Source organism: Ctenocephalides felis, unplaced genomic scaffold (genome assembly GCF_003426905.1).
Source record: "Ctenocephalides felis isolate EL2017-DRISC unplaced genomic scaffold, ASM342690v1 CF-g0.4_SCAFFOLD_01886, whole genome shotgun sequence".
In the NCBI taxonomy this organism is placed as follows: Eukaryota; Metazoa; Arthropoda; class Insecta; order Siphonaptera; family Pulicidae; genus Ctenocephalides; species Ctenocephalides felis.
The window spans coordinates 132703274-132775362 of NW_020538040.1; the positions used below are offsets into that span (position 1 = coordinate 132703274).

Sequence of the window (72089 nt, forward strand, 5' to 3'; positions counted from 1 at the left end):
AAGATGAGGCAGGTCTAGCAAAGGTCAGATCATGTATTGTTAGCTATTCAACCCTATATTTACAATAGCGTAAGATTAAGAATTATGAATATTAGTTTGGGAACATTGCTGTATGCAAATACAGAGTCACGTCCAACAATACTTGTAAATAAAATATAATTAGCAAATAGTAATTCTGGGGCTTTCATCCGTATATTCCACTACCAACCACAGAAAATTACAGATGTTTTTAGAGGTCGAGGGTGTTATGGTAATCCCATCGGAAAATACCATGCCAAATATACTTAATAGCAGTCATTGTATCCCGAAGAAGAGACTCTTAAACCTTTCAACTCGTCACTATATATACATATTTGTTTTTTGATTATGTATTGTGCGGTCTGAGGTCGGACCTTGAAGAATTGGGTGCTTCATTACATCATGTTTGAACGACGACACACACACACACACACACACACACACATATATATATATATATATATATATATATATTAGTGTGGTACTTAATATGGATGTTTTCGATTTTTTTTGCTCCCAAGGGCTGAAAAGCTTCCAAGTTATTAAAAAAAATCCTGTTTTAGCTCTTAATATTGTCTTTTAAATGGTGCGCAATTCAACTAAAGTTTTGTATGGAAATAGCATAGGAAAATTTTCAAAAATTTTAAAAATGTTTTTTAGATATAACTAAGCGAACAAATGAATGAGTTTTATTCAAAATTCGACGCTCTATGAAACAAATTGTAAAAAACCTGTTTCGCAGAGGATAATTTTTTTGGAAAATAAAAATTAATAACATATTTAAGATATTTATCTCCCTTTCTAAAAGAGAAAATAATCTCTTAAATCTATAAATAAATTTTAAACCTTCTTCCGACGTTAATTTCCATACCATATTATTCATATTATTTTGTATTTTGATTTATGTTCTAGAGTTCTGGACTAAGGTCACATCAGTATCACTTTGTTATGAAAATTATCTGTTTTCCTCCAATTGTGAATCACCAAAACTATAGAAGTCTGATTACGTAGGCGTTTTCGGATTTAAAAGAATTGCTGACACTCATCTCTATCCAAATATTGGTACAATCTTGATCCAGAACCTGATCATTCTATTGATATATATATATATATATATATATAAATTTTTTTTTTCGAGAATGGCCTTAAAATGTTCTAAATAGATAGATTCATAGTGCGTTCAGATATATGAGGATGTGACATCACCAAAATCTCATTTTGCCAGATAAAAGATGAAGTTCCTATCAAAGTATTATATGTGCGTCATCAATTTATAATTGCAATAATATGTAATGTAATAGACGGGGCTCTGATAGACATAGAAAATATATTTATCTGCATCTGGAATATTGGCACTCAATAGTTGTTGCCTTGTAGCTATAGCCTTGCAGTCTAAGGTGCCAGGTTTGATACGCTGGAGTGAAACATTTTTATTATAAGAAATATAACTAGTGGGGTGTATGGCATCGTGTCTTAAGGCAAATTGCTGGAACTTTCCGTACCGTAACGAAATGTTCGAGGAATATTGAATGTTTTCAAATAGGTTATTATAAATATTGTAACATTGTCTAATATTTATAAGAATTATATCAACTGAATTGCAGAGTTGAAATTATTTGTTTAAAGTATATTAGAACTTTAGTCAGAATTAAAAATAAAATCTGAATTATTTTCGATACACAAAAAAAAAATTTTAAAAAAAAATTAGAAAAAAAGTTAAAACAAAACAATTTTTTTTCAAAATCAATTATTTTGCTAAGACAAGCAGAAAGTTCTTTGAATCATTTAAATCGGACGCTTAGTTCTTTTAAAAACTGCCATTTTTTACACATTTAGCACCGTATCTTCGAAATGTCTGGGCCAGCCTGACTTCTTCCAATCATTACTAATTGAATTGTTTTTTAGATCATTCAAATCGGATGCTCCGTTCTCTCAAAAACCCGATTTCTATTTTCTGCACTCTTTGCTCTTTCCGTAACAGCTGGACCTGCCTTTGCCAAAAACTAATCCTTACATTTCCCTATCAATAGGAATCCGTAAAAACATAAAAAAGTCATTTTTTCAATAATTGATTTTTTTTTCAAGGTTTTCAAAAAAAATTTTTTTTTAGATTTTAATTTTCGGCAAGGAAAGTTCCAACACGATACGAAGCACCACTATTTATACGAGGTGTGTTCAAAAAGTACCCGGAATTACTAATAATTAAATTTCGCGGGTCTGGAGTGTCTGATTGTCAAAATTTTTTTTTATGTATGTTGGTATACATGCCCCTAAAGTATGATGAAATTTTCAGCTATATTCACTGTTTACTTTGTCTGTGGTAGTCGCTAAGGTTCGACGTGTTTTTCTGAGCTCGGCGATTTTTACAATGGAAGAATTGAAAAGCCAAAGAATTTGTATTAAATTTTGCGTAAAAAATGAAATAAAGTGTTGCAAAGTGCAAAAATTCACCAGATATGGCTCCGTGTGACTTTTTCCTATTACCAAAGTTGAAGAGACCCATGAAAGGACGGCGGTTTTCCTCGATTGAAGAAAATCGCTGAGAGTGCTCAAGGACATATCAAAAAGTGAATATCAAGGGTGCTTCGAAAATTGGAAAAATGGCATAAGTGTATTATATCTGGGGGGGACTACTTTAAAGGGGACCACATTAATGTAGACGAATAAATAAATATTTTTTTGAAAAAACGAAAATTCCGGGTACTTTTTGAACAGACCTCGTAGAATGTAATGCGCTAAAACGTGGACGAAAGTTTTTACACTTATCTGCTAATTGTTAAAAAAAACGGCTCGGGCGATCGTCGCAAAAAACTAATCAACAGGTGTCCTTATCGAGTTTCATCGAAGGACTTTTAAATGTTTGAAATCGGTGCAGTGTTTGTAATATGCGAAGCATGCTCTCTTGGTGTGCCTACATTTTAGTGCACAACGCGATGGCGATAGCGTAAAAGGTGTTAAGGGCACAACTAGTGTAACCGCCTAAAAAAAGGTGATTTTTGGGAATTTATATTAAAAAAACTACATACTAGGAATAAAACTACTACATACTAGGAATATATTTATACATGTTTTAAGAATAAATAGTAAATTTTTTGAAGAAAAAAATTATATATTTTTTAAGTTATCGTCGATCTCCAACGGCGCGACAAAACGTGGATGAAATTAAAAAAAAAATCTCGTTAAACTAGATAATATTGTCTGTAAAATAAACTACGATAAAGAAAAAAAATCAAAAATTGATAAAATGACGGCGTTTTTTTTAAAAAAAGTCGAATTTTACCCAAAATTTTGGTCGTTTTGGTCGTCGATCAAAAAATCGATAGTTCATTTTACGGAGGACTATATATAGAACGTGTAAAAAAAATTCGATAGTGATCGGATCATTTGTTTTTGAGTAATCGCTAAAACGCGTTCAAAGATAAAATGATCGTAACACTATAATACTATGTATATACTCTTTAAATGGCTGTGACTCAAAAACTATTTAAGATATCGATTTAAAATTTTAGTATGTTATTTTTAAAACTATAACCTATCGAAATATGGAAAAATTGAAAATTCGATTTTTTGAAAATTTCACACTAGTTGTGCTCCTTAAGTAGGAGAGTTGCTTGAAACGCCACTAGCCTATTTGGGAGGCAAGTCCCTCATAGACTTCCATGGAAAAAATGAGATTGAATGACACCAATGAGAGTACAATACCATAGATTCTAGTGGTTCCTAGATCCTTACTTCATGAAGTGTAATGTCTAAGAGCAGTTTCGTGATGACAACAGGAGAAGTTAGTTTTCATCAAAAAATCAGATTTGCTAATTTTATGTTTTCTCGACGTTTCAAGCCATTCTGAATCTACGTGTATGTGAACATATTTTTTTCAAAAACTGCCGAATTGACAATCGTTTGTCAGTTTTGCGCGACGATCGGCCAGCGCCGATTGCAAATAACAGAAAAGTGAAAAATTTGTTTGTCCACGCTTGCAATTCTGAATCGATCTTGAAAATTAAAAAACCGAAAGATATTGTTCGGGAATCGACCTGTTAGTTTTGGTAAAGATTTGTTGGCACAATTTCTTTTGTAAAAAACTGTTGAATTTTTTTTTCGACGATTTTTATGATTTTTTTTTACTGTAGATACCATGATGTTAAAGATAATATTGAAATATTACGGCCCTACGACAAGTCGGTTAAATTTAAAAATTCGTCAAAGTTTGAAAAAATTAGTATTTTTTTTGACGTTTGTAAAATTAGACCTTTCATCGACTTTTGCTCAAAAACGCCTGAACCGATTTCAAACATTTAAAAACCATTCGATGTATCTCGATATGGATTATAGTTTCTTAGTTTTGTGCGACGATCGGCCAAGCCGTTTCTTTGTACAACAATGTGTAAAACTTTTCGTCCACAATCCTGAAACGATTTTAAAAAATCAAAAACTGTTCGAAAGATATTGTTTGGGAATGATACTGCTTTCGGACAGAGATATACAGAACCGTTGAAAAAAAATTTTTTGGGCGATTTTTATGTTTTTATGAATATTTTTTTGACTATGGTATGGTCTTTATAGAACATACTAAAACATTGCGGCCTCAAGGCAAATTGCTGGAATTTCCCGTACCGTACCGTAACGAAATATTACATCTACATGATCGAGAATTATTACATGTTTTCAAATAGATTATTATAATACTGTTACATTTTCTAATATTTATAAGAATTATATAAACTGAATTAAAAAGTTAAAATTATTTATTTAAGGTATATACTTTAGACCTTTAGAATGTAAATTACAACAATTATTTTGCCAACACAAGCAAAGTGTTGTTTAGATCATTCAAACCGGATACCTCGTTCCGTTCTCTTAAAAACTCGGTTTCTATTTTCTGCTTTTTTTTGCTCCATGCCTCAGTAACGGCTGGACCTGTCTTTGTCAAAAACTAATCACCGCTTCTCCCCATCATTGCGACGAATTGAACGTTTTTTTGAATATTTTGAATCGGATGCCCGGTTCTCGCAAAAACAGAGTTTTCATTTTTGCACCCTTTGCTTGGTATCTCGGAAACGGCTGGACCGACCATTAGTAAGAGTCTAATAAGTATGCCAAAATGTTCAGAAACCTCTGAAAAATGAAGTTATGCTAAAAAAAATATTTTCATTTTTTTGCCCATTGCTGTAATTTACCCCATGAGAAGTTATAAAAAATAAGGTCAATTAAATAATTATATAATTATTACATATTATATCAAATCAACCATCAAATGAAGAAAGTTGATTAATAATTGTTTCTAGCAGTTGTTGCTAGATTTACAAAAAGGTAATTAACAATGCGATAATCCAATTCGAATTTCTTTAAGTATGAATCATGCTTTTAGCAGAAATTACTTAATTTTCACAACAATTCTGTGCTCTATTATTATAAATTAAAGTTGCTTTATTGGCAAATATTCATTAGTACTTTGATTTACTTTTGAAATACATATCTATGCCATAAAAAATAATTATTCATTTTATTCAATATTGCTAGTCTTTGTTTAACAAAAACTATGTTTTACAGTAATTATATAAAATGTAAAAATTATATAAACACATAATAAATTCATGTATAGCACGATTCATTTATGCACTTGCAATACAGAATCCCTATTTTATAGATATTTTGAAATTTGAAGAATATTTACATTACACTTACATATGTTCAATGATGTCTAAAGAAATTAATAAGGTGGGAACTTAAAAATTGGTGTATCAGATTTTCTTGATAAGATCTATAAAACGACATATAAATATTTGAAATCGCATTCATTCAATATACCTAATTGCCCTAAACTCACCCACTGCATACTAGAATAATTATGTACACCTGGATTCAGTTTTCTTTGTAGGCAGAGAACACTCACAAATTTTTTGAAATGTATCACTTAGTCATATACATCAATTCTTAAAATTTATTAAAAAAAAAACACTTAATATTTAGGAGCTTCAGAATAAAAAACATTCATTAATTTTTCTTGTAAATTTCAACGTTTAAAATAACCTATGTTCTATACTCTATCATTGCAAAACTTTAACGTCAAAAAATTGATTACATATTCCTAAAGAATTCACTTCACGCAGCAAAATTTCTATGAAATAGCACTAAGCAAGACCATTATATATAGCCGGTATTTGAGTTCTGTTTAAGTGTTGTGTATTATTATTATATCTACTTCTTTCATACTTTTGTTCATTACATTTCAATATTAACTTTATAACTGAATAACTGTTTATTTTGGTAAATTAGATATTTATATAGTCTTATTTAAAATATATGCTTATATTAATTTATTTTAATTCTATACAAGCATTATCATGGATCACATAATTCACATATCACAAGGATAATGTTAGACTTTTGTAACTTTTAAAAATATATATATATATAAATCAATAATATCTTTAATTGTATTTACAATTGATATTGTTGAACAAAAATATTCCACATAGAATTTGGTGTTGAGAAGTTCTTGCTTATCAAATAAATGTACAATTACGTTCCTGTAAGAAATTATTCAAATATTGTAGAATTCCACAACTAAATATATTAGCAAGTATAGCCACTTTATTTTACCTAATTCATTAGAGTTACGATGTCGCAACTAATTTCAATGGTTCTTCCAGATATTGTACAAGAGCACTTGCTTTTTCTTTCAGTAAACCAAAGCCCACAGTTTGCCGAGCATAAAGGCATAGCAACAGATTGGCAACCTACAAATTAAGTTATACATATTATAAATAAATATTGAAAGAACAAATTTATTTTCACATACTTGTATTACGGCTACTCTGCCTTCTGCGCACTCTATAAATATCATTTGTAAACAATCTTCTTTAAATGCATTCTTGCCATTTTTTTCATATGCGGCCCAAATATTGCTTGTGATTGCTGCTGTAATCCTAGCATCTTTGTCTCCATATCCGGCATAAGCTAATAATGCGCCTTCACGATTTAAGAGTCTAATATTTGATTATACTGTATTATTAAAAACATAAATAGTGAATATGATATGAAGACTCACAATGTTATTTCTATCCCTCCACTATTCGCTTGGCTCAGTACTTGGGTTAGAGCCTTTGGTTTCAACATTTTATTTTTACACAAAACAGTTAATAATAAAACGTATTCATCAATTAATTCAACTTTCGATGAACAAATTAATATATTTAACTGTAAACTACTACGACAATTGACATTTCACATAAACATCATACCAACATTTTAACACAAAAAATGAGTGATTATAAATTAAAAATTTCAATTTAATACAAATTATTATATTGTCATTATAATAGATATATTGATTGATTATTTAATTTATGGAAACAATATTGCCTGTAAATGCACATTTAGCACCTCGTTATTCAAATCATAATATGGTTTTTGGCTATTTCTAGTTTTTCATTTTATAATAGTTGTTTTGTAAAAATTTTATAGTTATATTTAATAAATATTGTTTATTGTCGTTTGTTATTGTATTTTATTTCAATGATATCTATAGAGATATATGATGTAGCACTGAAAATAAATCAAGCCAAAACTCGAAATGTAACATTTCAATTAATAAGATTATCAAAAAAAATTTTTATATTTGAATTATATTTACTTATAATTTATAATCTATTCAGCTATAGTCAAGACATGTTTAAGTTAATTTGGCCAAAATGCCTTTCGTTCGTTTGGTATTAAAGTGATCTAATACGCAATCTAAACTCGTCTTTGTGCAATTTCGAAGATTTGTAGCGACGGCCATCTATTGAGTAGTCCGATAAGTTACCAAAATTTAGAGCGCCAAACGCGGCGCATCTATCTGGTATTGTTCTGTGGTTCGGAACATACTTCGGTTAAGCGGAGCTAGTGTTGTTTGGCGCATGGCGCTTATTGTTTGTGTTTATATCTGTCAACTGCTATTTAATTGTTTAGATGTTAAAATTAGAGGATATATCACTGGGACACTCAGATCTCAATCAAATTAAATATTATGTGAGTAGGCCTTTGTTTTATCGACTTATAATCAGTACTATCTTGGTTTAGTATTGTATTGTTGATTGTATTTGCGGCATGAGTGGCTTGGACTCGTCCATTTTGTGAATCCCGCTCTTTTCCTTCGGCTAATATTCATACAAAAATTTAGCATTTTATTTATGAATATGTTGCACAAGTCATTCGATATTCAATTATATATTAAAAATACGGTATATTTATGCGTAGAATAGATATAAAGCTAATCTCCAATTTGAATTATGTTATAACCTAGGCAATAATAAAGTTCTTGTACGGTACCACACATTCATTCAGTAGAAAACATTATTTCAGATCTTCATATCTACAGTATTATTTCATATCCGACTATTTTAAATTGTTAAAAGGTTATAAATTGATGGTATATGTTTATAAATATTGCATTTGTTTAATACTAGTTCAGATTACTGTTTGATATGGATTTAACTGTATACATGCTTTGTCTATGTTTGCGTAATGTTTCTGCATGTATGTGTGAGTTGAACGTAAGTTTTGGCTTGTATTTCATGTATGAATACAATACCCCGCGTATTCGTTTGTTTATCCTCATGCCCCACGACTGCTTATACAAATCTAAAAATCTACAAATGAAAAAAGAATTGAGGACTCGCAATTAAATCTACCTGTATTTTTTTTTAAATTATATACTTCTGCTTTTATTTTACCAAAATATATTGATATTAAAATAAATATATATTTATACATATTGTTTTGAATTAAAAATAAGATTTTTAATATAATAGTGCGATCTTTTACTGATTTTTTCACCGAATTGGCTTGTTTTTTTTTTTTTCTTTTGACTATTTAATATTAATTGATAATATTTTTCTATGTTTAATCATATGTATGTGAATATATATATATATATATATATATATATATATATATATAATATAATTTGAATGTTTTTGATTTTATTGTTGGAATATGTGCGCTTTTAACATCAATAGAAAATATTAAGCTTTTTAAGTTTATTTTAAATCCTTATTAATTGATTATCGGTAATATTTTAAAGAAAAAAATGAGTTGATCAGAAAACCTGTAAAAATATCTAACAAAAAATTGAAATATTAGATTTGAGAAGCAACAATTATTTACTATACATTGTAGAGCTACGAACAAAGAAATCAAAGATAATAAAAAACAGTTTATTAAAAACATTTTTTTTATTTATTTACTGTCGACGTTTCGGAACTCGGTACGTTCCATTTTCAGGACATCTGTCAAGAAACATGATCTTGATAAGATTTAAACAATATACTTAAGAGAAATAGATATTAGTGGATTTTTTTTTTTTAAATAAAATTGTGAAAGAGTTGACATTAATAAAGTATTACAATATATTTAAAGTAAAAATGATAAAATAAAGAGTGGACTATATAACGAAATGTTATAATTATTTTAAAAAGTTTTTTAGAACTGGGTATTAAGAAAAAACAGAATTAATTACCTGTATGATAGATTATATACATTTATGAAACTAAAAACGATTTTTTTTCAATAAAAGTGCGTTAACTTATTTTCATTTTCTTTTTTTTAAGAAATTAAAGTATGTAAGTCAAAAATATAAACGTTTCGGAACTATGTATGTTTTTCTGTCAATGTTCTTAAAAACAAATTATATTAGAAACAAACTGATTTTAACAAATTTAAAAGATAATGGTTATTTACCCGCATAAATAAACGATTAAAGAAGTTTTTGTATATATTATAAAAAAATAACTGAATATTAGAATATTGTTTGTTTAAATGAACAAACAAATCATCCATCTGATGAGATGTTGTTCTGGTCACTATGAAATGAGTGTGAGTACGATTTTTTGCGTGATACATAATACGCGATAATAATAAATAAAAATGAAGGATTTTTTGTAAATATTCTATTTAATATTTGGACATTAAATATTCTATTCAATAAAAATAAAAATTAAAAAATAATAAATAATTTCAAACCGTGTTATATCAAAACCGTGTACAAAAAGACCGTGTAAAAACAGACTTAGGTGTATATACGAGTATATATATATATATATATATATATATATATATATATGTTTAATTTGAGTTTAATAATCGGGCGTAACATCAATAAAAATAGTATGAGTTTTTTTTAAAAATTTATTTATTTAAAATCCATACGTTTCGGCTAGCATCTTAGCCATCATTCAGTGGTAATCAAGTTAACTATAAAAATTGAAACTAAATAAATTATATGAAAGGAAATTTTGTGGAAAAACAATAATAATAATAATAGTAATAAAACACTTACAATTTTGTATCCTAATATAGCATATGAAACCATTGCTATATTAGGATACAAAATTGTAAGTGTTTTATTACTATTATTATTATTATTGTTTTTCCACAAAATTTCCTTTCATATAATTTATTTAGTTTCAATTTTTATAGTTAACTTGATTACCACTGAATGATGGCTAAGATGCTAGCCGAAACGTATGGATTTTAAATAAATAAATTTTTAAAAAAAACTCATACTATTTTTATTGATGTTACGCCCGATTATTAAACTCAAATTAAACATATATATCAACATCAAATTCAAGACTATTCAAAAAAATATATATATATATATATATATATATATATATATATATATATATATCCTTGAGTGTGAATTTGCGCCAATCGTCGAAATAAAAGAAACAAATAAATAACTATTTATTTATACGTTTCGACACGGTTGTGTGTCATCATTCAGCATTTTTTTTTTGTGAAATTTATATTGAAATTTAATGTGAATATTTTTAATTTTTTTACACGATTTTATTCCATTTAGCACGATTTGAAATTTTATGTACTTAAATTTTTTTGTCAAATTTAATTTTTGCGAAGAATGTTCATATCACAAAAAAGTATTTATGAAAGAAAAAAGTCTGAAACCATCGATAGTATCGATAGTTTGCGAACACTAGCTTAAAGATTTAAGTAAATTCCCCTTTAGCGCGTACAAACAATTTTTACTGGTCAAAGCAAATGTGAATAGCACTAATTTAGGGGAACTATTATTAAAATAAACATGAATTCTTGTTCTTGAAAATTCTTGTTTTTCACTAATTTTAATACGTTTTAGAGAGTAGGACAAATCACCCATTTTTGTATAAGATCAATGTCTTTTTTTACACGTTTTTTTTACACGGCTTTTTCTGGAACCAATCTATATATATATATATATATATATATATATATATATATATATATATATATATATATATATATGTGTGTGTGTGTGTGTGTGTGTGTGTAAATAAATAAATAAATAATTTCACTCATAAATAATTTTAGCTTTTTTATTTTTTTTACTCATTTTTATTAGTTTTCTAATCTATTTCTTTAAAAAAAAATCATTTGGTTTTTATATTGTTTATTTAGTTTCTAAAATTTGCACATAATCATTTTTTTTATATGTTTGCTTTTATATATATGTATAGAGGTTGTGTGCGTAGCTATGCATAGGTATTAAAAAATGGAAACGGGGTTTGCTATACTCGGCACATCGTTATGTCCAGTATGATAAACTTCACTGTTTCACCGTTTCCTGATAACATGCCGGCGCCGCCCGGAAATCTTTTTTCTGCGTTACTCGAGTTAACTACATTGCGCACAATTATGGTACTTATGATAAATAAATATATTTTTGCAGGATGAACCTGCCTCTGATTTAGGAGTCATGGATTTTTACATAACGGATTCCTTGCATGACATATTAGACCATGATGTTCGTTCGGACTTTGCATTATTGGGAGGATCAGGAGATGTGCCTCTTAGCCTGTTTAGTGATCTGACACCTCTGGAACTTGATATGCAAACTGGCTCTAAATACAACTATTATAATGGGCTTGATGATGATAACTTAATTCACAATTTAGATCTGAGCGGGAATGATAGTGATGTTATGATGGTAGACCCAAGTTCTGTTATGCCAGTTTTGTATTCTGAAGTTCGGCCTGTCAAGTCCAGGTTTGGAATCCTGAACAACAGTTTAGACTCACCTATGTCGTCTCCAGATGCAAAGAATCATCTAACATTTTCACCGAAAAGTGTGAAGATTTCAGCAACAAAGACTTATGAAAGATCAACATCTAAGTCAGTTGTGAAAGATCTTCACATGTCGCAAGAAGATTTCTCTTCAGACCTAATTAATAAAAAGAAAATTACACTCCATAGTCCCACAACGAAAGTGAATGTGAAACCTACCATTATAAAAAATATTGACAAAAGTCAAATCAATGATAGCTTTATGAGCCAAACAATAGAATCACTAAATTCTCAACCTAGGATCAGTACCTCTACACCAGTACGAAATGAAATTTATCCCAAGCCTGCTTATTCATATTCATGTTTGATAGCTTTGGCATTAAAAAATTCTCAGTATGGATGTTTACCTGTATCAGAGATCTACAGTTTTATGTGGTATGGAAAATTCAAATGAATGATTACATGATAAACGTCACTTTAAAGATTAATTTAATTAATATAGATGAATTGTGAATTATTAATTTCTTTTAATCACACTACCCAACAATATGTCAATCTAAAACCTGTAACTAGTCATATTTCATATACCATGTATACTGACACTAACTACATTTTCATATTATTTCTACCTTTTTTATTACAATTTTGATTAAATCGTCTTTATGATTATTATTAAATTTCGGTTATAATAAATTTGTAAGTTTTATTCATATTTTTAGTGAACATTTCCCATACTTCAAGACTGCTCCTAATGGCTGGAAGAATTCAGTTCGACACAATCTTAGCTTGAACAAATGCTTTGAGAAAATTGAAAAACCAGCTACCAGTGGCAGCCAGAGAAAAGGTGAATTGATATTTTCAAAATGTTAGAACTAATGACTCTCTATGGATTATTGTATATTTATTTGCCAATCAATTTATAGGTTGTTTATGGGCAATGAATCCCTCTAAAATCGAGAAGATGGATGAAGAAGTCCAAAAGTGGTCAAAGAAAGATCCTATGGCTATTCTGAAAGCTATGATATATCCAGGTATAGATTATATGAAATCAGTTACAATATTTTTAGTATGCATATTTAACAAAAATTTTAATATATTCTTTAGAATTCTGTAACTAAAATCATATTTTTAATAATGGATATAGTTACATTATCATAGTACATATTCTTATTAATACTTGTCAAATGAATAACAACTTACCGGTTGACGCTGTTACTGTGTTGTAAATATTTTATTTCTCAATCCTTAACAAATACTGCTGTTTTTTGTATTTTTATTTCAGTGTTAATCAATTTTGTTTATAATTTATAATCATGTGTAGGAGTTGTGCACAAGTTAAAGACAAATTATTTATTTTTTTTAGAACACCTTGAAGCTTTGGAACGAGGAGATATGAAAAAAGTAGGAGATGAAAATTTTGCGGTTGATTATGATGATGAAGAAAACATTGAAGGTGTTGATAGTGATCTTGAAATTGAACCTTATGTGGAAGTTGAAGCAGATACACACAGTTCTGATGATGACAGCCCTTGGCAGGTATGCATTAAGTAATTCAACTTTTATTTTATATTCAACAGAAATAAACTTACTACATATTATTAAAATAGTTTTTGTTGAACTTTTCAGTAGAGAATTCATGACTATGTGATCCTGTATTATATCTGCCATTTGTCATACATATCTAAATGCACACAACTTTTTTATAATCCTTTTGTAGGATTTTAGTTTTTAAATATACTTTTAAAAAAAATTTCACTAGTGCTGCTTGTAGGTCTCTTGGAATTATCTTGTGCAGTATATGTTACTTATCTTGTTTTTATATCTTTGTCACGTTCAATTAACTATTAACATTGATTCTGCTATGCTTCGTTTAATAAGTTTTTTTCATGGAATAAGATTTGGGGATTATCAAAATCAAACTTATGGTTGTTGATATTAGCGCATCCACAAGCATACTTTTAAATTTTTTATTATCTATATTTTTGCATTGTAATTCATGCTGCCTGAGTCTTTTATCTAAGTTCTGACAAGTCTGGCCAATATACATGCTTGTCATCTTATTTATTAGTAACTGTTGAAGGAGTACATCAAGTGTGACTTTTAATTATTATTATTATTTTTGCAGTTCACCACTTTGAATGATTTTGCACTAAAAAACTTCAATTTAACGGAGGCAGCTTTAGCTGAGTGGCCCAAGGATGATGGTCTCACAACAAGACTTGTGCAAAAGACTCGATTGGTTAAGTAATATGGTTAGATATATAAGTTTACATTTAATATTATATATATATATATATATATATATATATATATATATATATATATATATTTAATTGTATGTATATTTATAATACATGCTACACTTTGAAAGCAATAATCATCATTGGTACACATTGTCATATTGGTTTTTTAGATCATATATTTTTACAGTACTTCTGTAAAAAGTTCAGATGCGACTCATGTATTTCATGAATATATGATGATGTATGTGTTTATTTATACTTCCATATGAATATGATTGCTTCAGTACAAAAATGAAAATCATTGTCTACAACAACGGGTATACACAACACATGTGTACGCTTTGTTGTGCAATATTGAAATATAATTAAATATGTGATGTATGTGAAAATGATTTGTGATAAAGTGAACTTTAGAAATTTCGATTGAATCTTCCACCGTACCAGCAAGTATTAAAAGCATGTCATTTTTTGACTAGCACAAAACCATCACTATTTTGGGATTACACTTACTGTGTTTACTGAAATTTTGTATTTTTATAAGTAGGTTTAATGTAAGTATTCACAATTGCTAATATGAATATTGCAATATTTCAACATTTTATTTGTCAAAAATAATTAAAAGAACTAATGAAGCGAGCAATTCCTTAGATTTAATAGTATACCAATTTTATATGACTATGATTGTAATAGCATTTAGGTATATAACGTGTCTAAAATATATTCAATTTTATATTTGTGTAAATATTTATTAATAAAGCAATAAAATTTTCAATAAATGTTTGCATTCAGATTGGTATTTTATAAGAAATAAAATAAGCCTTCTGTTGTTGTGTGAGAGCATTGTTTTTATTATAATGTTCTCTAATAAGCATTTTCCCTGTAATGAGTACTTTCGTGCAAGTTGCACTCCTCCAAGTTTTAACTTTTAGTTTTATATAATTTGTCTTTTCATCAAACATCCAAGTTATTTTGATGGAATCCTTGTAGTATAAGATCAATCGATCATCCTTCATATGATTTTTTTTGGCACTGCGATTCAAAACCCAAATAACAGTTGTTACAGTTTTCTTTTTATGAGGTCTATTTCACCAATTCATTGAAGTCAAGATTTAGTGTGGTCAGCCAATTATTGTCAAATGTAATAAAAATTCAATTATTGTCCAAATGCAAATTACAGGAGATTTCTATTTCACCAGCAAATATTGGATAAATTATGATGCTAAGTACCATATTGGAATAAATTGCTTAATATAAAAGAAAAGCTAATACAATTCTTATCAATAATCAGTAATTTGTTTTAGTAATGAGTTTTGAGTTGCATTTTGCATTAAGGATGTATTCTGACCCTAGGAATTCCCTCTTAAACCATATAATATTTTCCCTAAATTTTTTATCACACGTAACTAGTTAATGTTTTGAGTATATATAGAAAAAAATGAAAATTAAAAATAGTAAAAATTTCAATTCTGCAGTGTGATAGTGGTGGGTCTCATAAAAATGACACCGAAATATACCCATAATTTTAGCCCCTCCAAATTATCTGAAAGAAAAAAATGTATATATATTATTCATCTCAAATAATGTCCTCATCGCATAAACTATGAACAAGTTAAAATGTTTTTTTTTCACACAAAAAATCAACTTTTCTGATATTCTCATTTTTTTTCTAAAAATAGTAACAATCGGAATTATTTGATGAGCGTAGTTCATACTGAAGAAAAGTCTATAAAGAAAGACTCATTGTCAGTAAAAACTTTAATTAAATTGGTCCAGTAGAAGTTGAGAAAAGCGCGTTTATCACAGTTGCATTATCGTGGTCAAACGATTATATCCTCGGAAATAAATTCAAATTCAATTATAAAAACTTCTCTTGTACACATATTCCTGAATGTTTAAAATTTATCCTTAAAAATATTAAGAAAAACGAAGAAAAAAGATTTTTTTTTTAATTTCTAGACCCACGGAAAGTTGCATGAACTAATGAATATATCAATATATTAATTTATTAGTAATTTAAATATAGAGAGCTATAGGGCGGCCTTATGTTGTTAAACTGCAGATTATTTAATTTTGAACAAAGTTGTCAATTATTTTAGGTTTAAATATTGTAAATCATTGAACGATTTCGCGCAGTAATAATAAAAAAAATAATATTTTATAGTGTTCGTTTAGTAGATAATGAACTTTGTCAATATCCACAGTTTTATTAAAAACCCAAAAAAAGTTTTAACAGTTAGTTACGAAGAAACCTATTATTTATTTATTTATTTAAATATATAGCCCACAGATTTCTCCAAGAGGACTCAAAAATACAATTATTTTACATAATGAATAACAATTAAAATATATACAAAATTACAATATATAGTTAGTAACATAAAATGCTAAGATAAAATTGCATATAATGCAGAATGTAACAATAATATTTATAAACAGAATAAGAAAATATAATGAGATATTTGAAAGAAAATAAAAAGATTAACTTGTGCAGTTGGAGATTATTATTATGCTTATTTATCTATGAAGAAACCGTTCAGCCGAGCTGATATCTTTCAAACAGAATTTTAAAAACAGTTTCAGGATTTTAGGCTAAAACGTGGACAAAAAATGTAAATCATAAGAAAAATTATCATCGCGCAAAACTAATAAACGTTCTTGTCGAATTAGTGCCCAAGTTTGACAACTTAAAATTCGCAAAAAATGGAGTAGTTTATTTTTCTTAATTAATAGACTAAACTGTAATTTTAAAAAATATTAACAAGTTAAGCGTATCACCGGCCAACAGGGCAGCCAACATAGCCGGCGTCGTCACTTGAGGAGTATTAAAGTAAAAACTAAAATTAGTCTGCACGAAATCGATCAAATATAATATTATTGAAATGTGTTGAAACGTTCTAAACAATGTTGTGTATGAGGTAAACGATGCCGATCGTTCGCCCACTGCCGGCTCAAAGTGTTAAATGTCAAGCATTCGACATCGTAGATAACCGTCGGTTTCAGTTACCTGTGAAATCGTGTGATTATTAATTAGTGTTGAAGGTAGTGTTTATAAAAGTTTTGTGATTTATGCAAAGTTTTAATTAATCGACATGAATCAACAGTTGGATTTGTGCCGTGCGAACCAAATTCTGCATTTGGTATTCATCAAGTAAGAACTTAACTAGCTGTAAGTGGGAATTCTGTCTTAAGGCAATTAGGGCATCGTGCCTTAAAGCAAATTGCTGGAACTTCCCGTACCAAAAATTATTATTTTTTTAAAAACGATTAACATTTTTGAAAAAAAATTACTTTGAAAAAAATAAGATTTTTGAGAAACTATAAATTGGACAAAAAAATAGTTTTTTTTGAAAAATTTTTTTCTTTATTTTGACATATTGTGGAAGATCTGAACTTTTTTTTCAAAGCAATCGTACTGCTTTAACGGCTTTAACTGCATATAAGGACAAAATATAAAGCGCGTAAGCGCCGTGTCGCTGTCTAACGCATAAGCATTGGTACGGAACCTATAGGAATGTTAACAAAATGTATACTTATTGTTAAAATCTCTATAAAATATCTGATAATTTGATGTGCATAAGTCTAATGATCATTTTTGACCGCCAAGTGGCTCATTTTTTTATTTTTTCCTCTGTATCTCCGAAACCGCTGCACCTACCTTCATGAAAATTGTATCGATTCTTTATCTTGTAAATACAAATAAAATGTTTTTTGAATTATTCAAATCGGACGCTCCGTTCTCTTAAAAATGGAGGTACCGTTTTTGGCACTTTTCGCCCCGTATCTTCGGAACGGCTAGACCTGCCTTCGCCAAAAACTAATCAGCACGTCTCCTTATCAATACAAATCGATTTTTTTTTGAATTATTGAAATCGGTTGATCCGTGTTCCCGAAATCGTCGACAAAAGTTTGTATCCGCACATACATACACACACGTACATACATACACACACACACACACACACATACATCCATTTTTTCTAAGGTATGCCAAAATATTCAGAAACCTTTGAAACGTAAAGATATATAAAAATTTTAATTTTCGATTTTTTTGCGATTACTATAACCTGCCCTACGGGAAGTTAAAAACACATTTTGTTTGACTAAATTTTATTATACTCATCAGCACGCAAAAAATCTTTTTTTATAAATAAAATGAAAAACGCGAAAAAAACTTTGATTTTCAAGTTTTGTTTAATTTGTGCATCAAATGATTTTGTGCTTAAAAATATGTGGAGTTGATAATGTATTGAATTTCAATACCTATTTATTTTCGAAATGTCGATATAAAGTTTAGGCCATTTTATTAATATACCGTCTTGAGCCTTGAGTTTAAGCTATATGAAGTGTCCTTTGATTGCGTTCTCCTTATTCCTAGACAATATAAGAATATAATATATTTATTTACTTTAATCATAGGTACGATTGCATATAAATCTAACCTCAGCTGAACCGTTAATGAAATTCAATAAAAAGTAATTATGATGAACAGATACAATGATTTAACGTTACTATTTCAAAATTGATTCGTTATTCAATTTTATACAATAACATTGTGCTTCAAGGAATATTTTAGGGAATTTAATATGAAATTCAATAAAAAGTAATTATGATGAACAGATACAATGATTTAACGTTACTATTTCAAAATTGATTCGTTATTCAATTTTATACAATAACATTGTGCTTCAAGGAATATTTTAGGGAATTTAATATGAAATTCAATAAAAAGTAATTATGATGAACAGATACAATGATTTAACGTTACTATTTCAAAATTGATTCGTTATTCAATTTTATACAATAACATTGTGCTTCAAGGAATATTTTAGGGAATTTAATATAAAATTCAATAAAAAGTAATTATGATGAACAGATACAATGATTTAACGTTACTATTTCAAAATTGATTCGTTATTCAATTTTATACAATAACATTGTGCTTCAAGAAATATTTTAGGGAATTTAATATGAAATTCAATAAAAAGTAATTATGATGAACAGATACAATGGTTTAACGTTACTATTTCAAAATTTATTCGTTATTCAATTTTATACAATAACATTGCCCAGACAACACAAGACATCCTGGAAAACGTCCACAGGATATCCACGCGCGGACATTCATTGTCCCTGCGATAGCCTTACGGATATCCCGCTTATCCTGATCTTATCCGAAACATGTTAATATGTCGCACCTATGGGACGTTCTGTAGGATATCCCGCGCGGGATATTCCGGACATAAACCGGACATGAATAGGATATAATTATGGAATTGTTTTTTACTTTTTAGATGAAAAATAAATTTGGATTAAAAATAAAATAAAAGAACACAATTTCACAAAGTAAACTTTTATTACAAAATAACAAAATCCTGAGATAATTTTATAACAAAATTTAATATATACAACTTTAATTCAAAATAACTTATTTTACAATATTAAAAACATAATTAATTCGGCATTCAATCCTAGTTTATGGTTGATTTTCTCTCCTGAAATAGAAAACAAATGAATAAATGCATATATATGTATATATATATATGAGTAAGTTCTTTAAGAGCGATACATCAATCAAAATAGACAGAGATTTATAAAATAATCTCTAATTCCAAATATATCGACACAATTTGATGTCATTACGAGTGAATATTAAACTTGGTTTTTTACATCTAAAAATGTGTACACAGCACAAATTTTGCACTAACATTGATACAACTAACCAGTCAATAATCATGATTTTTTTGTAAATAGGAGAAACATATAGTACACATCTCACAGAAATACCTTGTATAATATTTATTGGCACGTCGCAGCCAGCTTTTTGCAGCCTCTAAAACAGCAAACTATGTCTCATGCGGCAAATTTTTCAAAGCAATTCCTGGAATTAATTATATATTAGTTTTATTCATAATTTACAACACATCATAAGTATAAGATATATAAATTACCTGTGATGACATCGCAAGGCACTAGATCACAAAATTTATTTTTGCCCTTTCCTCGTCCCTAGCAAAATTCTTTGGCCAAACCATCATCAAAAATGGATTTTCATAGCTGGACTCTGATGGCTAAATACAAAATCTAAAGAGAAAGTTTGTTTAGTATATGATAAAGTTAACAAATAAAAATAAATCTATATAAACTTTTGATTACCAATTGTGTTTTGATCCACAAGTTGAAGCTCCTCCAACAAACATAATAGAAAGCATTTCAAAAATATTTAATTTAACTTTTGAGTATGGTTCGAGTCAAACCTCAAAACCAACTCTTTCAATGCTCTTTTTTGTCAATCCTCTTTCAAACACGGCTGCAATATTTGTAACACACACGCACATATAATTATATAGAACACATAAAATTTCCACTATTATTACTCAATTTTAGAGTATTTTGATAAATAATATTAATTATTTATAACACACGCTCATATAATTATATAAAACAAATAAAATTTTCACTATTATTACTCAATTACTCAAAAACTATGACATATAGCGTCTATTGATATGCTGAAACCTTAAAGGACGCTCCGTGCCTACAGCCTACAGCCGACGCGACGAAAGAGAAAGGGACAAACATATGCGTTTAGAGGTCTCAAGCCGTGCGCGTATGAGTGCGACATGTTCGTGAACCGTTTGTTATACCTGCTCGAGTCCTTTGGGTTTGAGACGTCCCGTTGCATATTCATAGGATATTCATAGGATATCGCGATATTAGGAGATTGTGAGGACAAGTGGGACATTCCCTGGCATGTCTTGTGCTGTCTGGGTGTGCTTCAAGGAATATTTTAGGGAATTTAATATTTATATTAATAATACTTAATAACAATAATAATAGTTATATAACAAATAATTTTTTAATTTCCGTATAGTAAGTTATGGTACTCGCAAAAAAATCGAAAATGAAAATTTTATTTTTACGTTTGGCATACCTTATTATAAATAACAATTTAGCATACCTTATAAAAAAGCTAAAATTTATGAAAAAAAGATTAACAGTATAAAAAAAATAAACTTTTTTTTAAAATGGCAATCTTTCAAAAATTTCAAAAGTCGCAAAATTTCTATTTTTTTTTTAGTTTTTATAAATAATTTCTTTTTTAATTGGTATACTATTTTCATATCTCAGTCAGGAAGAGGTGCCTGGTATAAGAGATTATGAAAACAGTTTTCATATTTTATATATACATTTCATTTGACTATCTTATACATTAATATACTATTTATTATAATTAAAATATCTGTAAGTATCTGTTTAAATCTTCTTTGTCTTCAATTTCTTTATTTTTCTTTTAAAGTTATGGTCATCTTTTGGTACCAGTCATTAATTTTTGGTACGAGAAGTTCCAGCAATTTACCTTAAGACATGATGCCATGCACCAATAGTTGTTTTATTGTATTGAATTGTTACTCGGCAGCATTTTATTGTCGATCCTTCTTTATGTCTAATAGAAAATCCAACTCTCATTTTGGCTTTGTTGAATGAAGTCACAGAAAAAATAGGCATACCAGATTAACGCATTTTCTCAATAAATATATTTTGTTTAAGAATCAGCACCGATTTCGTAATTTCTCATTCAATTTGTAGTTTAGTTCATAACATATATAATTGACATTTTAGAAGATACCACGTTTTATACATCAATATTTAGCGACCTATCTAAAGCTTCTGATCACTTATCTATGCTTCTGATGGTATTTCTCACAAAAGACCACTGATTATCAGAATTCACCATTTGAATCCTACTTATCTAATCGAACTTAAATACTGACTACTTCTTTTATTTACATTACTGATTCACTTTCTTGTTATTTTATTTCAATTGCAGATGACATCAACATTATCATCATAGCTAAATCTTCTAAGAAATTAATACAATTAAATGTTATCATATCGAAAATAAATTAATTATCCAACAATATCACCCCATTGATGGTCATCTGTAATTCAGTATATAATTTTTTTTCTCAAGGTATTCATCATAAATAATTTTCACAAAAACCTAAAATAGTATAGTCCAAAGTCTCAACTAGTCTGTGCTTGATAAAACTTTTGTATTCGTAACATTCTTTTGATATAAATTCATTGATTACGTAGTTAAATGTGTGATATTGTGAATATGTAACAATTTATTTTAGTTTACTTCAGCTTATATTAGCACTATGGAAATAATGATTATATACCATTATTTTCATTTGATGAATTGCCCTGAAAATTTTGGTTCACATGTTTTAACATCAAAATTATTTTAAAAAACTTTAGACACACACACACATTATATATATATATATATATATATAACTACATATAATTGGTGAGTTCTGTTGCATAAATTTTCATTAAAACAAGATTTTATTTGTTGTTTGGCATCTTTTTACATGAACGCTTATACATATTTATATATTAATACAATTTGCTGTAAGTAGAATTCATTTCTTCATTTCACAATATGAAACAGCAATAAATGTTAATTAAAACATTATATTGATAAAATATTTCAAAATGTGGGTGCATTTAAAATGAATAATCTTTCTTCCTCTTTCTTAATCCATTTTAACAATTTATTAACAGAATCTATTGCATTCTGCTTCTCAACAAGAAGATCGAAAGTGACATACAACTCAAATCCAGTAGTTATCTGAAATAGTAAAATTCATTATTTTGTGCATTCTTACAAGCAGAAATCTTCAATCATATTTAAACATTACCCAAACTAGCATTGTCTCCTTTTGTAAGCACATGTACATAAGTTTTAATGGCCGAGCTCTGTTATGAATTTTATGATGCATTCTTTGATATAGCCCAAATAGTCTTTTAAATTCCCCTGTTATAAAAACATGATATTCAAGCAGCTTTATCATGTAGTGATTTAAGCTCATATTAAGTATTATTTGTTTGTTTCAAGTTATTATTTAAATATTAATTAATCTTAATTTAATTATTAAGACTAATAGATAAAGTAAGAGTAGTTAAAAATTACCTGGTAAATTATATGGTGCCTGTATTGCAGAACCAAATAACTGAGCAGTAGATTTACATTTATATAAAAAATGCCTCATCCCCGTGATTCCAATGGATTGTGGTGTTACAGAAAACTGATTCATTGATTCATTAATTGCCTCAAGACAGTTGCTCCTACGAAGTTTCTAAAAATGTTTTCCACTAAAAAATAAGTAACAAAAAGTAATAAAAATTAAACGAACCTCAGTAATTTTTTGCTTTGCTTCAGATAAAGTAAAGAATACATCTCTATCAACTGTTAACAGTAACAAACATGCTTGGCAATCTTCAGCTAAATATGATACATGTCCATGAAGAAACCCACTAAAACATTAAATATATTTTCTATTTTATTATGTGATAATACCTTACGCATTATTAATTTATTTATACCTGGAATCAAATTTTGGTAAACATATTGGTGTCCAACTTTCTGCACTCTTAAATGATTCCGAGCAGTGTACTAAATTTATTATAAGATGCAAATCTGCTGGATGAATAACATATTTCTTCATTCTCACTAATGTAACTAATTGATCTTTAGCAATCAAAATTGCAAATACTAAATTTTTAATCTTTTGACACACATTTGTAATTGTATTTGCAATAGTATCTCTATATTTTAGTGCTAAAGGTAAACATTTAACTGCTCCAAGTAGAAATGAAGGTTCTTGTTCCATAAAATGCAATAAATGGTCAATTAACCTTTCAGATCCGGCCAACATTCGGCGCAAATCATAATTTCTTCTTTGTTCATAAATTCTTGTTAATGTTGACAATGTGAGGATACTGATAATTTGGTTGAAAACATACCTATAAAACAAACATTTATTTATAGTCATTGATCGTTTACTTAAAAACTTAATATAGTTTTAAGTCTTGCACATGTTCAACTATTATTGATACACATTCATACATATAAATATGCTGTAAAAATATAATGCATGAAATAGACATCACCACAAGTAATTTCACACTATTCACTAGATGTTTTATATTAAATATATTTGAATCATAATTCAAATTACCTATTCATATGGTATATCTACTTACGTTAATTGCAGTATTATCTGTGAAACGCTTTCTCTTGTCTTAGACACTGCTACAAGAATTAATGGTCCTTTGACAAGAAAAACAAACTCAGTACTTTTTGTGCGTACAGATCTTACAATATCATTATTAGATTGTATCACACTAACCAGGGCTTGCATAACACCAAATGTTGTTGCTAATTTTTCTTCATTGCCATATCTAGCATATATTGGTTTACCTGCAGAACTTAAGATGAAAATATGTTTCTCTTTACTAAGCCATTCGGAATTTCTTAAATAATCATCACTGATCACAACTGAACTATCGTCTTCCACTGGCAAATCTTTATGTTCATTATTCTGTATCGTTATTTCAACAGAGTTAGAATTAATTTGTGTCGCGTCATTTTCGATGTCTTGACATTTGGATTGTATTTTATTAATAGTACTTGTATTTTCTGTTAAATCATTGTCTCTATAGCTCAATTCTTTCGCATATTCATCAAATGAATCAGTTACAACTATTGCACTTTCTGTACTCGCACCAGGCTCGCAATTTAAGGGAACATCTACTTGCTCTAGAGATTCCATTGTACGGGATATACCATTATATCAATTTTTCGTACGTAGTTCAACATTAAAACAATTACATATAAACTATAAAATAATAACGGTCTTACTAATAATAACTTATATATTTAACAAATAGTATACTTCAACAGCTTTGTTGAGAGAACTTTGACATGTGCATGTTTGACAGATGGTTCATAGATACCAATTTCTTTACGTCATAGACTGGACTACTAATTGATGTAAAATACAGTCAAACGCTATAACAACCATAGATAAAAGAAGAGTATATAGCAACAAATTAAAATAATTGTTGTTCATTCTAAAGTATATTTTGTAATGGATTTGATTTTGAAACTTTCAATTTAATAGTTTTTAAAACGTAAATAGTTTTTAATTCTCAAAAATATTGAAAGCATAGATAATTAATTAAAAGGTGTTCAAGAGTGGTAGTTCAAAAATAATTTAATTAAAATTATTATTTATTACTTTATTAAAGTTTTCAATGTATCACCTTTTGAGCATGATAATCGAAATTGTTATTAATATTATTAGTTCTGAAAAAGAGTCAAATTGGGACTCAAAACGTATCAATTAAAATAACATACATGGTCTGTTCAAAAAGTACCCGGAATTACTAATAATTAAATTTCGCGGGTCTGGAGTGTCTGATTGTCAAAATTTTTTTTTTATTATGTTGGTATACATGCCCCTAAAGTATGATGAAATTTTCAGCTATATTCACTGTTTACTTTGTCTGTGGTAGTCGCTAAGGTTCGACGTGTTTTTCTGAACTCGGCGATTTTTACAATGGAAGAATTGAAAAAGTCAAAGAATTTGTATTAAATTTTGCGTAAAAAATGAAATAAAGTGTTGCAAAGTGCAAAAATTCACCAGATATGGCTCCGTGTGACTTTTTCCTATTCCCAAAGTTGAAGAGACCCATGAAAGGACGGCGGTTTTCCTCGATTGAAGAAAATCGCCGAGAGTGCTCAAGGACATATCAAAAAGTGAATATCAAGGGTGCTTCGAAAATTGGAAAAAACGCTGGCATAAGTGTATTATATCTGGGGGGGACTACTTTGAAGGGGACCACATTAATGTAGACGAATAAATAAATATTTTTTTGAAAAAACGAAAATTACGAAAACTTTTTGAACAGACCTCGTATTTTAGTTTTCTTTCTATTTTGTTATCTGAAAAACTTTTAAGGAGTTTATATATATATATATATATATATATATATATATATATATATACTAGCCGACCCGGCAAACGTTGCTTTGCTAAGTTAGGTATTTAAGCAACTTCTAAAGAATAAAAAAAAGAATACTTTATTTTAGGAGTGTAATAATGTATAGTTTGAATGGTGCAGACAATTAGGTATTATAAACACAATAAACTCCAAAGTCTACTTGTATAATAATAAATTATATAATTCATAATTGATACAGCATATTAGACTTAAAGATAGGGTACAGACAAAAACAATTAGACACTACACTACACTAATAAACACAATTTTAACACCAATCTATCAGTAGTTTAAACATTTAAAACTAATTATGAATTAGAGTTAAAAAACTAAATTTGTGTACATAGCTGTTGAAGTCTATGCGCTGAATGAATGTGTTTATAAAGATTTTTTAAAAAATGTGCAAACTGGCAAAAACATATGGTTTTGGAAAGTAATAAAAAAGGGTCAGGCTTCATTCAGTAATAATATTGTTTGAAAAATGGTCGAGGAATATCTTGTAATCATTGCAGAGCGAATAGCTGTTAAGTCTCTTCTTGATTGCTTTATTGCTTAACGATATTAGACAACCTTCACTAAATCTTTTTTTAAATATATTGGTTTCAAAATGTAAAATACTCGGGTTTAGGAAATCAATGTTGTGCTGAAGGTTATTTATGTGTTCTGTGAGCATTGTTTTATTTCGATTCTTATTTTTTGAATTATTTCTGTGTTGAGAGATTCTGTTGTGTAAATTTTGGCTGTAGTTTCGCCAATGTAAAACCCTTGGTAATTTAGACAATTTAATTCGTATACTAAATTACTTAAAATTTTCGAATAGAATTTAGATTTTAATTCAGTGATAATGTTGAAAGAGTGTTCTCTGAGGTAAAGGCTACTCTAATATTATGTTTGATAAAGAATTTTTTTCCATGCATTCCTAAAAAAACTTTTTAGTTTTCCTCTGAATGGCGGTCTTCGATGAGGATTGAAACGTATGGATTAACTAGCTGTAAGTGGAATTCTGTCTTAAGGCAATTAAGGCATCGTGCCTTAAGGCAAATTGCTGAAACTTCCCGTACCAAAAATTATTATTTTTTTAAAAACGATTGACATTTAAAAAAAAAAATTACTTCGAAAAAATAAGATTTTTGAGAAACTATAAATTGGACAAAAAATTACTTTTTTTTGAAAAAAAAAAATTTAATTTTTTTTTTTTAATTTTTTTTAGAAAAAATAATGTTTTCTTTATTTTGGCATATTTGGGAAGATCTGAACTTTTTTTCAACGCAATCGTACTGCTTTAACTGCATAAAGACAAAATGTCAAAGCGTGTAAGCGCCGCGTCGCCGTCTAACAAATAAACATTGGCACGGAACCCATAGGAATGCAAACAAAATTTATACTTATTGTTAAAATCTCTATAAAATATCTGATAATTTGATGTGCATATGTCTAATGATCATTTTTGACCGCCAAATGGCTTTTTTTTACTTTTTTTGTTAGATCTTCGAAGCCGCTAGACCCGCCCTCATGAAAATTTGATCAATTCTTCATCTTGTCAATACAAGTAAAATGTTTTTTGAATTATTAAGATCGGACGCTCCGTTCTCTTAAAAACTGAGTTATCGTTTTCGGCACTTTTTGCCCCGTATCTTTGGAACGGCTGGGCCTGCCTTTGCCAAAAACTAATCAGCATGTCTCCTTATCAATACGAATCGAATGCTTTTTGAATTATTCAAATCGGTTGATCCGTGTTCCCGAAATCGTCGACGAAAATTTGTATCCGCACATACATACACACACGTACATACATACACACATACATACTACACACACACATACACACACACACACACATACATCCATTTTTTCTAAGGTATGCCAAAATGTTCAGAAACCTCTATATAAAAATTTTCATTTTCGATTTTTTTGCGATTACTATAACTTGCCCTACGGGAAGTTAATAAAGCTGATTTCGTAATTGGTTTAGTTTCTTTATATATATATATATATATATATATATATATATATATATATATACACATATTAATTTTATATTAGTTTATTATAAGATTTAGTAAGCGTTACATGAAACAAGTTATATGTAATTTGAAAAGCCTCGTTGAGAGATCTTTTGTGTAGTGTTAAGCCTAGACAATATAATAATGGTGTTGAGCAATTGCTGAACAATTCCATCAATTTCCATCATTAGACATGTTAGTTTCGTGTTTAGCCCCGCGGTCCAGTGGCGGTAGCGAGTGATTCAATATGATCGTTGATGACAGAGAAGTTGATGACAGTTTGTCATCTACATCTGACTTCGTCTATCTCGCTGTCTTTCTTTACTAGGAATGCTTTTCGATCTGGTAATACGTACGTCAAGTCTAGTGGAAATTTATAAATTCAATCTATGCAATGAATTTTTAAGTTGTTGCAATGAATGCACCGAATTCCTAGGCAGTGAACATTTCAATTTTTGTAATTTATAAATTTTATCCTGACATTTAACCTAGATTAATGATTTCGCGTGCCAAATTGATTATAATTTCTGGTTGGTTTTAAGTTTCGGGGCTTACATATCAAATTTTTTTGGTTGTCATCTTTTTACTTAAAGGGTAAGAATATTCATTGTATATATTGTATTACAGTGTTTATTACGATAAAACAGCAAGTTATTTAAATTGAATTTTTTATATATATATTTTGTTATTACATAAAAACCGATCTAAAATAATTATTTGAGGTTAGGATAGATTTCTAGCACGTGAATATTATATTAAAGTGGTTCTGTAATATAAAATTTCCAGTGCTCTTTTAATGTACAGAAAAGTAATTCTTGTTTTTGTTGTGCAGTAGTATTGATGTTAAAATCAGTTTATGTGTGCAATTAAAGACATTTAATTTTTTTTGACAGATAGTTTGATTTGATTATATCAAAATGCCTTCGAGTAATCCTTTGCCACCTAAGGAAAATGCTTTGTTCAAGCGTATACTCAGATGCTATGAACATAAACAGTATAAAAATGGACTTAAATTTGCTAAACAAATTCTCTCAAACCCAAAATATACTGAGCATGGAGAAACACTGGCAATGAAAGGTTTGACTCTAAACTGTTTAGGAAGGAAGGAAGAAGCTTATGAACATGTTCGGAGGGGCCTTCGAAATGACCTCAAATCTCATGTTTGTTGGCATGTCTATGGTCTTCTGCAAAGGACTGACAAAAAATATGATGAAGCTATTAAATGCTACAGGAATGCTCTGAAATGGGAAAAAGATAATTTGGAAATATTAAGAGATTTATCATTGTTACAAATTCAAATGCGTGATATGGAAGGTTATAAAGATACACGATATCAACTGTTCTTATTAAGACCCACACAGCGGGCATCTTGGATAGGTTTTGCAATGAGTTATCACTTACTAGGAGATTATGAAATGGCAAACAGTATACTCGAAACATTTCGAAGGTCACAATTAGTCAATCCTAATAATAAAAACACCATATTAGATTATGAACATAGTGAATTATTACTGTACCAAAACCAAGTAATAGCTGAAGCTGGTCGTTGTGAAGACGCCGTAAAACATTTGGAAATGTTTTCTGATCAAATAATGGACAAGCTAGCTGTAAAGGAAACATCTGGTGAATATATGATAAAACTTGGCAGATTTTCAGAAGCTATCAAAATTTTTGGGAACCTTATTCATAGAAATCCTGAAAACACATTATATTATGTAAAACTGATAGAGTCTAAACAACTTACAGAAGATAAAATCGTTGATTTTTATATTGAATATCAAAAACTGTACCCTAATGCTATTGCACCCCGTAGGTTAGCTTTAAATCATGCTAGTGGTGATTTATTTAAGCAACTAGTTGATGATTATTTACAAAGAGGACTGAAAAAAGGTGTGCCTCCACTTTTTGTGGATTTGAGGTCATTATATAGTGATACTTCAAAAGTGGATATAATGCAATCATTATTATTACAATATGTTGAGTCTCTCATGGCATGTGGTTGCTTTTATAAAAAAGATCAAGGCCAGGATCAAGCTCCGGCATCTGCTTTGTTATGGACATATTATTTCTTGGCTCAACATTACGATTATCTTAAAGACACTGCCAAAGCATTAGAATATATAGATGCAGCTATTGAGCACACTCCTACTTTAATTGAGTTATTTGTGACTAAAGGTAAAATTTTCAAACATGCTGGAGATCCTTATGAAGCTTATAAGTGGGTTGAAGAAGCACAGGCATTAGATACAGCTGATAGATATATTAATTCAAAATGTGCGAAATATATGTTACGTGTGAATATGATTAGAGAAGCCGAACATACTTGTGCAAAATTTACTCGAGAAGGCATTTCTGCTATGGAAAATCTAAATGAAATGCAGTGTATGTGGTTTCAAACAGAATGTGCTCTAGCATTTCAGCGTTTAGAAAAATGGGGAGAAGCATTGAAAAAATGTCATGAAGTGGACAGGCATTTTTCAGAAATAATTGAAGATCAATTTGATTTTCATGCTTACTGTATGCGAAAAATGACACTGAGATCTTATGTTGGTCTTTTGCGATTAGAAGATGTTTTAAGGTCGCATCCATTTTATTTTAAAGCTGCGAGATGTGCGATTCAAGTGTATGTACGATTATTTGATAAGCCATTGAAAGACGAGTCAGCAGAAGCAGAAATTAATACAGAAAACCTATTACCCTCTGAATTGAAGAAGCTTAGAAATAAGCAACGTAAAGCTAAGAAGAAAGCTGAACAAGAAAGTGCGCAAGCTGCACAAGCTCAAATAAAAAAAGAACAACATAATAAGAGCCGGCAGTTAGAAGGGGATCCAGAGGCACCAATACTGGAAGATCTTATTCCTGAAAAATTAGCGTTTATTGAAGATCCTTTGGAGCAGGCTATTAAATTTTTGAAGCCTCTTCAATTGCTAGTATCAAATAACATTGAAACACATTTAATGGCTTTTGAAATATATTATCGGAAAAATAAATTATTATTAATGCTGCAGTCCATCAAACGTGCATTAAAAGTTGACTCTGAGAACTCAATGCTACACACATGCATAATTCGATTTTATGAAGTTATGCATGCAATGTTTCCAAATGTGGACACTGTTGTAAAAGCAGTTCTTGAAAAGGAAGTTCAATCTATATTCAAGGGCATGAATTCTCAACAAATGAATGAAGCGTTTTTGAAAAAGCACTCATCGTTACCTGCTTTGTATGCCGGAGCTCGAATGATGTATCAATTAGATCCAAAAAAGAAAGATGAGTGTTTAAAATTAGTAACTGATTTAACTGCAACGGATATCACACTAGACAGCTGTTCAAAGGTTTTAAAATCACTTCAACAAGGTGATTTTGGACCTTGTCCAAATTACATTGAAAAATTTCTCACAGAATGCAGAGTGCTATTCCCATTTGCAACTGTTTTCAGGAGTGAAGATGCAGTTACAAAATGTCCTGTTCCTGAAGTAAAAGCAGTTTTAGAAGAAAACTGACCATTGTAAAATATTTTACTGTTCACTTTTCTTTTAGACATTGTTTCTGAAAAAATCTACGAAAGTAATATTGTTATAATAAATAGCACTATCAAATTTAATATAATTATTAAATCTTAAGTTCTATTTGTAAATTGCAAATTTGAGTTTTATCAAACTTATAAATTGACTATAAGTTAATAGTGTATTTAAAAAAAATGTATTAGAATTCTTTATTTTATGTGTATTTTTAAACGAAAACAAATTGCAGATCAATTAGCTCTTTGTTGTTTAATACATGCAATAAATGGACTGTTGTTACATTGTACAAATAAATTATTCTCTACATTATTCATCTCGATAAAAAAATCTCATATGTAATTTAAATAAATAGTTAGATTTAATAATAGTTGCAATAGATACTTTTCAACATATGAACTCTTAGTTTGATTAAATGGTAGTAGTAACATTGCATAGGTGGGTGTGGATGAATGGGAATTTTATTCCAATTACGATAAAATTTGATGCAGTCCTTTCCCTTGAGATAATTAAAGTTGAAAGATCAGCTATAGTTATTGGGACACAAAATTTATGTGCAAAATTCACAAATACAAATATGATTCGTTTTTGTTTGTATTCTTCATAAATATTCAAGAATATTGTTTGAAAAAAAATATAGAATGGAGTGCTAGTTTATACACATATCAATGTGTGAATGTTGTAAATGAAGTAGATGAATATGTTTAAAATGATTTTAATCATTTAACCCTTACCTTTTGGCACCGATTCAAAACCAATCTATCAACAACTCGACATCAAAAATGGGTAACTAGTGGTGTATGGCATCGTGTTTCGAGGCAAATTGCTGGAACACTTTCCTTAATAAATTAATATTATGAAAATCTGAATTACTTTCTATATTCATAAATTTTTTTTTTGGAAATTAAAAAAAAAATTGAAAAACTTTTTTTTCCTTTTCCCAAAAACAATTTATTGTCAACACAAGTAGAAAGTTGTTTGAAACATTCAAATTGGATGCTTTTTTTCTCTCAAAAACCGCAATTTTTTGCACATTTTGCTCCATATCTCCAAAACGGCTAGACCTGCCATTGCCAAACACTAATCACCATTTTTCCCCATCATTACGAATTGAATGTTTTTTTGGATTATTCAAAACAGACGCGGTTTGTTCATTCTATTCGACGCTTTAATACGAATTGAGTCATTGTGTTCACATATATTGAGGAGGCAGCCGAGTGGAAAGGGTTAGATATATATTTATTTTTTTCAGTGCGTTTATTAATAAATAGGCATAATCGGTTCGAACGTGAGCTAGCACAAACTAGTTCCGGGTTCGCTGGTTCGATTCCCGCTACCGCCAAGCCTGACATCAGGCAGCTTTGATGTCAATTTTCCGTTTGGGGTTATGGATCATAATATAATTTCAAGTGGAAATCGTCCGTCGTCGACATAGCTGCTCATTCCATCATATGATTACTATTAGACGTAAGAGCTAATATAAACCCCACACATAGGAGAATGTGGTGATGGGTTGCCTCTCATAAAAATTGCGTTAGGTCATATGTCTTCAACAAACAAAGTAAGAGTTCTGATTGCCGTTGAAAGAATAAAAAAACGACATTTCGTAATAAGTTACGTTCCATCATCAGGCTTTCTTCTAGTCAAGTTTAGATCACTAAATATATCACTGCAGTTTTAAACTTGCAACTGTACTTAAAGTGTTTTAAATTGAATATTTTTCAGTTAATTCAATTAATGATGATGGTAATTCAGTATATCATACCAGTGGCGGATTAAGCTCTCTGTCGCCCTAGGCTCTATCCGTTCATGCGCCCTTTTTAATAGACAAAATTTTACGTTTTTAAACACATTTTTTTAAAATTATTCAGATATAATTTTTAACTTTGCGTCGGGTAAGTTATATTAATCGCAAATGAATCGAAAATGATATTATTTTCTTATCTTCACGTTTCAAGGCTTTCTGAACATTTTGGTATACCTCAAAATGTATATGTGTGTATGTATGTATGTATATATGTTCGATACCCATTGATCCTGATTAGTTTTTTGCTGAGGCTGGTCCAGCCGTTTCGAAGATACGAAGCAAAAAGTGCAAATAGAAATCATCAATAGAAGTACCTTACGTCCTGAATATTTTCCTTATGTCGTATTTTTGTAGATCAACCCGACTGTTGATCCTTTCATATTTGATTACTTCATTATTAGAAATTATCTACGAGGGCTGACTTATTAATTCCCGAAAGAGCACTTTGTTTGAAATTTTAGAGTCTTTTTCGCATCTGTACTTATTATTATTATTCTTATAAGTATCTGATAATTTGATAATGCGTATGTCCAATGATCATTTTTCACCACAAAGTTTTATTTTTATAACTCTATTCCGAATCTCCATAACCGCTGAACCTGCCTTCCCAAAAATTGGTTAATTCTTCATTCAATATGAGTAAAATGTTTTTTGAATCATTCAAATCGGACGCTTCGTTTTCTCAAAAATCGAATTTCCATTTTTTCTACTTTTTGTCCTGTATCTTCTAAATGGCTGAACCTGCCTTCACCAAAAACTAATCAGAACGTTTCCCTACCAGTAGGAATCGAATGCTTCTTGATTCATACAAATCGGTTGATCCGTGCTCTCGAAATCGTCGAAAATTAGTATTCGTCCTAATCAAAAAACCGTACGAAAATTAGTATCGTCCTAATTACATACATACATATTACTTACATCCAAACGCATGCACACACAAACATCCATTTTTTTCTAAGACACAAACCACCAAAAATTTTTTTGACTACCAAATGGCACTTTTTTGGATCACCAAAAACGCTCACTCAACCATCGCAAAAATTTAGTCAATTCTTCATTTCGTTGTTTCGAATTTTTTAATCGGATAGAGAATGTGGTTCTCTAAAAAAATGACTAGGTATTTTTTATCATATTGCCCCCTATTTCGAAATGGGTAAACCTGTCTTTACCAAAAACTAATCAGCACATATTTCCGACAATTGAATCATTCAATCGGTTGATTCGTCTCAAAAGCGTCGTCAAAAAAATGTAACCGCAAATATACGCATGCATACATCAATTTTTCCTAAGGTATGCCAAAATGTTTGGAAAGTTTTGAAACGTAAATATTTATTAACAATTGTAGTTACGTTTCCTTTTTCGAATTACTATAACTTACCCGCGAAGGAATGCCAATTGGTAGTCAAAAATGATCAATGAACCTAAGCACACCAAATTGTCAGATATTTTAGTTTAGGTTCAGTTTTATTTTATAGAATTCATTTTAAAGAAAAAGAATTATGTTAATTTCCGAAATAAAATAAGAAACCATTTAGAACTCTAAAGCGTTTTGTTTTGTATGTAAGATTCACAAGTAAGTTAACAAAGTTACAAAAAATGAACAGATCTTCAATATTTATCCAAAATTATCATTTTGATAATTTTTATTTTAAACATGATACATCAATAAAAATATTAATGAGGCGCCTTCGAATAAGTTTGATTAAAAAACGAATAACATTCTACTTCATAGAAAATTATATAGATCAGGATCAATCCTTAAAATCAATTGCCGTGACAATTTTTCGATTTAAAATTTTGACATTCTGAAAAATTTGCCGCCCTCCAAATTGTGCCGCCCTAGGCCCGGGCCTATGGGGTAATTCAGCACTGATATCATACAACAAACACGTAAAACGTCTATAAAATCTTGCTTAGTTAAGCATGTTCAGATTTTTTTCAACATCGACCATAATCGCCAGAAAAATATAACAATTGCGAAGAATTGGCTCAGGTCATCTTTACCAAAAACGAATCAGCACGATTTTCAATTCAATGAGCTATCTCGAATAGTTTATGAATTTTTAAAATATACTCAGGATTTTTGGCAACCCGTGGGCAAAAAAGTTTGCATTTTTATGCTAATTATAACGAACTTGCAGAACCGATATTCGCGCAAAACTAATTAATGCGAGTTCAATTAGTTTTATAGATTGGATTTCAAAATTTTGAAATCGGAGCAGCCGTTTCTGAGAAAACGTCGACGAAAGTGAAATTTTGTTTCACATACGCAAAAATATTCATTTTTTTCAAATTTTGTGTCCAACGATTAAGAAATGACTTGATGCGCCGAGAACAGAAAAAATAGCAAATCGTTTTTTTTTTCGGGAAGTTGGCTAGTTTTGTAAAACATTATAAAAAATAATTATGTTGATAAATAAATTGAAGATTGATAATAACACAGGTCGACAAAATAAAAAAGTTATCTGTATTGAGTGTGCGGCATATGTTTTCCCATGTAGTTTTTCCGGCTGAACACGAATCTAAAGTCAAACAAGTGAAAAAAAAACGACAAAATATCTGATCTAGTAATTCTTCTGCATAATATTCAAAATATTATAATTTCTGCCGTTTCCTGGTTCTTTTTATCTTAAATGACCATTGAGTTTTTATTAAATGATCTATTCCTTTTTTCTGTAATTTGCAAATATATTTCCTTCCTATTGCCTCTGGGTAATCTGAAACCATGCTTGAAATTTGAATATTTGAAAATGTGTTGGCAAAATAAGTGTGTTTTCTACAAAAAAAAAAAAAATAGATCATTCAAGTGAATACACAATAGTCATTTAAGGTAGAAAGGGCAAGGAAACGACAAAAATTACATGCAGGGGAATTATTATATCGGAGATTACGCCACTTTTAAAATCTTTCTCATTTTTTTGCCATTTGACCCTAATTTTGACTTCAATTTCGTGTTATGCGGTAAAATCTACATTGTAAAACACATGCCGCATACTTAATACAACAGACAAGTTTTTTATTTTGTGGACCTGTGTAATCGCACAAAAATGATACTATTCTTCAAATTGAAATAATATGTACATGTACAGAAAATATCTGAATACTATTAATAAATTTTATCTGAAATATTTCTTTTAAATTTGTGTTTTTTTTAATTATGATAGTATGCCAGAAATCAAAAATTAATATCATATTCTAAAATATAGGAAATATCGTGCATTGTACAGAAACTTGGATTATAAAAACAATAATAGTATAATAATAAATAATACTTATTTATATCTAATTTAAAAGTTCATTAGAAAACTAGGAACAGTGAGAACATGAGAAGAATTCAAATCAACCGGAAGGATTTAAAATTTTTTAAAATTTACTTGCAACTTGCTTGCAAAACAAGTTCGCTATAAGAAAAATTTAAACGCGATTAAACTGAACTGATACAATTATAAGAACTATACAAATTTTAAAAGCAAACAAATTAAAATCTTCATACAATTTTTATACAATATTCGTAAACAGATACCTTTTCTAAATACTTCGAAGTTTTAAAATCCGCTCAGGACTCTACTAATGCAATTTTTTTTTTTAATTTTCAATTGTAGTTTAAAATCTTTTAAACTATGATTACGATAGAATGCAAAAAATATACTAAAAACAAAAGCGTGAAAATGGGTTAAATGCAGCTCCTTGACCCGCAGATCCTGGGGTAGTGCTAATATTGTATTTATTTTCAAATATATTGTACGTACTTACATATAATAAATACTGTTAAGTGAACACTGTTTTATTTCCGGGTAGAGTCTTTTGGCTCAATGAAACAAATTAAATTCACTTTTTGCAGCTTTAATTATTTAATATATCTTTTATTAATTTATTCATGTTCTGATGTGCTCTTGAATTGGTTTCCTATAAATGTTAATGTGATATTTGGGTTATCCCAGCATGACTCAACGGTTAGTTTAATAAATAATCATCAAAAAATCGTACATCACGATAAACATTTGTAACCATGAGTTAAAGGATACAAGAGATTGTCTACTCACTCACAAATTATTTAAAAATAATGTTTAATAGTAATAATTGTAATTAAATTTAAAATGATCTCAAGACGACAAAAAATATCGCGGGAGAATCTAGACTTGTTGATATTCGAATATGAATAATTCATATAAAATTATTATGTGTCATCGATACGAAATGAATCAGTTTAAATTTTTATTATATGACTTTTAAATTAATTCACTGTGGGCCGATTTTTTTATTTTACATACAAAAAATAGGCCTATATATGCAAATGAATACTAAACAAATTTGTTGGTATTAATGAATTATGTGAGCCACCTCTAATGCATGCATATTAAATGTCATAATTATTATTATTAGTTGTTTTGGCAACAATATAGAATTAAGATTTATGAATGATCTTACTAAAAAAGTCATAATTACATGATAAATAAAGAGTTTAGAGGGTTAACGCATTTCAAACAATTTTCGATTTCGACGTCCAAAGTCAAAAGATTAGGAAGATTTATTTTAAACTTTTGAAGGAGCTAATATTTCTGCCAGCAAATTATATTTTCTAATTTTATGTTTTGACTTTCCAAATGATTCTGAATCGTTCGACCTCAAATTTTGAAAAATTTTGTGTGCAGGCTTGCAAGATCTTAGCAAGCACTTCAAATATTTGATTGAAATTTAAATTTATGACTACTGGCAGTCTTTATAAGAAGAATTTTTAACTTCCCGTAGGGTAAGTTATTGTAATGGGCCAAAAATCGAAATTTTTACATTTCTCAACGTTTTGAAGGTTTCTGAACCTTTTGGCATACCTCAGGAAAAATGGATGTGTGTGTGTGTAAGTATGTATGGATACGAATTTCCAGTCACGTTTTAGGGCGCACGGATCAACCGATTTGAATGGTTCAAAAAACATTCGATTCCTATTGATAGGGAAAAGAGCTGATTAGTTTTTGGCAAAGGCAGGTCCAGCCGTTTCGGAGATACGGAGCAAAGAGTGCTGAAAATAGAAATCGAATTTTTGAGAGAACGGAGTATCCGATTTGAATGATCTAAAAAACATTCAATTAGTAATGATTGGGAGAAGTGCATATTAGTTTTTGGCAAAGGCAGGCGCAGCCATTTCGAAGATACGGAGCTGAATATGTAAAAAATGGCAGTTTTGAGAGAACTAAGCGTCCGATTTAAATGATTCAAAAAACTTTCTGCTTGTCTTAATAAAATAATTGATTTTGGAAAAAAAAATTTTGTTCCAATTTTTTTTTTGTTTTTTTTTTTTAGTTTTTTGTATATCGAAAATATTTCAGATTTTATTTTTAATTCTGACTATAATTCTAATATACTTTACAAATAATTTCAACTTTGCAATTCAGTTTATATAATTCTCATAAATATTAGACAATGTTACAATATTTATAATAATCTATTTGAAAACATTCAGTATTCCTCAAACATTTCGTTACGGTACGGGAAGTTCCAGCAATTTGCCTTAAGGCACGATGCCATAATTGCATCAAGACAGAATTCCACTCACAGCTAGTTTTATTTTACATACACAAAAGAGGCCTATATATGCAAATGAATACTAAACAAATTTTTTGGTATTATTGAATTATGTGAGCCGCCTCTAATGTATGCATATTAAATGTCATAAATATTATTATTAGTTGTTTTGACAACAAAATATAATTAAGATTTATGAAAGACCTTACTAAAAAAGTCATAATTACATGATAAATAAAGAGTTTAGACGGTTAACACATTTCAAACAATTTTCGATTTCGACGTCCAAAGTCAAAAGATTAGGAAGATTTATTTTAAACTTTTGAAGGAGCTAATATTACTGCCAGCAAATTATATTTTCTAATTTTATGTTTCGACTTTCCAAATGATTCTGAATCGTTCGACCTCAAATTCTGAAAAAATTTGTGTGCAGGCTTGCAAGATCTTAGCAAGCACTTCAAATATTTGATTGAAATTTAAATTTATGACTACTGGCAGCCTTTATAAGAAGAATTTTTAACTTCCCGTAGGGTAAGTTATTGTAATGGGCCGAAAATCGAAATTGAAAATTTTTACATTTCTCAACGTTTTGAAGGTTTCTGAACATTTTGGCATACCTCAGGAAAAATGGATGTGTGTGTGTGTGTAAGTAAGTATGTATGGATACAAATTTCCAGTGACGTTTTCGGACGCACAGATCAACCGATTTGAATGCTTCAAAAAACATTTGATTCATATTGATAGGGAGATGAGCTGATTAGTTTTTGGCAAAGGCAGGTCCAGCAGTTACGGAGATAAAGAGCAAAGAGTGCAGAAAATAGAAATCGAGTTTTTGAGAGAACGGAGCATCCGATTTGAATGTTCTAATAAACATTCAATTAGTAATAATTGGGAGAAGTGTTTATCAGATTTTGGCAAAGGCAGGCCCAGCCATTTCGAAGATACGGAGCTAAATGTGCAAAAAATGGCAGTTTTTGAGAGAACTAAGCGTCCGATTTAAATGATTCAAAGAACTTTCTGCTTGTCTTAACAAAATAATTGGTTTTGGAAAAAAAATTTTTTTGTTTCAACTTTTTTTTCAATTTTTTGTATATCGAAAATAATTCAGATTTTATTTTTAATTCTGACTAAAGTTCTAATATACTTTGAACAAATTATTTCAACTTTGCAATTCAGTTTATATAATTCTTATAAATATTAGACAATGTTACAATATTAATAATAATCTATTTCAAAACATTCAGTATTTCTCGAACATTTCGTTACGGAAGTTCCAGCAATTTGCCTTAAGGCACGATGCCATACACCCAACTAGTTTTTTATGTAATCTAATATTAATAAATTAATAACAAAATAATTTCCGTATATAATTTTTCTGTTTTGAACCAAACGATCATTTTTAATTTATTTTTTAAGCATATTTCAAAATAGTATCACATATATATGTTATTAAATGTTTTTACACGGTTTAAAAATTAATTTTTATATAGAGCCTTCTCATTGAATTTGTCAAAAGGCTAAATGCCATACACCGTTCAATTTTACAATAGAGTAATATTGGAATGGACACTGAAAATTGTGCAATATTTAGTACACAGTAGTGATATAACTTATGGCTTCAGAGTCTCATTTAGGCTTTGGGAAATATATTTTTATATATGCAAAGGTGTCGATTCAATCAGACTATTTAGGGCAGGCGGCAAGTATGTTCCTTTATTTTTTACTCGATTTTTATTATTACGAAACTATAAATTATTTTATCATTTGTACACAATTCAGTACATTTTCTTAAAAAAATAGCCTTTCACAATCGACCATTATTAAACATTTTAAATTTATAGAAAAACAAATAACCTTAATTCTAAAAAACGTGGGGCATTTGTATCATATTGTTTTGTCTAGAAATGTTATTTACAATTACGGATCCAAGGCTTACATGAACAATTTTTTTATTTATATTTATATATATATATATACATACATATATATATATATACATTATTTTCATATCTCAGTCAGACAGAGGTGCTTGGTATGAGAGATTATGAAAAACAGTTTTCCTGTTTTATATATACAATTCATTTGACTATTTCATTATTCATTAATAAAAACCTACCACAAAAATCGATAAATGGTTACAGTTTCACTAAAGTTCTAGGTCGCATATAAAAAAAGCCCATAGTTTTCAAACTACATGAAATAATTTCTTTCCTGTTTCGTTTAGCGCTGTTTCGGTTTAGCGCTCTTATTTCAACCCAGTTTTTGTAGGGATAAATGTGGAAGAAGTCGAAAAAATAATTCAAGAAGCAGCGCAGTATTTCTAATGATGAGCTCAAAGAATTAACTGAACAAGAAGAAAACAAAAAAAAAGAGTGCGCGTAAGGATCACACGTGATTGAACTAAAACTTATTTGCAACTGTAAAAAAGAGCAATTTTAAGTTAAGTAAAAATAAATACATCATATAACAATTTTGAATAATGGCACGAGCGAATGACGAATTATTGGCACTTCTTATCTTATCTGCACTTCCGTTGAATTTGTATGGATTTACACCCTAGTCGCGCCTAAAGAAGTTTTACTTCAAAAGTTGACGGCAGTGATTCAGAAGAGGAGCAAAAAGAACTTTTAATTGCGTTTGTAAAAAGAAGTTTACCATAACTGAAATAATGGATCAATTCAATAAAAATGAACCGAATTTTGACAGAAACTCAAAAGTAAGGCAAGGTGTTAGAGATGCTCTATCCATTTATGAAGAACTTTTAACAGAGCAACGCAAAAAGATTCAAACAACAATAGATGCTTTTGCCACATAAATACTGAAAACTGGAAATGCAGAAGGCTAACTACATATGATTAACTTATACTTTTAAATGTTTTTCAAGAATTTTCGTGTTGTTATTTATATTTGCAAGAAATAATGTTATGGTATTAATTTGGGCTTTAAGAAATAAATGTTTCGTTTTGTTTTCATTAAAAATCTTTCTAAATATAATACCTAACCAATTTCTTAGCCATCTTTTCCTAACCCCAATATTTTCATGTAAAGATAGCCTCGTTTAGCGCTGTTTTGCATTACGCTCTACTTTGATAGAACGTATCCCGTTGAACGGGGTATTACTGCATATATGATTTTTCACTATTAATTTTTAATTTTTTAGTGTTATTTGGTATGAATTAATAAAAAAAGATTAATGAATATACAAACAATAGTTTAATTAAATATCAAATTAACTAGAAACCATTTAATTGTTTTTTTCTAATTTATACAACTTGTATTTCATTGCAACTATCTGTTACTATAATTTATTTGTATATATTTTATAATTAATTATAATATTATTTGTTCTTGTATTAAACTATCCTCCTATTATTTGTTTTTCTATTAAACTATCCATAAAACTATGTTTTATGTTTTATGTATATGTCAAATGAAACACTAAACTATCGGCGACGGTACTGGATTGTAATACATATAACTTTATATTATCAATATAAGGTTATATAAAAACAATATAATTAAAATCAGTGCAGTCATTGATAGTTTAAGCTGCAGTTATGATTTTTAACTTCCCGTAGGGCAAGTTATAGTAATCGCAAAAAAATCGAACGTTTCAAAGGTTTCTGAACATTTTGGCATACTTTACAAAAAATGAATGTACGTGTATGTGTGCGTGTGTGTGTATGTATGAGCAGATACAATTTCGTCGACGATTTCGAAACATAAATCAACCAATTTGAATTATTCACAAAACATTCGATTTCTATTAATAAGAAGGCGTGCTGATTAGTTTTTGGCAAAGGCAGGTTCAGTCGTTCTGAAGATACGGGGCAAAAAGTGCCAAAAATGGTAATTAATTTGAGGGAACCGAGAGTCCAATTTGAATGAATCAAAAAACAATTTATTTGTATTGACAAAATGAAGAACTGATGATATTTTTGAAGGCAGGTCTAGTGGTTTCGGTAATCCCATAAAAAAGTGAAAAAAACAATTTGGCGATTTGGCGAAAAAAATGATCATTAGACATATGCACATCAAATTATCGCATATTTTATAGGTATTTTAATAATAAGAACAAATTTTGTTTACTTTTTTATGGGTTCCGTAGCAATTTTTATCCGTTATACTGCGACGCGGCGCCCACGCGCTTTGATTATTTGTTTCTACGCAGCTAACGTATCGCGATTGCTTTGAAAAAAAAGTTCAAAATTTACATTTCAGAGTTTTAGAAGAAAATTGAATGTTCTTTAAAAATTTAAATTTTTGGTACGGGAAGTTCCAGCAATTTGCCTTAAGGCACGATGCTATGCACCACTAGTTTGATATCATTTAAGAAAAAAAATTTATGTAATGTGAATCCTGCACTGGTTATATAGCATTCTTATAAATTGTTTGTCAAGTAATGTATGTGAGATAATGAATAAAAGCAATTAATAGTTATCTATGCAAAATGTTAAAATCACAAAATGCATGTGTCGAAACAACATCTAATCTTTGCTAATTCTTTAAAAAGACGACGAACGCAGATTTATTCAAATCACATCCAATGGTGCATCCAAATATAAACAATAATTATTTAATAATCATATATTATTTATTTCGTAGACCTGTCGCCAATAGCTGTTCTTTTTTTTTAATTTTTCAAATTTATTTTTGAAAAATTGTTTTTTTTGAAAATTGCGGATTTTTTAAAGCATTTTTTCACACCATCTACACAAGCAATATGTTTTTCGAGTTACTCAAATCGGATGATCCATTCTCTCTGAAACTGTATGAGCATTTTTGCTCATTTTTATATTTCTGAAACAGACATGTCTTTCCATTATACCATTTGATCGGTTATTCCAGTATGAGTGAACTTTAAAATTAAAAATCTTGGTACGGAACCCAAAAATATTGATAAAATATATGTACACGTTATTAAAATCTATATAAAATATCTCATAAATTAATTTGAATATTTCCAATGATAACCTTTGACCACGCAACACCATTTTTTTAAAACTTTTTTCTCTGGATCTGGAAACAGCTGGACCTGCTTTCCCAAAAATTTACTCAATTATTCCGTCGAACCATATAAGTGAAATGTTGCCAATTGCCATTTTTGTCACTTGTGTACTAAACGTTCAAAATGCAAAAATAAACTACTTATAAGATTACCTCTTGCCTTCGAAAATTGAGATCAATAAGAATCGAGTTTTAGGAAATTTGACAAGGTTCATTATTCTAAAGTTTAAAAAAATTATTTAAATTAAATTATTTTCGAAGGCCTATAATATTTTTGGTTGTTTAATTAAGACGATGAGTTTTATCATCATAAAAGTTTCTTCAAAGTCATCAAAAAAAGTTCAAAAATTAGTTAACAAATCATGATTTTCAACTGATATCTTTTCAAAAGTGTTTATGTATTCAAAATAGATTCACGATTTTTTGCAAAAACGTAGACAATTTTTTTTGCGTTTCATACAAATTCGAAAGAAACAGCTCGATTGATCTTGTCTTGTCTGATCGACTTGATCGAGTCTTGCAACAAACCAGTCGACACGAGTCCTTATCGAGTTTCATCGAATGCAATAAAACTTTTGAAATCGGTTCAGCAGCTGTTTTGGAGTGAACGTTGACGAAACGCACACACGTACGTTTTTCAATTTTTGTATCAAGCGATTCAGAATGACGTGAAACGATACGAAAACAGAATTAGCAAATGGAATTTTTGAGAACGTTTATTAACTACCCGTAGGGTAAGTTATAGTAATGGGCAAAAAATCGAAAATGAATTTTTTTGCGTATCTTCACGTTTTGAAGGTTTCTGATCATTTTGGCAAAATGGATGTGTGTGTGTGTTTTGTGTGTCCGCATTTTTTCGTACACGTTTTTGGTCGCACGGATCAAACGATTTAAATAGTTAAAAAAAAACATTCGATTCCTATTGATGGGGAAATGTGCTGATTAGTTTTTGGCAAAAGCAGGTCCAGCCATTACAGAGATATGGAGCAAAGAGTGCAGAAAATAGAAATCGAGTTTTCGAGAGAACGGAGCATCCGACTTAAATGATCTAAAAAACATTTAATTCGTAATGATAAGAAGAAATGGTGATTAGTTTTTGGCAAAGGCAGGTTCAGCCTTTTCGGAGATACAATGCTAAATGTGCAAAAATGGCAGTTTTTGAGAGAACTAAGCATCCGATTTAAATAATTCAAAAAACTTTCTGCTGGTGTTGACCAAATGATTGTTTTTGGGAAAATTTAAAAGTTTTTTAATTTTTTTTTATTCTCCAAAATTTTTTTTTTGAATATCGAAAGTAATTCGAATTTAAATTTTTTTCTAGCTAAAGTTCAAAAGCTCACTAATATACTTCCAATAAATAATTTTAACTGTGCAATTCAGTTTACATCACTCTTATAAATATTAAACAATGTCCTTCATTTCAAATTCGATTGATTAAGTTTTGTTCATTTACTTTTTTGTAAACATTTATTTTAGGTTACAGTATTTATAATAATATGTTTGATAACATTTAATATTTCTCCAATATTTTATTACGGTACGAGAAGTTCCAGCAATTTGCCTTAAGGCACGATGCCATATACACCTCTAGTTTAATTATTGTTTTATTGACTTTGTATACGTCATAAACAGGGAACATTATGATAATGCATTTTATTCTATTGGGCATTAATGCATTAATTGATTTTTACTAATCTTAAAATTTCGAATTATTTTAAAAATTTCCAGTTTGCTGTCAATATTTCAATTTGTTATTCGAAACCTTTGGGCTTAATGTACTAAAGAAAACGGTTGCATCATGGGCACCATTTTATGGACTAATTCAAAATATGGATTTTTTTAAAAGCCAGTTTAATATTTTTTTTTCAAATCTTTGGTGACTTTAATAAGTTAATATATTTCTTTAGTATCGCACGTACGAATCGACAAAAGAATATCTTCAGTTAGTTTTACTTTCAGTACTATCAATTGATAGTATCAGAAATCAATGGATTTAAATAAACTGTTTATCATCGGTTTGCCTTCTAATTAACATTTGGGAAATACGCAAGCAGAAGTTTATTGAATTATGTTAATTTTCAAATAATGCCTTTTGTTAACCTTAACCTTTCTGACTGGAATATTTTAGTATTAAAACAATAAGTAACAAATACCCCATGTACTAACACGTGCGCAGGAAATGAATTGAATTGATTTACTTTTTCAAATGTTTAGCAATTTTCGACAATGTTAATTTTTTATTCTTGTCCTTAAACTAAATTACCTGTGACATAGTGATTATAATAAATGCGGTCTGAATACGGATTAGAACAACTTGTAATTGATTGATGAAAGTGTCATCAGACTCATTTTCTATTGCCTATCACATCGCAGTTCCAATATCGTCTGTATTCATTTGGATACATATTTTATAAAAAAATAACTATTAAATTAATTAATTTATATAATAAATTAAATTAGTCATCAAATTTTTTATGTAAATTTAATCAGACACATTTTCTTTATAAAACACGTTTTATATTGCTCATTACTACATCACAGCTCTGACGCGGTCCGTATTCTTTTGAGATTTATTATCATCTAAAAATGAAATTTGCTCAGATCTGGTTACTGAATACAGGTGGATAAAGTTTAGATATTATCTGAACTGATTTTTCATCCCCATTTTCTATTGCCTATCACATTGAAAATTGAAAATCAGTTACGTACATTTTGATCACATTGCATTGCATTAATGGATAGACGTAACTAGTGGTGCATGGCATGGTGTCTTAAGGCAAATTGCTGAAACTTCCCGTACCATAAATTACATTTTTAGGACCTTTACAATTTTTTGAAAACTTCGAAAAAATTAGATTCTTGAGAATTTTGAAATTTTTGAAAAAGTTGAACTTTTTTTGAAAAATTAAATTTTTTTTTGATAAATTAGAATTTTTTAACTTTCCGTAGGGTAAGTTATGGTAATCGCAAAATGTGTGTATGTGTGTGCGGATACAAACATTCGTCGACGATTTTGCGAACCGATTTGATTAATTCAAAAAACATTCGATTTTTACTGATAAGGAGACGTGCTGATTAGTTTTGGCAAAAGCAGGTCTAGCCGTTTCGGAGATACGGGCCGAAAAGTGCCAAAAATAGAATTTCAGTTTTTGAGATAACGGAGCGTCTGATTTCAGTAATTCAAAAATCATTTTACATGTATTGACGAATTAAACAACGGGTAATTTATTTTAAGGCAGGTCTAGCGTCTCTGGAGATCCAATTAAAAAAGTAAAAATAATGTGATGTGATACACCACTAGTTTATATTTTAGATTTTTATTTTTTTTTTCAAAGTAATCGCGTTGAAGAAGCCGTTTAAGAGATGAAATTTGGAAGCGCGTAAGCGCCGCGCCAAGGTCTAACGGTTAAACATTATAAATCTTGGTACGGAACCCATAGAAATGCAAACAAAATTTGTACTTATTATTAAAATCTATATAAATTATTTGATTATTGGATGTGTACGTGTTTTAATTATAATTTTTAAACGCCAAATGGCATTTTTTTACTTTTTTTATTCTATTTCCGTAACAACTAGACCTGCCTTCCCAAAAATTTTACCTGTTATTTATTTCGTCAATACAAGTAAAATGTTTTTTGATACATTTAAATCGAATCCGTTCTCTCAAAAACTGAATAACTATTTTTGGCACCTTTTGCCTCGTACCTTTGAAACGACTGGACCTGCCTTGGACAAAAACTAAGAACTAAATTTAAACACGTTTTTCTGTCAATAGGAATCTAATGTTTTTTGAATAATTTAAATCAGTTGACCCGTGTTCTCGAAATCGTCAACGAAAAATTGTATCCGCACACACACACACACATATTGTATACATACGCATACATCAATTTTTTCTTAGGTATGCTAAAATGTTCAGAAACCTTTGAAACGTAAATATATGTAAACATTTTTATTTTAATTTTTTGCGATTATTATAATTTACCCAACAGGTAGTTAATATAAGCCATGTACATTTTAAAGAATGTACTTTAAAAATACATACTACACTATTTTTGTATTTTTTATGAAATTATGAAACATTAGTAAATTTTTGGTAGTACTTAAAAATGTCTTAATCGATTGGCATCCAGTGATTAGACGTTCGGGTGTGATGTACTTGATTTTATATGGACTTTTTGATTTTTGACAGATTGTGAGAACGAAGCCAATTATTTGATCTTACGATAAGTAAGTAATAAGATAATAGAAATAGTTTGTCCGAAAATTGGCTTATAATATGCAGCATATTAATATATAATCAGCGTCCCTATTAAATAAATTTTCTGTTACTAAATTTATGCAATAAATCTGTAACATAAATTATCTAATGGTGAGAAATTAATTTTGATGATTCGACAAGAATTTTTTAGGTGTACAGGAAAGTAGTAGAGGAATATTTAATCGTTTCTTAAATATTATTTAAACAAATATCTAGTACATTTAAGCACTCTTTTTGGCAAAGTGCACAAAAGCTCAAAATTATATTTAAATCGAAGTTAAATTTAAAAATTAGTGAGATGTAAGGTATAATTTGTAAGTAAACTTTCATTTTGTTTATACTACTAATGTAGTGCGTCAAAAAAGACAAAATTAGACGCCAAATTCAGACTTCATTTTTTTATCAATTATCAATGAGGAAACGGCAGATGCTCAATTAACGAATTTTTATAATCGGTTCACAATTTTTTAAAAAACCTTGACAAAAACTTTTGCGCTTATCTCTTGATTATAAGAAAACAAACTTTCACAATACTAATTAAGACATGTCTTATCAAGTTAAATTTCGATGGTTTTTGAATTTTTGAAATTGGTGCAGCCGTTTTTGAGAAAACGAAATCGAAACGATGGAACGTCAAATTTTGACTCACATTCATATACAAGCACATATTATTTTTAGTTTTAGTGTCAAGCGACTTGAAAGGCTTGAAACGTAGAGAAAATATAAAATCTGATTTTCAGGCGAAAACATACAAGTTTCCTTCATAACCGGCTTTGCAGCCGATATTGTTCCTGGTGATTTGATATCAAGAAGTAGTGATATTAATCTTCACAAACCAGGATTATAAAAATTCAAGGAATATGTAGAGCATAGTATATAAAAGCAAGGTAACGTATGTGTTTAAAACACTAGCGAGATTACTTAAATAATAATAGAAAAAAATGTTCGAAAGTAATAGATATTTATATTGTTGCTGAGAAATGAAAATCCTATTCCATATATATCGACTTTCCTCTATCTAAATTTATGCAATGAATGCATATGTCAATTATTCTCCAAGATGATGGTCTCTTGCAAAATGTTAACCTTTTATGGAACTTTGCAATATTCTGTAACAATTTGAGAAACATTTGCCAAAGTTCATAATGACTAAAATTTGCAGTACACATATATGTCCATATTGAATAAAAATTTGATATAATAGTAAAAACATATCATATGAATATATATATATATATATATATATATATATATATATAACAGTAAATGTATTAAAAATTAAACATTAAAAAACTAATTTAATTAAATTAAAATTTAACAATTATAATTTTATTGCAAATTTTACATTTGAAATATATTTTTTTTTAATTTTTTATTACTTATCTCTCTTGCTAATTTTTTACCGTTTAGTTTTAGAAATGTTTTTTAAACGTTTAATTTTTACATACCTTGCCATTTTATTTTTTGCTTTTTTAACGCATTATATTATTTTAGAATTTTTTTTAGTATTTTTTTATTTTACGATTTTCAATATTTGTTTTTTTATTTTTATTTGGCCTACAAATATAAAATATATATATATATATATATATATATATATATATTGAATGGTAGAGTCTTGGATTTGTGTATATTTTGTAGAGTTTCGAACAAGAATCCAAAAATAATACAAAATAAAAAACAAGAAAAGTTTTTAAAGAAACAATTTCTTTATTTAATTATTTGTTTATTGTCGACGTTTCGGAACTAGGTACGTTCCATCTTCAGGACATCTGTCATGATCTCATCAAGATCATGTTTCTTGACAGATGTCCTGAAGATGGAACGTACCTAGTTCCGAAACGTCGACAATAAACAAATAATTAAATAAAGAAATTGTTTTTTTAAAAACTTTTCTTGTTTTTTATTTTGTATTATTTTTGGATTCTTGTTCGAAACTCTACAAAATATATATATATATATATATATATATATATGTATATATATATATATAAATATATAAATATAATCTATATATAAAGAAAAGATACTTACATAGTAATATAATCATAGAAAACCTTTTGTTGAATTTGATTCATGAAATTAGCATATTTTTTGCGAATGCATACGAAATTTTTATATTCATATTTAGTTATTTGATACCTAAATAGCAACATGTACATGATTATATTATATTATATTATATATATATATATATATATATATGTTAGATTTAAATAATTATTTATAACCCACCATGGTTGTTATTTAAATTTTTAATAAAAATATAATTCCCTTTTCTATTCTAGGTATGCCTGTTATACAAGCTTGTTGTTTATTGTATTTGTGTGTCTATGCACTGACGAAAATTCAAATGGAAATTTGAAACGTAAGCAAGATTTGTTAAGATATTGTTTAAAACCCAATTTAGTTTTTCAAATAATTGGATAAAATAAATGTTTTAGATCAACCGATTTGAAATATTCAAAAAACATTCGATTCCTACAGTTGGGAAGACATGCTAATTATTTTCGGAGATATGGAGCAAAGAGTGCAGAAAATGGTATCAAAATTTTAAAAAAAGTCAATGTTAATCTTTGAAAAAATTTTAAGTTTTCAAAAAAAAATCAGTATTTTCAAAAATTAAGTTTATTCAAAAAATTAATTAAAAAAAACATGATTTCTAAAACGCAATATTTTAAAATTCTTCCAATATTCATAATTTTTAAATGTTTTCAAAATTTTCGAACATGTTAAAAAAACTTGAGATTTAGTAAAAGAATTTAATTTTTTTTTCTGAGCGTTTAAAAATTTAAATTAAAGTAAGACAGTTCCAGCAATTTGTTTAATTACGACGTTTCAGAACTCGATACGTTCCATCATCAGGTATCAGAAACATTTTTTATGAAATAAAAATATTTATCATGATGATCACAGAATATTAACGTCTTAACTTAAGATGACGAGCAGAGCCCGTGTACGAAATTCAGGCCTTGAGCAAATATTACGGACTACGGGCATGGCCCGGTACTGTAATCGCAAGTATTACAAAATATATATTTATACGAAACTATAGAACACAAAATTATTATTATTTTTGTGATAAACAGTACACTGTGCGGGAGAATAGTCACGAACGCTGCGTTAGCTGGAACAACTTTGGCTCAACAGTTTCGAATCTAAATCGTAAGTTAAAGGGTTAAAAAACTTATAGAGGGATGAATTATGTGCATTGTAACACACTAGAGTTGTGTTACAATGCACAGCGAGTGAACATCATGCAATAAAGGAGGGCAATATGTGCTCCTTTAATTAACTTCCCGTAGGGCAAGTTATAGTAATCGCAAAAAAATCGAAAATGTTTTATATATCTTTACGTTTCATAACCTTCTAAATATTTTGACATACCTTAGAAAAAATGGATGTATGTATGTGTGTATGTGTGTGTGCATGTATGTGTGTGTGTGCGGATACAAAATTTCGTCGACGATTCCGGACACACGGATAAAGCGATTTGAATAATTAAAAAAATATTCGATTCGTATTGATAAGGAAACGTGTTGATTAGTTTTTGGCAAAGGCAGGTCTAGCCGTTCCGAAGATATGGGGCAAAAAGTGCCAAAAACGGTAACTCAGGTTTTAAGAGAACGGAGCGTCCGATTTGAATAATTCAAAAAACATTTTACTTGTATTGACAAGATGAAGAATTGATCAGATTTTTATGAAGGCAGGTCTAGCGGTTTCGGAGATCTAATGAAAAAAGTAAAAAAAATGCCATTTGGCGGTCAAAAATGATCATTAGACATATGCACATCAAATTATCAGATATTACATAGAGATTTTAACAATAAGTATTTTTGTTTACATTCCTATGGGTTTCGTACCAATGTCCAACCGTTAGACGGCGGCGCGGCGCTTACGCGCTTCGATATTTCGTCTCTATGCAGTTAAAGCAGTACGATTGCTTTGAAAAGAAGTTCAGAACTTCCAAAATATTTTGAGATAAATTTTCCTTCAATAAGTCTCTTTTTTTAAAAAAAGTAAATTTTTGTCAAAAATTTATAGTTTCTCAAAATTCTAGTTTTTTCAGAGTAAATTTTTTTCAAAAATGTTAATCTTTTTAAAACAAAAAAAATGGTACGGGAAGTTCTAGCAATTTGCCTTAAGGCACGATGCCATGCGCCCCACTAGTTTCTTTTTTATTAATTATTATTAGTTATGATATTCTTTTGCACAAGTTTAGTGTTTAATAAATTTTATATAATTTCTGTGTTTTTCCTGGTTTGATTACTAAATGATGACACACATTAAGTGTAGAAACGTTTATTAGAATAAACAATGTTTTCTATTTAATTTTTTTTTAGTTCGACGATTGGGCTTCAAAATACTTCAAATATGTATCGATATATATATTTATATATATATATATATATATATATATATATTATTATATTATATATTATTATATTATATTATATATATTATATTTATATATTATTATATTATATATATATATATTATTTATATATATATATATATATATATATATATAGGTATATTTATATATAGGTATATAGATATTATATCGGTGCGTATACATGTCATGCAAAATACGGAAGGATAGGTAAGCAGTCGAGTACATTCGTTAGCCGTTTGACGTTTGCGTAGGTGGGGCAGAAGTGTGAATCGTCGCCGCGGACAAAATCTTTTTAGTTAAACATTAGTTCTTAGACAATAAGGAGCTACAAAGGCAACGGACCGTGGCGAATTAGATAAGTCAACCCTTGGAATCCGACAGGGCCCGCGTTACTGAAATCATCGATCGAAATCGACCAATCGATAAAATCCGTTCGGTTTCAAATTATTCAAACCGTTCGTCGCCGTTGTGTTTTGTAGTTGTATCCATCGTATCGAGTCTGTGTCCGATAGTGCGCTCCGAGTGAATCTTCTTCACTGTCGTTTTCTTTTCTGTTGTGCTTATTTACACTTTCTTCACATTGTGGTACAACGTCCACTGGTAGTTTCTTAGCTAGTTTCGCCCGCGAATACTAGGAACTAATTTGCGAATAAGGAAATCGCCGACTGGGACCAGGGACTACCTTCGCCGAAAGCGCGGTACGTATTAATATATTATTTTTTATCGCATGCCTCATTTTTGAACGCAACCGATGATAAAACCGTTGATAAATTGTACTATTATTTCATTGATAAGTTTGCTGTTCTCTAACCAAATAATAGAGAAACAAATTAAAATTTGAAATCCGCATTAAAATGAAGCGAAAGTTTAAACAAAAATAAATTAAATATATGTACAAAGAAAATAATTCACAGTGATTTATCTCAATTTTTGTGAAAACTATTGACTAATTAAATTTTTATTGGCATAAATAATTTAAAAAATCTGTCAAGATTTATTATAATTTAACAATCTGATACACGCAAAAATTTATATATTCAAATAATTTGATGAAGTAATTAAGAAGGAATATATATATATTAGGTTGTCAAATATCTCCCTTCCGCCTTTTTGTATTATAAACAAAGAGCAAAAAAGCGGAAGGGAGATATTTGACAACCTAATATATATATATATATATATATATATATATATATATATTAATTTAACTTAATATGTAACTTTATCAATAATAATTTTAATAATGGAATTTAATTATAATATAGATTTTCAACAAATGTGCAGTAAAATTATAAAATAGAATAAATGGCCAATGCTGTCAAATTTAATTAAATAAAAGCCAATAAAACAAAAAAATTGCCCAACTAAACAAGGTTCATTTCGTTTCATATTAATTTTTGTTTATACACTACGAAATTCAAGAATAATACCATAAAATATTATTTTAAATATGACTCCAAAGGTCAAAAATATTGGTCGACTAGTTGAAATTGCTGATTCAATAATAACGTTAAATGCATCTTTCAAAATATTATACTAAATTCTGTTCTAACAAGAAATATAAATCAATACAGATTTTTGAATTATTGAACAAAATTTAAATGTTTGCTAAAATTCTATAATTAAAAAAAATAAAATTTAAAGTGTCTACAATACAAAAAATCAAGCCTTGTTCAAAAACTTGTTAAACTTACAACTGTGTGATTATGCATTTTCATATTATATATCCTATGATAATACATTATTCAAGAGGCTAATTTGAATAGTTAAAAATTATCAATTGATTTTAGTTGTATCCGATTAACACTTCTTCACATTACACTTCTGGACAGAATTGAACAAAAATCTTCATCAGCAATTTATTGCCATTGACCTTAGCAATTTGCTTCAACTTTGTTTTTGAATAAATATTTACTATTCTTACATCATTCGAATATTGTTAATATTATATCTAACAATTAATTCTATTCTCTATGTTTTGAACAAACAGTAAGGTTCTGTAAAAACACACACACATTCATATGTATATATATATATATATAATTTTTTAAAGAAATATACATTTATTCGATATTCCTATATATATTAATGTAGCAATACGATTACATTTATAAAATGCAATACGATTTCTCGCATAAGGCGCGTTTTTATCCGAAATTCATTTTTCAATAAATTCATATATGTGAATTGATAACAATTAGTCAAATTGATGGCAATTTTTTGCAAAAAATTATTGATCAATATTGCAGGTAAATAAATTTTAGCTTCTTGATTTCTAATATTATTCGACATATTTTTCTCTGATAAGGTACGTAATCCATTTTTTCATAAATTTGTAATATTCTGTAATCATCATCATTAATATTGTTATATCATAAAAATTGTTTTTGTTGAGTTCCGAAACATCGTAATTGAACATCTACAAATAACTAATTTATTTATTGGATTAATTGTTCGGATATATATATATATATATATATATATATACATTTATATATATATATATACATATATATATATATATATATATATATATATATATACGGGAATACTTTGAACCTACCTAATTTATCAATTCAGAAGATATTCTATTTTCCATCAGATCCACTAAATTTTTTCTCGACAATTTGGTATGGAGAGATATTTACTCTATATATTGAAATAATAAATATTAATTATTATATATTTTTATAGCTTTAAAATTTCATACTTTCTTTAATTTAGATTATAACTTGATTATTCGATTAAATGTCAAATAAGTGATATCTCTTTTGTTTTCAAGTAAACTTGATATATTAAATAATTTGTTTTACAAGTTGTGCGTTGAAATGGCACATGTGGTATATGCGAACTTATATAAATAAATAGATAGATAAATAAATAATGTGTATACATATGTATATATTTATATATATATATATATATATATATATATATATATATATATATTAGTGCGGGTCGATTTAAAGGTCACTTAGGCACATATGATTTTTGGATACTAGGGATCAAATTAAGATACTTTGCTGAAGAAACCATACCTCTGAAATGAATTATGATGTCCTTGTGCGTTGACTCAAAAATAAGGGTTGAATGTTGAAAAACCGCTCAGGGGATGAACCACGGGCATGGGTGAATCGGCTTTCCAAAGTTAGTGGGTGTCGGTTATATATTTGGGGCACTTTGAATGGGTCAAAATGGATTTTTTAAAATTTCAACTCATATTTTTGGGTCATTGCACGGGACATCAAAATTCATTTTAGAGGTATAGTTTCTTCAGCAAAAGCTCTTATTTTGATCCCTAGTATCCGAAAATCTTATGTGCCTGTGCAACTTTTGTTTTACCCATACAAATCGACCCGCTCTAATATAGATACATATTCAAGTGAAAATATACCTTACCCAGTTAAGTTGTGATTGCTGTGAAACATTTATAACATAAAAAAATAAATGTTCAATTGATTTAGTTTTCTCAATGTCTTTCTTCGATATATTTATCATTAAAATTTTAGTGTCAAAAGATATTGCCGTTTTTTGTTTTGTACTAGACATCAAAATAATGATAATGATAGTCATTTGTCTCAAAATGTCTTTAGGAAAGCGACACCTTGTAACCTAAAGAACTCGACATAGAAATAGTAATTGAAAAAATTAATTGTTGCCGCAAACCAATGTCTAGTTACTTTCTTATATATATATATATATATATATATATATATATATATATATATATATATATACAATCTTGTGAACGTTGATTTCGAAGTGCATCTATTTCAGACCTATTAATTAGAGAAACCGAAAGAAATTTGCTTACAGCGTTTTATGCGACAATAACTAATAATCGTTTTATTTATGTCTCAAAATAATTAACATTACTATTATTGAATATATACATATGTGCTTATACACATACTCAAAATCATTTATATATATATATATATATATATATACACTAGATTTTCCGACAGACGTTGTCCTGTATCCTCGTCTACAATTCAAAAGTTCAATTTTTTTTATCCTATCCTATACTTTTTAATATCCTATTTGAAGTCCTGCCTTTGTGATTAATTTATGGTCTTAGCATAAGCAGTATAAAAAATTCAGAAAAAATAATATAGTACTGCGGTAAAATAACAATATCACACTTGATTTTACCACACAACATAATTGCTTCAATATTTTAGTTTATAATTTTCATAATTTTGTACGATATATTAGTTGCTTTTGGCAATTATAATTTTTAAAGTACATTTTTCTTACTAACAATTTAATAAACATTATTGTTTATGTTCAAGTCTTAGGTGAATTAATTTGTAAAATCTAGTTCATATGAGCACTCTTCAATTTAATATCAACTTACTAAATATTCCATATCCAATACCAAACAAATGCATTTGTGACACTTGAAACAAAATTCTAAATAATTTTTTCAATAAGTAGAAATATTTTTTTGTATTGTTAAATAATGTAGTAAAGTAAACTGAAATGCGATATGCATAAGTTTAAAAAAATAATGTATATGCAATTTTGGACTAATTGCGTTATTTATTAAAATGAATTATATCATTTCATCTGCCAACATATATTGTTGACTGTAACTTTAATTATTTTAATTTCTGGCACATCTCAGCTGCTTTTCGGTAATAATAATGTAGAAATTACATTTTTCTTGTATATTGTATTCTAATATTATCTAGGCTCGTAATTTCAGTTAAATTCAAATTTCAAGTGAATTGACATTTCTTGCAGATGACAGTTCAAATATTTTCAATGTTAAACAATGATAAGTGTTTTTTTGTAATAATTGCTAGTTATTTCGAAAATATTACTATAGTTTTATCGTTAATATTAAAAATTTCCTTTGACAAACTCTAGAAAGAATGATCAAAATCCGAATAACCGTTTAGGATAAGTATCAAATCATACACTCGTACAGAAGCATTTTATATATATGATATATATATATATATATATATATATATATATATATATAAAGTGCTACCTGGTTAAGTGTTGCCCTGGATAAGTTAGAAATCTCTAACTTCTTCTAACCCAAGTGCATACTTACTTTTACATTGAAGAACTACTTAATATGTAAAATCTCATTAGCTGATGCTGTTCGGTTTCATATATTTTTTCCTAATTTATCACCATAACTTGATACTTTCTTCGGTAAAGTTTGGATTTATTTACATTTGGAAGCAATTCAAAAGATCATTTATTAGTCGCTCAGGTTTTATTTTACGCGTTCAATAAAATTTATAAACACACGATGTATGGATTTATTTAATGAATGTAAATCATATATAAATGTATTATAAAAAATAAAAGTAAATGTGAAAATTTACTAACAGTCATTGATTTATTTATTCATAAGCGAATATGATGATATGATTCTTTATGACATAATCCTTCTCCATGATAATATACAAAGTAAAATAATTTTTATATTTTCTTGATGGTCGCAGCATATCAATCGATTCTGAAATTAAATAAAAATGAAAGTAAAATAAAAGTACATAAATATATGCAACTTTGTTCCCCATTACACTGTCTAATCTTTGGTCAAACCTCAATTTCATAAGGTATAAAAAGATTTTTTACCTGTAAAAATATTAATTAGTAAAGGAATAAAATGTGTTAAAAAATACATTGATAAAGCAAAAAACATAACTGAACAAAATATCAAAACTTCAAAGATTTCGTTAATTACCATTTATCTTGCAATATTAAACATATAATGAATCTTTTGCTAAAAAGTAGAGTAATATTGAAGGCGGCCACAAATTTATATAATCGAGATAAATTAAGAGTGACACATGCGAACAAAATACACGAATAAATAAAAAATACTAATAAATAAATTATTATAGAATTAATAACATCGTATAAATATTTAAACTGTACACTTCAAAACAAACAGGAAATTAGAAGTAAATATATTAAATTAAATTTAAATTATATATTAAAGTTTTATACTAAATTTATTTAATTATTTACTTATACTGATTTTGATTTATTGTATTACTTATTTATACTAGATTTGTGTAATTCTTCAGCTGAAATTAACTCATATAAAATATAAATAGTAACAAACAAATAATACATAAATTGAATAAAAATACATAATATATATCTATATCGACCATGACAAAATCTTCAGAATATAAAAATTAAGTGAAGACAAAATCCTAATTTGCTGAATTTTGATTTATTTATAAAAATAAAAAAATACGAAAAAAAATCTTTGATATAAACGTAATTAATAATCGATGTCATTAAATATTTTTAAATGCGAAATATTTTTGTTTATCTTTTTTGTGATAACAAACAATAAACAAATATAATAGATTATATTAACATTTCAAATTGCAAAGAGATATGAAAATAATTATCATCAGTTTTACCTTGGATGAGAAATAAAAACATAGCTTGTATTTACATACTACATTGTTTTTCTGTTTTCTTTTTTTAAAAAAAAAAAATTTAGTCGAATCAATGGATTTATATATATATATATATATATATATATATATATATATCAAAAGTTTTTACGGTTATTGTTAATTATTAATACAGTGACAACTGCTAAATTATATATATATAACCTTTAAATTAATATTCAAATGCAAATCATGACGGTTAGTTCGCATACATAGGTGATAATTTACACATTGTCCATATCTAGAAATATTTAGTTTGAAATTTAAATATATGAATATATATAACACATAATATACACATATTAAAATTTGGAATAAATAAATAAACCGAGAAAGTAAAAAGGCTTTAAAATTGAATTATATGAATGATATGATTCATATAAATTTAATAAAATTAAAAATCAATTATACATTTCAATTTTTAAATTAAATTACTATTTATATATATATATATATTATAAAATATATATATATATATATATATATATATATATCTATATATATATACAGGGCCGGTCCTGCCTTGCATGCGATGCATGCAAAAAATGCGGGCGCACGCCTTAGGGGGCGCCAAAACGAGTTTCGAAAATTAAATTTATAATATATTATTTATATTTTTTATTATTTATATAAAAACTAGAATACTTAATAAATTATAATAAACAATCTAACTTACATAGGCATACGTAGACACAAAAAGCATATTTATTTTGCAATGTGATATCAGTAGAAACAATTAACCCATTAATAACTCTGCAAATTAGTAAATAACAGCTCTGTTTATTGCTTAATCTACTTATTCATTTTTTTTGTTTGAAGTTACCGTGGAATCAAAAAAGAAATTATCCAGTGTTCAATTCCGTAAGCGCAAATCTGCGAAAGATTAAATTAATTATTGGGCATTATTGACGAAAAAGCAAGCTGATTTCGTTGAAACGGAACTTTTTTAAAAATATAAACAAGTTATATTCGGGAAAATGAAGAATGAGAAGCCTGTGCTTAGAAAATGTCATGTTTATTCCGAGAAATTGAAGTAACTTTTGTTTTTGTTGCAAATGTTTCTCATCTGATGAACTTTGAATGTTGAAGACATGCGTAGTTAGGGTTATGGAAATGTAACAAATATGAAAAATGTAAGCAAAATTTACTTTGGAATGAAAATCTTAAGGCTTTTTTTATACCTAGTGGTGTCTATACTTTAAATTTAATAATTATTAACTATTCAGAAATAATACATATCAAATATAATCAGTTTTTTTTTCAATATAGTTCAAGAAATTACACATTTCTTTGCATTTTTTACTGATTTTTGGACAATACTTCTAAAATACGTTAACAATTGATCACAATCACAATTGAAACAATCTGATACTCTGAATATGACGGAAAAGCAAGGATGATTACAATTCGGGTCTTACGATATCAATAAGTTTACGACGCAAATTTGGATATTGTAAATAATGAAAAATTAAATTAAATTAAAATTAAAAAAATCCAATATGAAAAACGAGTGTTATGATTGAAAATGAAAAGCTAGTTTTTTTAGCTCTCTTGAATATTATAGAATAAATCGCAAAAAAATCAGTACAATGTTTCAAAACCCAAATATTAATATTGCACGAAAATTTAAAAATATTTGATTATAATCAACCTGCGAATCGCCTCGATTTTTTAAATATATTTTAAATCAATGTATTTTATACGCTTTTAGATTATATCTAATTTTTTGTGTACTAAATCCAGAATAATCAAAAATTAATTAAAAAAAAATATAATATTTATATAATTTTAATGATAAACTGTTAAGTGTTAAGTTAAAATTAATAGGGGGGGGGGGCGCTAGAAAAAAAGTTGCATGCGGGCGCTAAGTACCCCAGGACCGGCCCTGTATATATATATATATATATATATATATATATATATATTATATTTATAATATTGCACTTTAAGTGCAAATACGTCGACGCTGTTCTGAAAAATAAATTTAATTTTTTTTATAGATATTTATTATTTATATATAAATTTTAAATTTATTGTTACAGAAAAGACAGTAGCCTGATAAAACAGATAAATCAATCTAATTATATAAAACAAAACGAATTATTTGCTAACAATTGTTATAAAATATCCAGTACTTAATTTTATTACTTTCTATAAATTATGTAATTTAAAAAAGCTTAATTAATTAAGCTGTAATTAATTCATACTTATCATTGACTTTCGTGGAAATTTCTTGGGCTTCGGCATATTTATTTACATATATAGGGATTACATACAATATCGCGTTAATTTATACGGCACATGTATATTAAGGCACAAATTTTATACCTTATTCCCTGCGCATAATTTATATACCATTATTTCCTACATTACCAGTATATATTATATTAATATATTTATAATATATCTGGCACCAGATAGATTATAGGTTTCATTATATCTTTCTTGTGTTGCGATGTCTCAAGGTTAAAATATTTTTGAAGAAATTTAAATATTCTATCAGTGCTCGATTCACCAGAAACTCTACTCTAATAAATAAGATAAATAAATTACAAATGTAAAATTTCAATTTAAATGATTAATTTGAAATTTATAATTTTTTTATTTTTTGATATTACTACACTAATAATATATGTACAATAATGTTCACATTATATATTCACACATACACACACTCACACATACACATATGTATGTATATATATATATATATATATATATATATATATATATATATATATATGCACTTGACACATGATTTTATATGGATCAGACCATCAAAATTTGCCAAAAAATACGATTTCCTAATTTTATGTTTTCTTGACGTTTCAAGTAATTCTAAATTGTATGAAACAACATTGTAAAAAGTATGTGTGGGTCAGTTACAGGCCATTTGAGGAAACTTGATAGGGACAACGTTCAAACGAGCCATTTCTTTAAAATTAAAATATAACTCCAAAATTTGTACCACATTTTTGCCAAAAAGCGTGAACCAATTTTCAAAATTCAAAGCCTATTCGGTATAGATAACATAGATGGGAGTCGTCCTAATTAGTTTTTGATGAGGATCGGTTGGGCCGTTTCTTAATTAAATGTTAAAATATTAATGACATTTAGTTATTAGACGGCAAGTATATCTGTGATAATTTCAAACCAAATGAAGTGTTCACATGATGTGAATCATATCATACAATATTATTATCTATACACAATTATAATTGCAAATTCAATGTTTTGATTTACTAATGCACAATTAGACAGATCTCAAAATAGAAAGCAAAGAAAGGAAACATACATTTTCATTATAATACTTTTACAATAATTTGGTTACAGTTTTAATATATAAAAAATAATATTTGAGTGCAGAAAATGTTTTAAATATTCATCTTATCACCACACGTGCGTGGTCTGTCTTACCAAACATCATATAATATTATAGGCTTACAAAAAGTGGTTTAGTTATAAAGATTAATCAATTGTTGGAATAATGGGACGTGCCAAAATTTAAATTTTTTATCGTGATCATTTGAGAAGTTGAATTTCTTATCGATTAGGTAATTATTATTTATACATATCGGAAATTTCTTGCAACTTATTCTTACATATATTTGATGTTACACCACCCAAGAGTTTCAATGGAAAATATAGATTAAAATATGTTTCCAATTGAAAATAAGCCTATCTCGGGCACTGCGGTGTGAGATGGAAATGGGAAAAAAAACTCTCACAGTACGTCTTTCATGAATCTAGTTCGAGTTTAATTCAGCTCACAGACCTACCTTAGGGCAGTACTACCTCTTCCCTAGAGCAAGACTTTAGGATCCCCCACCTGGGTAAAAAGATCTACCAACAATATCTTAAAAGCAAGTAACTTTTTCAATTTTTTAACAACATTATTTAAAAGTAGATGGAATGCCACTACCAGGAAAATCGCCTTTATTCTTCCGGCGTCGCGATCAGGAGATAAATGTTTGTGTTTTTATTTGTTTGCACTAATGTTCTGGTTGTTTGCATAGATACTTTTAGTAGTATTAATTAACTTACTGCGGGGTAATTAACTTCCCGTAGGGTAAGTTATAGTAATCGGAAAAAAATCAAAAATGAAAATTTTTATATATCTTTACGTTTCGAAGGTTTCTAACATTCGAAATCTTAAAACATTCGAATCTTATTGAAAAGGAGACGTGCTGATTAGGCAGGTCAAATGGTTATGGACTTTCAATAAAAAAAAGTTAGAAAAATGCTATTTGGCGGTCAAAAATGTTCATTAGACATATGTACATCAAATTATCAGATGTTTATTACGCGCTTCGATATTTCGTCTCTACGCAGCTAACGCAGCGCGATTGCTTTGAAAAAAGTTCAAAATTTTCAAAATAAATCAAATTTTTTCGAAATATTCAAAATTCTCAAAAATAATTTTTTTTCAAAAACTTTGAAGTTTTTTTCAAAATTTTAGTTTTCGGTACGGGAAGTTTCAGCAATTTGTCTTAAGACACGACTGGGTTAATCAACATACATATAATTCCAGAAACCCAAATCAATTCAGAACGAAGCTTTCTGAACATATGATAAACCTGAAGCATACTTTTAACATGTCAAATCCCTCAATCCTTTACATTGAAAAAAACTGTGACCTTAGAAAGATAGTTGAGTCTTTACTTATATCCCTTAATACGTCTTGTGTAAACAAACGTAATTCCTCTCATCTCTTACATGATAGTTACAAAGTAATCATTAATTTCATGAAAAGTAATTCAATACAGTTTTAGAATCTTTCGTTCGTTATATTTCTCTGTTTTTCTTTCCCCTTTCGTTCTCGGAACTCTCTCCCACTCCTCATTATACGTGCGTTGCCTACACTGCGCTGTACTTTTAACCTTGAACAGTGCACGCATTGCTATGCTACCAATAACATTAAATATAGGAGGGCAATATGTGCTCCTCCTATTTCTCGTTTGTTAATTAATAGTATTTTATTATTTTACACAAATTTAGTGTTCAATCAATTTTACATCATAATTAATGTTTCCTGTTTTTCCTGGTTTGGTATGTATAATTTCCTCCTTTTATATATTTATATTTATCATCATCTGTGTATTTATGTTAAATGTTTTTTTAGATTACTGAATGATGACACACATCAAGTGTCGAAACGTTTAATGGAATAAGTAATTTTATTTGTTAATCTTTTTTTAATTCGACAGCTGGGCTGCAAAAATATTACAAATATATATATATATATATATATATATATATACAGGGCCGGTTCTGGGGACCTCAGCGCCCGCATGCAAGATTTGTTCTAGCGCCCCCCCCCAATAATTTTAACTGTTTTAACATTTATTATTAAAATTATATGAATATTTACGTAAATTCTTTAAATTGATTTTTAACACTTTCCACTCGCAAATTTTCGGCATCCGCGTCGAAGGGGTTAATCATTCTGGATTTAGTACACAAAAAATTAAATACAATCTAAAAGCTTATAAAATACATTGATTATAATTTTATTCAGAAAATCAAAGCGATTTGCGGGTTGACTATAATCAAATATTTTACATTTTCAAGTATTTTTAACATACTCGTATGTGTAATATTAATATTTGGATTTTGAAACATTTTACTTATTTCATTTTTAAACAGAACACTGTTTTTCATGTTGGATTTTTTAAATTTTATTTTAATTTTTTTTCATTATTTACAATATCCTAAAATTGCATCGTAAACTTCTCCTTATTGAAATCGTAAGGACCGAATTGTATTCATATTTACTTTCACATCTGATTCAGAATATCAGATTGTTGTTTTAAAGTTAAATTTTTAACGTATTTTATTAAAAGATGCAAAGAAATTACATATTTCCTTAACTATGTTGAAAACAAAACACAATTATATTTGTATCTGTATTATTTCTGCTTAGTTAATAATTAAAATTAGTATGGACACCAATAGGTATAAAAAAAGCTCAAGATTTTCGTTTCTTACATTTTGCTTCCATTTTTGCTCCATTTCCAAAAATCTAACCACGTATGTCTTCAACATTCAAAATTCATCAGATTCGAAACATTTTCAACAAAAACAAAAGTTACTCGGTTCAGTTTCTCGGTCTTAATAAGCCATTTTCTATGCACTGACTTGCGATTTTCCATGTTTTTCTGTTATAATTTGTATCTATTTTTTTAACAAGTTTCGTTCAAACTAAATCAGCTCGTAGTTTTTCGTCAATAATGCCCAATAATTTAAACTTTCGTAGGTTTGCGCTTACGAGTTCGAACACTAGATAATTTCTTTTTCGAATCCACATTAACTTCAAACGAGAAGAAATTAATAAGTACATTAAACAATAAGCAGAACAATAATTTACTAATTTGCAGAGTAATAAATTGTTTCTACTGATATCACAATGCAAACTGAATATGCTTTTTGTGTCTACGTATCCATTAAGTTAGATTGTTTATTATAATCTATTAAGTATTCTTAATTTTATATTTAAAAAATGTGAATAATATATTATAAATTCTATTTCCGAATCTCGTTTTGGCGCCCCCTAAGGCGTGCGCCCGCATTTTTTGCATGCATCGCATGCAAGGCAGGACCGGCCCTGTATATATATATATATATATATATATATATATATATATATATGCATATACGCGTATGTGTGACGTGTTTCTAGTTATACCTACCAATATATACCGGTGGTATTGTTCGTGGTCCGTGGTCGGTGGGTGAATTCGCCCCCCGAAAGAAAGTTCCGTTGTCCGCTGCTGCTCTATCACGTAGAACAATAAACGTAACGCAACGGCCGCTGTGACTGTGCAACACTCGTATCGAATTTCGGAACGCGCGTGGTCGCCTCGTCCCGAGCAATCGTCGTTCGGCAGCATTAAAAAAGTAGGCCTAATATGCAATATTTGTTTGAATTAGTCATGTACTAATCCTTGAAGCGCACGTGATCAAAGCAAACATTACTTATTTCGATCTCCCATGCTCTTCGAGTATTATTAAACTTGAAAAATATATACATATATATGTATATATGTGTATATACGCGGTCATTGCACAATGGATACAAATATGCAACATTCGCTTGAAATTCGAAGCAATATCAAATTTTAGCTTCGCATACGACTGATACCGGAGATGATAATTAATCGTTAGCTGATACACAAAAAATGCGTGCACACGTTAACAATTGCAATTGACGAAGGCATTTACATATACACACACAAATATACACATATAGTATGTGTTTGTGTTGAGCTTCGAACAAGTTGTCCAATTGTAGTAAAAAACCAAAAACTTTTTTTTAAATATTTTTTAATACATTTGTGTTCTTGTTTCTGATTAATATATCGACGATCAATTTAAATTCAATAATGTAAGTATTGACACGCTTGTACACTGAAAAAACACATTTTTTTTGACAAATTTACAAATTCAAGATCCAATATATATATATATATATATATATATATATATATATATATATAGTGATTATAAAAAATCGGTAATATTGTAAAAATAAATGAAAAAAATTGCAAAAAACGACATATCATTGTTTGACATTGAAAATATTTGAGACATTGTTTGACATTGAAAACAAATGAAAACTGTCATCTGCCAAAAATTTCAATTTACTTATGAATCTAGACAATATTAGAATGTGTATAATAAATTTATGATTATGAATAAGAAAAATGAAATGTCTACATTATTATTGCCAAAAAGCAGCTGAGATGTGCCACAAGTTAAAATAATATATGATGTAAGGCATATAAACAGGATTTAACAAATTAATTCACTTAAAACATGAAATTAAGTAATAATCAGGGCAGGTCCTATCAATATGACGCAAGCGAAAAATACGAGCGCACGCCTTAGGGGGCGCCAACACAAGATTCAGATATGAAATTTTTAATATAGTTTTTTTTTTCAATATAATTCAAGAAATATATAATTCCTTAGCATCTTTTATTAATCTTTGCACAATATTTTTAAAATGCGTTAAAAATTTCACTTTAAAACAACAAATGGGCAAGTAAAGATGAATACATTTTGGATATCTTAAATAATAAAAAATTAAATTAAAATAATCCAACATGCAGTACCAGTGTTATATTATGGTTATGTTTAATAATGAAAGGCTAGAATTTTTCTGCTCTCTATGATTTGCTCAATATATAATTCGCATAAAATGCCCAAAATAAATAAGTAAAATGTTTAAAAAGCCAAATATTAATTTATGATAATAATTTTAATAATAAACTGTTAAAACAGATGAAATAGTAGGGGGAGGGGCTAGAAAAAAAAATGGCATGCGGGGGCTGAGGACCCCAGAAGCGTCCCTGGTAATAATGTATATTGAATTATTACTAAGAAAAATGTAATTTAGATATTATAATTACTAAAAAACCTGTTAAAATAGGATACGAGATTATAAAAATATTAGGCTACATTATTGGAGCAATTATTTTGGACATGAACATTCAAACAAATCTTATGAATAAATTATAACAATATATAATAAAATATATTTTTTAAACAAAGTTAATAAGAAATCTTTATAAAACTATTTTCTCATATTAAATTTTTCTTTTCCTTTTTGTATCGCATTGTGTCTTAGTTAAGTTAATTTTTTTCCGATTTTTTAATCTTCATCCGAAAAGGACAAAAAATACATGTCACAACCGTATTCCAAAATTTGTCACATCCATAACCAACGCACACTTTTGAAAACTAATCATAATTATCACTAAGTTAAATTATCTAATTACAAGTAAAAACTAATTGCTGGTAAATAACTACTAATGTTCAACTTACAGCTAAATAACAAACAAAGTGATCAATAATTCTGTATTCAATTATTATTAAAAAAATTTGAACATAAAAACTTACTTTTGACTCCTTCAAAGCAATGCAGTCTACGAATCAGTTTAATTTAAGGTACTGATCATACTTCATGTTTCTTCCTTTGCATTTTATCTTAAAATGAGTATAGTTAGTATTTTGTCGACTGTCACTACCGTACCTATCGCAACCGTACCCAGTTTTACCTACTGGAATTTGCATGAATTTCCCTATATGTCTATATAATCGACTTAATCAACAAGAATTGCAATTTACATTTAAAAAAGTTTACTTTGCACTAAAAATTATTCGATGCAGATTCCAATTGATCTTTCAAACAAACTTATGTTTTTAATTGTTTGTAATTAAATATAATTTATTTAACATATTTAACGTATTTTGTTTAAGAGTGAACGTCGACGGTGATCAATATAAAACACATATTGGAATACATATATCTACAATGTATGTACTAAGAGCACTACTCATTATTCCATACATTAATGAATTTTCATAATTAAACCACTTTCTATAGGACTATAATATTTATATCCGTACCACTACACAAATTAATACATGTGATTTTCATACTAATGTTAAACAAAAAAAGTAAAATTTTTTCTTCCCGTAGAGTAAGTTATAGAAATCGCAAAAAATCGAAAATGAAAATTTTTATATATCTTTACGTTTCAGAGGTTTCTGAATGTTTTGGCATACCTTAGAAAAAATGTATGTATGTGTGTGTGTATGTGTGTGTGTGTGTGCGTGTATGTATGTGTGTGCGGATACAAATTTTCGTCGACGATTTCGGGAACACGGATGAAGCGATTTCAATAATTCAAAAAGCATTCGATTCGTATTGATAAAGAGACGTGCTGATTAGTTTTTGGCGGAGGCAGGTCTAATCGTTCCGAAGATATGGGGCAAAAAGTGCCAAAAACGGTACCTCAGTTTTTAAGAGAACGGGGCGTCCGATTTTAATTCAAAAAACATTTTACTTGTATTGACAAGCTGAAGAATTAGTCAAATTTTCATGAAGGTAGGTCTAGCGGTTTCGGAGATCTAACGAAAAAAATAAAAAAAAATGCCATTTGGCGGTCAAAAATGATCATTAGACAGATACATCAAATTATCAGATATTTTATAGATTTTAACAATAAGTATAAATTTTGTTTACATTCCTATGGGTTCCGTACCAATGTTTATCCGTTAGACTGCGACGTGGCGCTTATGCGCTTTATATTTTGTCTCTATGCAGTTAAAGCAGAACGATTGCTTTGAAAAAAAGTTCAAATCTTCTAAAATATGTCAAAATAAAAAAAAAAATTTTAAAAAAAAATTAAAATTTTTTTTTTTTTTTTTAAAAAAGAATTAATTTTTTTTTTTCAAAAAAAGTATTTTTTTGTCCAATTTATAGTTTCTCAAAAATCTTATTTTTTCAAAGTAAAATTTTTTAAAAATGTTAATCGTTAATAAATTTTTGGTTCGGGAAGTTCCAGCAATTTGCCTTAAGCCACGATGCCTTAATTGCCTTAAGACAGAATTTCACTTACAGCTAGTTAATTTTGCAAAATGAACTCATCTTTTCCAACCGATGTGTAACCTGCGCAACATACTTGTGATTGACATATATATTTACAGTTAACCGGTCGAAGAAACTAGTGGTGCATGGCATCGTGCCTCAAGGCAAATTGCTCGAAATCTTCGTATCGTAATTTAAAATTCTTGAAAGCTCTAAAAATTTTTGAAACCTCAGAAAAAATTAAATTTTTGAAAATTTTGAAATTTTTGAAGATTTTGAGTTTTGTTGTTTTAAATTTTTTTGAAAATTTGATTTTTTTTAAAAGCGCGTAAACATCGTATTGTAGTTTAACGGTTTATACATTATAAATCTTGGAATCCATATGCAAACAAAATTTGTACTTCTATAAAATATCTGATAATTTGTTGCGCATATGTCTAATAATCATTTTTGACCGCCAAATACATTTGTTTACTTTTTTATTGGATCTCCAAAATAGCTGGTCCTGCCTTGCTATCAGTTCTTCATTTCGTTAAAAGAAGTAAAATGTTTTTCGAATCATTCAAAGCAGACACTCCATTGGACCTGCCTTGGCCAAAAAATCATCTTCTCATCAATAGGAATGAAATTTTAGAATCGGTTGAACCGTGTTCTTCGACAAAAAGGTTGTATCCGCACATACACATACATACACATTTTTTAGGGTATGCCAAAATGTTCAGAAGGCTTTGAAACGTGAAGATATACTATAACTTACTCACTACTATAACTCACCCTACGGGAAGTTAATAATTTGCGAGGACTATTACTCAATAAAATGCTTTTACTGTTTACTTAGGGTCGCCTACAAAAAATTATTATTTTTTTTATGATTCATTTCAGATATTATTATTTTTTTTAATTAATTATTATAAAGTTTTCTAAATTGGGAAAAGAAATTAAAATAATTTTAAATAATTGTGTCAATATATAAATATATTAAATTTTGTTCGAAAGGGCGTTAAGAGGTGTGGCGTAGTAGCAAATGTGCAGTCGATAGAAAAGAAACAAGTATCAAAATTTCCACTATTTTTTTTTCCAATATAATTATCCCATGTCTCTATCATGAGTGAGATTTACGTCAAATTTGAATAAACATTTGTAAAAAATAACTACGATGGTTTTGCCGATGTGGGCGCTCCCCGTGAATAACGAATGCTGTTGTTTATAGTTTTATTATGCGATACTTGTCTCTCGAGTGTGTATCCTCACATAATGTGTACTCATTGCAACATTCGTACAGAAATTTAGAAACAAGGTTTCGCTTAGATGTGGTCATGGCTCTTCTGAATCGGACATTCGACGAATAGATAAAACTGTTTTCATTTAATTCACAAATCGGGATGAGATTTTACTACATCTGTAAAAATTTGCTCGATTGCGCAATTTGAATATATCTTTTTGTGATTCGTGAAGTGTTTTTGATCTATTATTTGGTATTCTGCAAACTGTCGGAATGATTAGGTTTACTGATGACTGAATTTTTACTAACCCAATGGTTGTCCTATTCAGTGGCGTAACCAGTATATTATCTGGGGCTCTTTAGATGGGACACCAATGGTAGAAATCTTTGCGTTGTACTCGATTTAATTTTAATAAATTTCAGGAATTTTCAGCATATTTCATAGCTCATTGTGTATATCCCACTAATGACCACATGACTCCTCCCTTAGGCGAATATTATAATTGATCTCAAATAAAATCAACATCTATACTTTAAAATTAATATAAAAAAATGCTAATGTATAAAATAAAAAATAATTCTGTGCAGTTTTTTGGGCTTGGATCGGGGGCCCGTGGCATTTTGTCACCTCTATCTATGGTTACGCCACTGGTTCTATTTAATTTTAAATATATATTTATTACAAGAAGCAACGCAATTGTTGTCCTTTTATAATTGTGCAGATTTTTAAACTTTATTCACAACAATGTCCGCTTTGTCCATTTTCACTTGCAATTGTGTTTACAAGGACGAAGCTCTTCCACTTGCACTACTTACTCCTCATAGTTCAATGTTAAATTTACTTGTTATAATATAGCATATTTTAACATTGCTCTTAATAATTTGTTTCCGCTTTATAGATTATCGATATTAATAATCATTTTATTTTTTAGTGCAAGTCTACTCTGTCCCAGTGTCATTAGGTCTATTTTTCATAGTTCTTTCTTCTTTCCATAAAATTTTCATAACTTACGATTAGTTATACACCTAGTTTGTCACAGTGTCTCTTTATTTTCTTATTAACGTTTTTTGAATTGGAATACAATTTTCTAGATTACGGTACCTTACTAATTTTATTTTGTTTATTTTGTCCATTTTATTTTCTCCATTCCATTTAGCACAATATTTTAAAACTTCTTATAATCATATTCTGACTTTTGATACATATAGAACGATGCTCAAAATGCAACATTCTACTTATTTCTTAAATTGATATTGAATATATGAATAATTTGTATTATACATTTTTCTTAAATAAATAGCTAAGTAGTTCCAATAATAAGAAGTAAATTATTTTTTAACAATTTATTTCGCATAAATTTTTGTTAGC

General features: G+C 28.5%; 4 protein-coding genes and 1 long non-coding RNA gene across 6 annotated transcripts; 2 read left to right on the top strand and 3 right to left on the bottom strand.

The window, feature by feature from the left end:
- Nucleotides 1-6486: 6486 nt before the first annotated feature.
- Nucleotides 6487-7260, bottom strand: LOC113377918 (ragulator complex protein LAMTOR2-like). The gene is made up of 4 exons (XM_026618374.1): nt 7070-7260; nt 6821-7007; nt 6622-6758; nt 6487-6548 (listed from the first exon to the last, which is right to left on the bottom strand). The coding sequence occupies exons 1-3, from the start codon at nt 7135-7137 to the stop codon at nt 6636-6638; spliced, it is 378 nt and encodes a 125-aa protein (XP_026474159.1). The 5' UTR covers nt 7138-7260; the 3' UTR covers nt 6487-6548; nt 6622-6635.
- Nucleotides 7261-7883: 623 nt separating this feature from the next.
- On the top strand, nt 7884-14314 carry LOC113377774. Its single transcript, XM_026618195.1, has 6 exons — nt 7884-8031; nt 11732-12501; nt 12786-12910; nt 12990-13097; nt 13430-13602; nt 14192-14314. The coding sequence occupies exons 1-6, from the start codon at nt 7972-7974 to the stop codon at nt 14312-14314; spliced, it is 1359 nt and encodes a 452-aa protein (XP_026473980.1). The 5' UTR covers nt 7884-7971.
- A 5778-nt stretch (nt 14315-20092) lies between these two features.
- On the bottom strand, nt 20093-20497 carry LOC113376564. The gene is made up of 3 exons (XR_003367042.1): nt 20463-20497; nt 20258-20390; nt 20093-20187 (listed from the first exon to the last, which is right to left on the bottom strand). It is a non-coding gene; the product is annotated as an uncharacterized LOC113376564 (long non-coding RNA).
- Nucleotides 20498-22739: 2242 nt separating this feature from the next.
- LOC113377368 (vacuolar fusion protein MON1 homolog A-like) lies at nt 22740-25071 on the bottom strand. The gene is made up of 6 exons (XM_026617664.1): nt 24363-25071; nt 23703-24122; nt 23513-23633; nt 23290-23455; nt 23018-23133; nt 22740-22947 (listed from the first exon to the last, which is right to left on the bottom strand). Exons 1-6 carry the CDS (start codon nt 24929-24931, stop codon nt 22807-22809), a joined length of 1533 nt encoding a protein of 510 aa, XP_026473449.1. The 5' UTR covers nt 24932-25071; the 3' UTR covers nt 22740-22806.
- Nucleotides 25072-28458: 3387 nt separating this feature from the next.
- On the top strand, nt 28459-31871 carry LOC113377773 (N-alpha-acetyltransferase 15, NatA auxiliary subunit). Of its 2 annotated transcripts, none has more exons than XM_026618194.1 (2): nt 28459-28762; nt 29066-31871. In XM_026618194.1, exon 2 carries the CDS (start codon nt 29086-29088, stop codon nt 31666-31668), a length of 2583 nt encoding a protein of 860 aa, XP_026473979.1. In that variant the 5' UTR covers nt 28459-28762; nt 29066-29085; the 3' UTR covers nt 31669-31871. The 2 variants fall into 2 exon arrangements, with proteins under 2 accessions (XP_026473979.1, XP_026473978.1); XM_026618193.1 differs by having other exon boundaries at nt 29062-31868.
- The last annotated feature ends 40218 nt before the right edge of the window (nt 31872-72089 follow it).

Bases quoted from the DNA above. Each gene is read 5' to 3' on its own strand.
- LOC113377773 (XM_026618194.1), top strand. From the start codon at position 29,086: ATGCCTTCGAGTAATCCTTTGCCACCTAAGGAAAATGCTTTGTTCAAG.
- LOC113377368 (XM_026617664.1), bottom strand. From the start codon at position 24,931: ATGGAATCTCTAGAGCAAGTAGATGTTCCCTTAAATTGCGAGCCTGGT. The intron at 24,123-24,362 runs GTAAGTAGATAT...TTTGTTTTATAG, and splicing joins CAGATAATACTGCAATTAAC to GTATGTTTTCAACCAAATTA. The intron at 23,456-23,512 runs GTTCGTTTAATT...AAACATTTTTAG, and splicing joins CAAAGCAAAAAATTACTGAG to AAACTTCGTAGGAGCAACTG.
- LOC113377918 (XM_026618374.1), bottom strand. From the start codon at position 7,137: ATGTTGAAACCAAAGGCTCTAACCCAAGTACTGAGCCAAGCGAATAGT. The intron at 7,008-7,069 runs GTGAGTCTTCAT...ATCAAATATTAG, and splicing joins GGAGGGATAGAAATAACATT to ACTCTTAAATCGTGAAGGCG. The intron at 6,759-6,820 runs GTATGTGAAAAT...CTTAATTTGTAG, and splicing joins GCAGAGTAGCCGTAATACAA to GTTGCCAATCTGTTGCTATG.
- LOC113377774 (XM_026618195.1), top strand. From the start codon at position 7,972: ATGTTAAAATTAGAGGATATATCACTGGGACACTCAGATCTCAATCAA. The intron at 12,502-12,785 runs GTATGGAAAATT...TCATATTTTTAG, and splicing joins GAGATCTACAGTTTTATGTG to TGAACATTTCCCATACTTCA. The intron at 13,603-14,191 runs GTATGCATTAAG...TTATTTTTGCAG, and splicing joins ATGATGACAGCCCTTGGCAG to TTCACCACTTTGAATGATTT.